The following is a 71,622-nucleotide window of genomic DNA, read 5'->3' as shown; positions in this document are numbered from 1 at the left end:
GTAACATTAATATTACTAACCTTTATGAAAAAACCTTTGATTTTAATCTAAATAAGTTTTTACTTATTAAAAGCCTCTTTATACTTTTGAAGGAAGTTTATAACGCATCTGTGGGTCAAATTTTTTCTTGCGCAAAAAATTTTGTTAAGTTACGTAAAAGCTAACGTTGACTATTAAATTCTGCATAAAGGTACTTCATGCGCCTTCTTAAACTGATGATTAGCGACAAAATAACATTATTTGCAGAGGTAGCCTCATTGCCTTGACGTTTATTCCGTTGCTTTTTATTTATGACCCGAAAAATATTACTTTGTCTCCAGTTTCCGAAATAAATGACAAAGATACAGTAACTGCTTTTCTTTGATCATGAATTTTAAAATGGAGATATTCTGTTAAGAGAATAATCCAACGACGTTTTCCTTCAACTTTTTTAAAACTGTTATTGATGTTTTGTAAATATGCAAGTGGCTCAAAAAGAAATTAAATTTCGCACGTCTCTATTCTTTCCTGCCGAATGTTAAAATAAAACAGTAATAACCGTAAATTTTCACAATAAACATTAAACGTGGAAGGTCCGTTCAACCTCCAATTTTAGTGCCGTGTTTGCTTGTACTCTAGTGCGCTCCTTCTGCCCGGCAGGTGGAGACAATTGGTGACGCTTACATGGTTGTGTCAGGGCTACCCATCAGAAATGGCCATCATCACGCTGGTGAGATTGCGCGCATGGCGTTGCACTTGATTGAGGCTGTGAAGAAAGACTTTACAGTTCGTCACAAGAGTGATTACAAACTTAAACTACGTGTTGGAATTCACAGTGGTAAGTGCAAGCGATGTTTAGAGGTGTTCTTGATAACAAATGATCATCAATGATCTGCCTTTTCATTGGCCGAAAGCCTCCAAAGTGAGCTGCAAACAATTCGGGCTACAAAATATATGAATCTCATATATCATTGAACTTCACAGAAATGATATTGCGATAGTCACGCTTAATCGTGTTCACGCTCATCAATGGTAAGGGCAGATCACTTTCCTCTACGCATATACAATACCTTTTGTGCACGCGAAAGTTTTCTACGTTCTTCTGTGGAACTGGCACATTTTCCCCTTCCCTCTCCCCTCCCCCTTCCGTAAGCGCTGGATATATTGCTATGTACCCTCATACAGGGAAACGCTTTGGTGTGGTCTTGAACGAGTAAAAAGTTATTTACATATGAAGTATTTCGACCTTTTCTTTTTTCTGAACTAAAAAAATTGTATAAGCTGTAAATGTTTGCTTAAGGTGCTCAATATGGGTGGTACTTATTCAAAATATTCTGTCTAAATATTGGCTACGTCGTTATACCACAATCTATATTTTGAACGGGCTAGCGATGTAAAATTAATTTGTCTTGTACGGGAGTAGGGTTTTAATGACTTACGGCACAGCCCCACCAAAACTCTCCGTATGATGTTTAACCCTTTCTCCCATGGAAGACAAAATTTTTCTTCACAATATCCTTTCAATATCAAGTGCACAAGTGATGAGAATAGAGAAAATATCATTTGGGGGATTATTAGTTGATTAAATACCAAATTCACCGAACTTACATCATAAGAATTGTATGGCAGACAGTAGAGAGAAATACTGATGAGATCGTAGGGAGCGAAAGAGTTAACAACTTAACATCGTTATACAATTTAACACCAGATCTGATGACCGTTTGCTTACTTATTTGCTCACTGATGCCTTTTTCTTAAGGTCCTGTGGTGGCAGGTGTTGTTGGAATAACTATGCCACGTTACTGTTTATTTGGTGACACAGTCAACACTGCATCTCGGATGGAATCAAATGGAGAAGGTAATTAGCACTTGGAAACGTTTTTTATTTCGTCACAAAAGACGCTATTTATGCTTTTAGCTCGTTTACTTTAACTCATAGAGCGCATTGCCAAAACCTAGTTCTGTTTGGTGGGAATAAGTTATGAAAATAAAATCTTTCTTGCTTCTGAGAGTTTTTTTATCTTTGGGTATCATTTTTAGTGTGTAAAACGTTTGGTTCTTTTGTTGATAGAGTTGTTTGTTATGTATAGCTCTAAGAATTCACATCAGCGAGGTGACAAAGAGAATACTTGAAGCTTTGGGAGGCTTCATAGTCGAAACTCGAGGCGAGGTGTTCCTGAAGGTGAGAATAGTAAAATAAATTTAGAAACATTTTCGATAACCCAATGGTTTGTTTCTCAACTTGATATCCTTTGACAAAACCGCCAACCATTCAACAACATATGTACTTTGTTTTCGAAATTTAGGAAAGCAGGGTTTGCGAAATGGCGGGCCTGATTTCTAGTCTTTCTTTCCATGTAAATGGATTTCTTTACTATCTTTCTAAAACCGACATTCATCGGCCGAAGGATCACGTATTATTACCCAACTTGATGTTTGTCTGTCTTTCGTAACCAAAGTTTGCTTCTAAAGCGCTTTATGTATTTTATTAGGGAAAGGGAAATATGACAACTTATTGGCTTATGGATGCAGCACAGAAACCAGTCCATAAGCCTCGGCGCCCCATACCAAATGGCTTCCTTACGGACTCCCCCTCCTTTCTTTACCCGGATTTAAAAGTACTTTGGCGGGGTCATGCTCATCAGTATCCCTGGGAATAAGACGTTCCCCGTCGCTGCGCCGTAGTCAGTTCCGTGGCTCCAGGGTTCTCCAATTATGAAGAGATGGCAGAAGATTGAGGATGGTCCCAAGAATTCCCCAAGAAACAGCTTGATTAAGACAAATGCCAATGCCACTCAGCAGACTATTGTATGAAAGCGAAAACACTCATTTTAACTCTGCTGGGAGAATTGACTTCCGTGTCGAGTGTGAACATACAAGTCCAATTTCAAATGAAACGTTAAGAGAGAAGGAAGTGGATAGAACTATGCGATATCGTCGTAATGACTTTCTTTCTGAGGTCCATCTTAAGATTATTTGCTGTCACGAACGGGAAGTAAAAGTCATGTATTTGTGTCACAGCATAGGCACGTCATTTGAATACTCGTACCTCGGACATTTTGCGTCCGTTAACTAATTTGTGTGGCTATAATGTACCGATCAATTCGAAGCTTCAACATCCCCTCGGGCAACCTCCCCCCTCCCGGCATTTGACCTTGAGAAGATTGATTTGTTAAAACCCCGCCCACGGGGCAAAGACTGTTCTCAAATGCCCCAACAAATATTTTTGTTAAAGGAAAAATTAGCAACTGTGACTTTCTACACATTGACTAAGCTTTGAAACCTAGACCTCGTAGAACTTTCTTTCTGAGCCATTGGCTCGCTAAAGTAAACTATTATTTTTAGACACCTCCATATTTAACAATATAACACTAGTGTTTCTCTGTAAAGACTTGTCGAATGTCTGTAGGTTACCCGGGGGAGGGGGATGTTGAAGCTTCGAACTGAACGGTGCATAATACGTTTGAGCGTAAGGTAACGATGAGCAAAAGGAAAATAAGATACAATTAGCATAGTTTCTTTCTTAAAAGGGTTGTGCATTAGGCGACAAGAGCACCGTCAAACTTTCAAGAATTTGCTTAAAAAATCATTTTTACGGCAAATTCATTTTGTGTGAATGGGTACCATCATTTTTGTGATATTTCACATTCTGCTCTCTCTCTGTTTAAAACAGAGAAGACACATGTGTAACATAACTTTGTGTGAACGCCGTTTGTTTTCCAGGTGAAATTATCAGTCTGTCAAGCTGGTCAAAAAAATTGCTTGTCTGTCAGAGAGAAAAACACCTGATTAAAAACTGTTCCAAAACAATGCTCTTATTTTCTAGAGTCTCGACTTCTTGATTCCACTTGCCATTATGATAATTGCTTCAAAACAAAAACCTTTTTACTTACAAGGTTGCAGTGCTTTTTTCCCTTGTAAAAATTTGTCGAATTTCAAGTGTATGTTTTCTCATAATGAAAATTTATTATTTCTATAACATTTCCACTTACTAAAGAATTCTGTAGGTTATTTGTTGGCATCTTCGCTTTGGCAATTGCATGATGGCACTTTTAATTGGAATGAACACCGTCACTTTATTTGGAAACATTTACATTTAGTGGAGATTGAAATTTCAATTCAAAATTCTAATCGCTAGGACCAGATCCAATATTTGAAAGAACAGTGTATACATCTGAAAACATTAAATACATTGGTTTTAAGGCAACATTTTTCAGTACCAAAGAAAATTGTTTTGTCGAAACCCAGAGAGGAATGAAAATCTTCATGAAGCCAGGAGAGGGGTGTGTATATCGTACAGAGTGAAAAGTAATTTATAAGTTCTAAATTGCCCCAAATATATTTCAGCATGAATAGATGTATATATTATATGTGTAATATAGTGCGTTTCGACGAGCTCGAGCAATCGGTTTCTGTAGAATGTAAAGTTGTCTATGTAGTTGTTTCTGTCCATTTGAGGAAAAATACGATATAATTAAAATTTTTGAATAACCAAGTATGTCTCTAAAACTTTGGTCCAACGTGTTTATGTCCATACACTCGTTTTTTGTAAGAACGTCTAACTTTGGGGCTGAGTTAACTGTCCACCGACCCCTCCCTAACCCAACATTAACCCTAACTTGTTATCTATTGACTGTTGTTGAGTTAGGGGAGGGGTAAGTGGGCAGTTGCCCAGATAATGATATTGATCCAAAGTTCCTTACGTTAAAACGTACATGAGAAATCAACGGTAAAAGTTAAAGAATGATTTTATAATAAGTTCAGTTATGCACGCATTCTGATTGGTTCTCCTATAATCTATTGGAGGACAGACGTATAGATGACGTCATCATTAAAACTTTTTCTTCCGTACATTTTAATTCTTTATTATATAAAACTAATAGATTCCAAGTTGCCGTGCGTGTGTTGCAGAATAGATAACAGAGGACGTCAAAATGTGGTGAAGAACATCAGTGACACACTCGGCTGCACCTCGTGTGCCACTTTTTGTTCTTACCACATTTTGACGTCAGCTGTGATCTATCACTGAACAGACGCACGGCAACTTGGAATCTATTTGTTAAATAGACCAAGCAAGATCTAGTGATAGTCTCGAAGAATATGCAATATGGCGAGGGGAAAGAAAGCAAACGAAAAAAAAATGTTTGAATTATTAATGTCAACACGCAAAAGCTGTCTCTAAGAGAGTAGGAAAATGCTCACGAGTCCTTACTCCAAAGACTGTTTGATAGTGTTGCGAAATGTTCATTCCAGGAGGCTGGTCCTTGTAGCAAACTCTGTTTCGAACTTTACTTCACCATCACGTTGGACCGCTGAGTCATCATACCCCGGAATCAGAAACTTTCCAACAAACAAAAGGGGTATCACAGTGAGCGCACTGAAAGAACTCAGGTCACGCTTGTCTTTCACTCAGCTGAGATTCCACGTAGTAAGAAACAAGGTCGTACGTTCCGCGTGACCACAGTCAGTAACAGCACCGGTGAAGGTGTGGTCTAGTACTTCAGCGGCCAAAGGATGTGCACTCCGATTCACTCTCTCCAGGAGACTTTGGGAAAAATCTATGTGCGATAAATAATTAGCCAATAAAAATATTAGAGCAGTTTTTAATTAAGTGTGGACGTAATGTGGTATTGCATGTTTTTTCATTTTGAAATGTGTGGAAAAAGGTTGCAACATATTTCAATCATCACTTAGACCTGAAATATTTATCTTGGTAAATTGGGATTTACAGCCTCGAGGTTATGTTATTTTTTATGAGTTCTATTGGCTTCTCGGGATATTTATCTTGGTTCTGATTGGCCGTTTTGATAAACTTTGTTTTGGTTCGTGACACTCGATTCAGAATCTTTCATTCCAAAAAACAGCTTTCTTTCACTATTGACCCCAGTAGGCGTTTTTATGAATTCCTTAACATCAAAGGATAAGCAAGCAAGACCAACCGTTCTCTCTCATAACCGAAAAAAGTTAATACAGAGACTTCGAAATTTGCAGAAACAAAGTCAAACTACTTAAAAGGATGAAAGGTTGGTGATGGGAAAAGGATGACTTATTTTAGTCGAGTTCCATCAATCAAGCAAGCTTCCTCCCCTTTATTATGAACACGTGACCCGATCAATGACGACACGATTCGTTTTTTGGAAGCTCTTTTAGCTTCAGTAACGGTGTAAGCACTCACGCGCCATTGTCGATTTAACCAGAGTAAAATTAGCTTAGAGCAATCTAGAGCGCATTTGAACTAAATTTTATACAGTCACACGGAGACGACATTTTTGCACATACAACTGACACCATACATATAGCAGTTCATGAGATTAAAACCTCAGTTGTAAGATTTTCATGTTTGTAAGATTTTTCTCAACACTGGTTTGTCCTCATAATGATCGGTGTTATATCGTTATACACTTTCCTTTCAATGAAATAGCGATATGAAGTAGTTTGTCATATCTTGTTTATACGTTGGCAATTTGCATGATGTCAGGGACAATTAAGGATTTTTTTGGAGAGTAGTATGAACATCATTATCATTATAACAGTATCTGAACTTTGTAGTGATGCAATCTATATGCTATATACATATATATGTATGTGTCTGTAATGAGGGTTTGTCATCTAATGTGTGAAATATAATTTAAAGCTTCAATATTCTCACAAATAGAAGTATATTGGTTTACATAAACTATTTACATTGTTGGTGTAATATGGTCAAATAAAAGTTTTTTGCGGTGTAGCTTGAAATCCTATTTCACACACTGTTTAGAGAAATCTACACCAAGGTAAATAAGTCAGCTGTCAATTATGAATGAACTAAACCTTCCTCCTCCTGCAACTTTTTTTAGTCCATCGTTAGGTTTTGGGCAGTGACAACTCAAATATGCCAAAGATTCGCATAGAAGCCACACAAAACGGATTATGACAGTGTACTTGGAAATTGTCAGAACTACATAACAATAACTTTGTGGCGACTATTTCATAATAGTACTGAGTTATTTGAAAATAAAATAACCACGAGATCGATTATGTGACATGGAAAAGCGAGATTGCTGAGCGAAGTCGTGTAGCTTTTAATTATCAGCCGTTTAGAGATCATTATGTGGTCTATTCAGTCTTATATCCATATGATAAAGATAAAAGCTTGTTACAATGGGGATCAATCAAGACCCTTTCTGTGGAGGTTTTCGTGGCTGACACAGTTTCTCTTCGTGACTTACTGTATCCTTGACCGGTGAATAGAGACTTTTTGGAAGCTAAATCAACTGTCAATAATAAATGAACTAAACTTTCCCCCTGCGGCAACTTTGTTAAATCTATTGTGAGGATTTGGGCAGAAACAAACCAAAACTATCATAAAGATAATTTGTGCCCCCCCATTATCGAGTTTTTGAGGCATAAACAACCAGGAGATCGCCAGTGTAGAATGGAAAGACCAGTGGGTCTTGGTGAAGTCTGGCATCTGGTTGGCCCGTTGGAGACTATTATTTACTTACGAAGTATTTATTTCATATCAATTAAAAGCTTAAAAGCCCCCTCTTAAGATACCTCCTGTTTTTAAGAAACGATCTTAACTACAAACAATATATCAGCTGTAAATAATAAATGAACTAAACTTCCCCTCTGGTGACTTTGTTAAGTTCTTTGTGAGATCCTATGGCAGAGATGAAAACCAAACTCAACCACGGTTCGAATAGAAGCAACATCAAACAGATTATGTCAAACGATCGCCCTTGAAAATTTTCATAACTACATTACAATGCATTTGGATGAATATTTTATCATTGCATAAAGTTGTATGGAGCATTAAGTCACCATTACAGCGATTATGTGAGAGCCTGGTACCTGGTCGGGTAGCTTTTCATCTTCAATAATGACTCAAAATAAAACCTTTTCATAATGGTAATGTAGGCCTCACTTAGGATGTATTAATAAACGGGTTTATGAAACTAGTTATTAATAATAAACAAGTTTTCTTTCGCAAACAACGAGCGACCACAACCCATGTTGTTCACCGTGACAATTGTACAAATACTCGCGAACGATTCACATAATAGAAACACCATGCACGCTTCGCGGCAGACACAGTTTGTCCTCGTGACTCTTAATGTATTCTTCTTCTTGACCGTTTTGTTCGTTGCGGTGAACAGAAACTTTTTGGAAACTGAACTTAAGTTGATAAATCAGCTGTCAATGATGATGAACTAAACTTTCCTTCTGCGGCAACCTTTATATCCATTGTGAGGATCTGGGCAAAAAACAAATCAACTCGTCAACATACCAAAGGACGAAAATACCAAAAGAATTAAAATAAAAAAATGATTGTATGAATTAGAAGAAATTGAAATGCTTTGAGTTGCCTTCTTTGGCTTTTATAGTTGTTATTTTTGTCTGACAGATTATTATTTTTTTTGAATCCTTGTGGAATATGATGTAAACAGCGGTTCAAACTAGTACTAAAAGATTCTGTCTTATTTTGCCGAAGGCGGAGAAGAGGTGACTACTGAATCATTTATGATCCAAAAATTGTTTTCCTGTTTAGTAAAATTACTACATGCTGCAAATGAAAGAAATACCCAAGGTGGTTTATTTGTCGCTGAGTGTTTTGACCAACTGTTATCATAATAGCCTCGACTTGGTATTCAATGTTATTCTAAGGTAGACTAGCATTTTGGCAGCAGCTGCATGAAGCAAACGACCTGAAGCTCGTTGAATGACAAAAGATATTATGCTTCCTTGGAGGTTAAAGCACTTGGTCTTTGTATCTTTTCACATTTTTCTGGTTGTGTTGTTCGTTGTGGCGAACAATGACTTTTGTGCAAGCATTTTTGAAACTCAAGTTGGTAAGTAATATCTCGATCAGAACCTGCAGCTTAATTTTTTTATAGTTGATGTTTCTACATCGACAACTTCCTATTGCAAATTTTTCAGATTTCACTATATTTGATCACGTCATCAACAAAGCTGATGTTGCCGATGAGTTTGAATGCCAGCTAAAATGTATGGGAAACAACAGTTGCAATACTCAGCGCGAAGGCAATAATGCGAAGAAGCTTTGCGAGCTCAATAACAAAGCCCGGCAGATGAAGCCAGGAGATTTTAAACGGAAGAAAGGATCTACATACTATGGTTCAGTTCAGGTGAGTTGAAAATACGTTTCTGGTGTGCACATATTCCTTTTTATATTCGAGAGCGACACAAGGCGAAGATAAAGAAACAAAAAATCTCTTTGGTGATCCGTTTTTAAGCTAGAAATTTGGGGCACCGTTACCCTTTTTTATCATAATTATCATCATAAACTCATCCTCGTTTTCATAATTATTACCTTTTTATGGTGCAAAGAAGAACAGCTAACTGAGAAATTTCAACTACAAAAGCTCTCAGAATCAATTTTAGAGCGTGTGTGTAATTATACATGGTCTTGTTATACTTGGTTTTGCTCACTGTATTCCCGAAAAAATTGTATAAACTAGCCTCTTATTCAAGTCTTTAAAGTCGTCCTATGCTGTTAACCGCTACTCGAAGTTAAAAATATCAAAAGGAACTCATGCAATTATCTCAAGAAAAAGGTTCTATAGACAACCTCGCCCTAAAAACTGACGAAAAACAACACCAAGAAACATCTGTATGTAATATGTTTTGATAAAACCAACGCAGGGTGTGGATGTTTCTCGTCGGCGAAGCGGCAAAACGAAGGGCGGCCAGTGTCATCCGAACTCCAAAGGAAAATTGTGCCTAATACGTAAGTAATAAATATCCTTTAACCTGAGAGTAACTATTTGATTGGTTCTTACCTATACTCCATTGGAGGACAGACGCATAAATAGCGTCATCATCACAAGTTTTGCTTCTTTAGTATATTAAACAAATTGATTTCACGTTGCAGTGCGTTCAGTTGTTAGTTGCATTCTCCTCTACGAGTCAGTCATTAGGGTTAAGGAAATATAGGAAATGATCACCTACGAGACAAGCCGTTGATCATTAAACAAGAAGACTCCCTGACATTACTGTAGGCAATGCGTAACGAAAAAGAATAGAGAATATGAGTATTGATGTAAAGGGTTAAAACGCACTTACAGATTGTGTTGATGAAAATAAGAGTGGCGATTTAGAAACTAAATTTGATCTCTTTCTTCGAAAATTATCAAGGGAGACTTGGCCATTTTGCTGCAAATCCTGGAAAATCTTGCAAGCATGTTCTTGAATCAAATGACTCTAAAGGAGATGGGGAATACTGGATAGATCTTGAGGGCGAAGGAAACCCTTTGAAGGTGTACTGTGATATGAAAACTGACGGAGGTAAGTGAGAGGTACTAAGAGATGATACCACATAAAAATATGCATCGCAATCTGTCATGTCCTAATCATTAAAACGAATCGAGATATCAACACTATTTTGCATCTAACAAATCCACAAGATTTCGCATTTCTATACCTAGAATACCTTAGAATTGTAAATAAGATTGAGCATTTTAGTAGCTTCCACAACTTCGAATATGGAGATACCGGTCTGAGAGTTTGGAAATGTTATGGCATCGGAAAAGGGAAGTACATTCCATATGATGTAATTTATATCAAGCACCAGGGTCAAACGTCCCTTCAAACCATAGAATCTCAAGGATTTTATGATCCTCCTGCAAAGCGTGTGGTCAAGCGTCTTTCAAAGGGCAACAAGGAAACAGAGAGTACAACACCATTGTTTGAATGCTCTGTGCTTGGATGTGTTGAAGTGTTCGAAACGTTTTCGCAGCTAGAGCTGCGCCTGGACGTTGGAAAGCATACAGTCAGCAGGTTAAGCCAGTATGATGCAATCAAAAGGGACTCAGCCCTAAGTTCTCGTCGATAGATACCACCGGTATTTAGTGTTCGAGCTGTTGGTTAGATTCCAGTACACCACTCACTTCTCCCGGGGATACTTCGCCCCACTCGTCTCTACGAACAGGATGGGCCGTAAACAAACCAAGAGGCAGCGTTAGATTTTCAGAGAAGGTAAAGAGATACCTAACGGCACGGTTTACATTTGGAGAAAGAACTGGGCGAAAGGCAGACCCGCCCAAGTTGCAGTGGACATGCGAAATGCGAAAATGAATCAAATGCACGTTTGTTCACTTGAGAGCAGTGGCTGAGAAAGAGCCAAGCTCAGAGCTTTTTCTCCCGGCTAGCAGCAATGCGACGAAAAGATCAGGGTGTGATCGGGATATCGCTGGATGAGGAGGAAGATGTCCAATGCGTCCAGGAAAATTCCGAGAGACAATATTTGGTAGACAAAGTTAACAAAGAGATCAAAGTCTCACATCCAATCTGCTACGACACGTATGACCTCTGTGAACGTTACCACAGTGACACACTTCAGAAATTCAATGTGGTTTTGTTGAGAGCCATCTGTAGTCATTTTGAGATCCCTGTAAAATTGAGAGACAGGTCCTCATATACAAACTGCCGGACGTGATTAGTGATTGTCAATGTGTTACTCAGTAGACTTATGTAAATGAAAAAAGGAGATGGATGAAACTTGAACAAAAGATCAAAGAAAAAGCAAGGTGAAGAGTGGAAATCTAAAAGAGAGTTAACATCGATGAACTAAAGAATACGAAAAAAAAAAAAAAAAGAAATGTCAACAAAGTCTCAATTGTATTAGGCATGAAATTAAAGGTGTAGAAAATATTCATCTCGGGATCCGGAATGTACACGTGGCTGCATGTAAAAAGACTGTTTGAAAGTATTAAGCTCGTTTCATTCCAGGAGGCTGGCTACTTGTGGCAAACCTTTTTCGAACTCTACTTCACCCTCACCTTGGACCGCCGAGTCATCATACCGCGGAATCAGAAACTTTACCAACAACAAAATGGTATCACGGTGAGTGAACTGAAAGAACTCAGGTCAAACTTGTCTTTCACTGGGCTGAGATTCCACTGCAGTAAGAAACAAGGTCGTACGTTCCACGTGACCACGGTCATTAACAGTACTCCAGTAGTCTAGTACTCCAGCGGACAGAAGGATGTGCTTCCCGATTCATGTGGGTCTTTTCAAAGAACGGAAGGCGACAACAAGTCGGTCATGGAGTGCAAGAGGTGGAGTTTTGAGGAAAGGGAGGCTGTAGAAATATGCTGCATATGTTCCATCCAAGTATCATTGGTATCTTTCAGAAGGATACTAGTTTTGCGATGACTGGTACCATGACTTTGTTTCGCCAAAGGAATTTTGGGAAATCTATGTGCGCTAAGTTAAACTAAACATCAGGAAAACTTTTGGTCCTAGTGTGGAATTACAATACTTCACTCTGTGAAATATTTTCTAAAAAAGTCTTATTTTGTCCCCCAGAACCATACCTTAGCTCGGGTCATTTGCGATTTTTTCGTCTGTGTCGAATCAGAACCAGTGTACTGGTTCTGATTGGTTGTTTTGATAAACTTCTTTTTAAGTAAAGACGCTCAATTCAAAATCGTTTAAGACAAATAGCAGCTTTCAGCTCTTCGTTTGTTGTTGAAACAGAAAGTAGTTTCTTTGAATAGCACTGATGAAACTGTGATCCAGTACTTCAGCGGCCAGAGGGATATACTTCCGTATTTATGTGGGTCTTTTCAAAGAATGGAAGGCGAAACTCTGAGTTGATCATGGGGTGTGCGAAGTGAAGATCTGTGGGTCATTGGGGAAATCACAGACTGGAAGACAGATTATGGTATTTGCATTTGCATTTGTTCCCAGAAATTGAAATATTAGAGAAATTTTCAGGTTCCCAGAAGTTGAAATATTAGAGAAATTTTCAGTTTAGTGTTGACGCAATGTGGAATTGCATGCTTTTTCTTTTGAAATGTCTGAAAAAAGGTTGCACCATGTTCTCAATCATCACTAAGACCTGAAATATTTATCTTGGTCACTTGTGATTTACCGCCTTGAGGTCATTGTTATGTATTTATTATGAGTTCTTATTGGCTCCTCGGGATATTTATCTTGGTTCTGATTGGCCGTTTTGATAAACTTGGTTTTGGTTTATGACACTCAATTCAGAATCATTCATTCCAAAAACAGCCTTAGTTCATTTATTAAACCAGTAGGTGGTTTCGATGAATATCCTTAACTTCTAGGGATAAGCAAGCGAGACCAACCGTTCTCTCTCAACACCAAAAAAGTTAAACAAGCAAGAAACAAAGTTAAACTGCTAAAAGAGGTGGAAGGTGGTGATGGAAAAGGGATGACTTATTTTAGTCGAATTCTATTAATCAAGCAAACCTCCTCCGCTTTATTGTGAATTCATGACCTGATCAATGGCGACAACGGTAAGTTTTTTCAGAAAGCTCTTTTAGCTTCAATGACAGAGTACGCAGTCAGGCGCCATTTCGATTTGAAGTGTTGTGTGCGACCGTTGAGCACGAAATTCTCTTATTTAGAATTTAAAAACAATTTTGAGTTGTCATATTAGTTGAAAAAATCCATCTGTTTAAAATGGATAAAGGACAAATCATTATCAAATGTACAAAAAAAATACAAAGGAACAAAAATCCGTGTGAAGAGGAAGGTGGTTATTTCTTTGTCAGCTTAACATTATTGACTGTTACAGACAAAAAGGAAACCAATTTTTTCGTTGACTTTGTGGTGGATTCGTTTACTGTTAAATGTTGTACGGATTTAAAGTGTTTTGCATGATGTTTCTTCTTATTTCTCTTAATATTTCCATGCAGACTAAGTCGTTCTGGATGTTTTCTTGTTGTCTCATTTCGTGCTTTTAAGTATTAGCAATCGTTTTATGGTGAGCGAAATGAAGAATTTATGGTGTACCTGCCTAATGACCATCTTGTCGCGGAAGCTACTGAATTACGCGAGGGAAAGATGAACTCAAATCAATTGCATGATTTGAAAAACAGCGGTTTCTGTTAATTTGAAGAACTTTCGACTCTATTGATATACTGGCCAAAACAATTAGAATTTGGAAAAAAACAGTATTGTCTCTGCTAATCATATTTCAGCCCATCTATGCTGTATTCCTTGTATAAATATGGATTAAATTGTGTCGTTCAATAGATAATTTGTGCCCCTGTTCGCCGAGTTTTCGAGACGTTAACCACCACGAGATCGCTGGTGTAGAATGGAAAGATCAGGGGGTATAGTTCGAGGCTGGCATCGTTAATGGTTGGTCCGTTAGAGACTATTATTTGGGCCCTTACGATGTATTTATTTCATGTGGAATAAAAGCATAAAAGACTCCTCTAAAGATCTCTCTTGTTTTAAAGAAACTATCATAGCTACAGTCTATAGATAAGCTGTAAATGATCAATGAACGAAACTACCCCTCCGGCGACTTTGTTAAGTTCATTGTAAGATCCTACCAGCGGAGATGAAAACCAAACTCACCGACGGTTCGTATAGAAGCAACACCAAACAGACTATGCCAAACGATCGAACTTGAAAATTTTCAGAACTACATTACAATACATTTGGGATGATTATTTTATCATTATTATTATTAAAGTTGCATGGAGCATTAAGTCACCGTTAGAGCGATTATGTGAAAGCCTGGTACCTGGTCGAGAAGCTTTTCGTTGTTAGCCGTTCAGGGATCGTGACGTGATATCATTTGTTATATTGTAATCAATAACATGACTCAAAATAAAACCTATTCATAAAAGTAATTTAGCCGACTCCGTATATCAATATGAGGGGATGTGAAAAAAGTTATCAATTATAGACAAGTTTTCTATCGCAGACGACGAGCGACCACAAGCTAAGTAGTTCACCGTGAAAATTGTCAAATACTCGCAAACGATTCACATAACAGAAACACCATGCACGCTTCGCGGCTGACACAGTTTTTCTTTGTGACTCTTATTGTATTCTTGACCGTTTTGTTCGTTGCGGTGAATAGAGACTTTTTGGAAACTAAACTCAATAAAAATAATAAATCAGCTGTCAATAACGAATAAACTAAACTTTCCCATGGAACAACCTCCCTTCATTGTGAGAATTGGCCAGAACAAAGTAAAATTATCATAAAAAGATAATTTGTGCCTCTGCATTACCGAGTTTTTGAGGCATTAACAACCAGGAGATCGCTAGTGTAGGATGGAAAGACCAGGGAGTGTACGTCAAGTCTGGCATTTAAATGGTTTGGAGACTATTATTTGGGCCCTTACGATGTATTTATTTGATATGAAATGAAAGCTTAAAGGGCCTCTCTTAAGATCCCTCCTGTTTTTTAAGAAACTATCTTAACTACAGTCAATAGATCAGCTGTAAATAATGAATGAACTAAACTTCCCCTCTGGCGACTTTGTTAAGTCCATTGTGAGATCCTACCGGCGCAGGTGAAAACCCAACTCACCCACGGTTCGTAAAAAGCAACACCAAACAGATTATGTCAAACGATCGACAAAAAATTTCAGAACTTGATTACAATGCATTTGGGATGAATATTTTATCATTGCATTAAGTTGTATGGAGCATGAAGTCACCGTTAGAGCGATTGTGGGTTGATGAAAACAGCTATCAATATTAAACAAGTTTTGTTTCGCAGCAGACAACGAGCGACCACGACCCAAGTTGTTCACGGTGACATTGCCGAATACTCACGAACGATGCACTTAAAAGAAACACCATGCACGCTCCGTGGCTGACACAGTTTGTCTTTGTGACTCTTAATGTATTCTTGACCGTTTTGTTCGTTGCGGTGAATAGAGACTTAACTCATTAAAGTTGTTCAGTCAGCTGTCAATAATGAATAAACTAAACTTCCCCCCTAGCAGCAACCTTGTTATATCCATTGTGAGGATTTGGGCAGAAACAAACCAAAATTATCATAAAGATAATTTGTGCCTTTGCATTATCGAGTTTTTGAGGCATTAACAACCAGGAGATTGCCAGTGTAGAATGGAAAGACCAGGGAGTGTACGTCAAGTCTGGCATCTTTAAATGGTTGGCCCGTTGGAGACTATTATTTGGGCCCTTACGATGTATTTATTTCATGCGAAATAAAAGCTTAAAGGACCCCTCTTAACATCCCTCTTGTTTTTGAGAAACTATCATAACTACAGTCAATAGATCGGCTGTAAATAATGAATGAACTAAACTTCCCCTCTGGCGACTTTGTTAAGCTCATTGTGAGATCCTACCGGCGGAGATGAAAACCCAACTCACCCACGGTTCGTATAGAAGCAACACCAAACAGATTACGTCAAACGATCGGACTTAGAAATTTTCAGAACACACACAATAAAATTGGCATAAATATTTTATCATTGCATAAAGTTGCATGGAGCATTAAGTCACCGTTAGAGCAATTATGTGAGAGCCTGCTACCTGATCAGGTAGCTTTTCATCGCCAATAATATGACTCAAAATAAAACCTTTTTATAATAGTAATTTACGCCTCACTTAAGACGTATTAATAAGCGGGTTTATGAAAACAGTTATTTATAATATACAAGTTTTCTTTCGCAAACAACGAGCGACCACAACCCAAGTTGTTCACCGTGACAATTGTCAAATGCAAATACTCGCGAATGATTCACATAACAGAAACACCATGCACGTTGCGCAGCTGACACAGTTTGTCTTTGTGACTTTAATGTGTTCTTGACCGTTTTGTTCGTTGCGGTAAACAGAGACTTTTTAGGAAACTAAACTTGAGTTAATAAATCAGCTGTCAATAATAATTTATTTATTGTCTGATAGATTCTTTTTTTATAATCCTTGTGGGGTATGATGAAAACAGCGGTTCAATTTAGTCCTGAAAGATTCTGTCATATTTTGCCGAAGGCGGAGAGGTGACTACTGAATCATTTATGATCCAAAAATTGTCTTCCTGTTTAGTAAAATTACTACATGCTGCAAATGAAAGAAATATCCCGGGTGGTTTATTTGCCGCTGAGTGTTTTTGACCAACTGATATCGACAAATAGCCTCGACTTGGTATTCAATGTTATTCTAAGGTAGACTAGCGTTTTGACAGCAGCTGCGTGGGCCGTCACAATTGTCAAATACAAATACTCGCGAACAATTCACATAACAGAAACACCATGCACGCTTCGCGGCTGACACAGTTTGTCTTTGTGACTCTTATGTATTCTTGACCGTTTTGTTCGTTGCGATGAACAGAGACTTTTTGGAAACTAAACTTGAGTTGATAAATCAGCTGTCAATAATAAATGAACTAAACTTTCCCCCCCGCGGCAACCTTTTTATATCCATTGTGAGGATCTGGGCAAAAACAAATGAATTCGTCAACGATTTGTAACGACGCAACACCAAAAATTTCTATTTCTAATCGAATGAACTTAAAAACTCTCAAGACTACGTCACAATGTTTTCTTGGCAATTGTTACATAGCTTAACACTACGAAACATCGTCCAAAAAAAGTGAGATTCAATAATTTTTATATGATTTTCTTCGTTTTAGCCAAGCCTATGTACATACCAACGTACGAAAAATGCCAAAAAATTAAAATAATAAGTGATTATAATTAGAAGAAATAATACTGCTTTGAGTTGGCTCTTTGGCTTTTGTAGTTTCTTCTTTTTTTGTCTGACAGATTCTTTTTTTTTTAATCCTTGTGGGGTATGATGAAAACAGCGGTTCAATTTAGCCCTGAAAGATTCTGTCATATTTTGCCGAAGGCGGAGAAGAGGTGACTACTGAATCATTTATGATCCAAAAATTGTCTTCCTGTTTAGTAAAATTACCACATGCTGCAAATGAAATAAATATCCCGGGTGGTTTATTTGCCGCTGAGTGTTTTGACCAACTGATATCGACAAATAGCCTCGACTTGGTATTCAATGTTATTCTAAGGTAGACTAGCGTTTTGACAGCAGCTGCGTGGAGCAAACGACCTGAAGCTCGTTGAATGCCAAAAAAAATATTATGCTTCCTCGGAGGCTGAAGCAATTGGTCTTTGTATCTTTTCACATTTTTCTGGTAGTGTTGTTCGTTGTGGCGAACAATGACTTTTGTGCAAGCGTTTTTGAAACTCAAGTTGGTAAGTAATAACTCGATCAGAACCTGCGGCTTCCTTTTTTTATAATTAATGTTTCTACATCGCCAATTTCCTATTGCAAAATTTTCAGATTTCACTTTACTTGATCACGTCTTCATCAAAAACTGATGTTGCCGATGAGTTTGAATGTCAGCTTAAGTGTATTGGAAACAACAGTTGTAAGTCGTTTAATGTTCATCACAATGGCAATAATGCGAAGAAGCTTTGCGAGCTCAACAACAAAACCCGGCAAATGAAGCCAGGTGATTTTAAACGGAAGGAAGGATCTACATACTATGGTTCAGTTCAGGTAGGTTTAAAATATGTTTCTAGTGTACACATATTCCTCTTTATATTCGAGAGAGGCACAAGGCGAAGATAAAGAAACAAAAAAAATATCTTTGGTAATTCGTTTTTATGCTAGAAATTTGGGGCACCGTTACCCTTTTTTACCATAATATCATCATAATAATTATCATAAAGGAACAGCTAACTCAAAAATTCAATCACTTCAAAAAAAAAAGGCTCTATAGACAAAAAAATCGCCCTAAAAACCGAAAAAAAAAAAGCCCTATTGACACCTAAGAAAAAATCTGTATGTAATATGTTTTGATAAAACCAACGCAGGGCACTTGTGTGGATGTTTCTCGTCAGCGAAGCGGAAAAACGAAGGGCGGCCAGTGTCATCCGAACTCCAAAGGAAAATTGTGCCAAACACGTAAGTGATAAATATCCTTCAACCTGAGAGTGACTATTTGATTGGCTCTTACCTATGCCATTGGAGGACAGACGCATAACTGGCGTCATCATTCACAAGTTTTGCTTCTTTATTATATTAAGCAAATTGATTTCACGTTGCCGTGCGTTCAGTTGTTGTTAATTGCATTCTCTCTACGAGTTAAGGAAATAAACGAAATGATCACCTACGAGACAAGCCGTTGATCATTAAACAAAGACTCCCTGTCATTACCGCAGGCAATGAGTAACGAAAAACATAGAGAATATTAGTATTGATGTAAAGGGTTAAAGCGCATTTATAGATTGTGTGATGATAATAAGAACTGCGTTTTAGAAACTAATTTGATCTCTTTCTTTTAAAATTATTAAGTGAGACTTGGCCATTTTGCCGCAAATCCTGGAAAATCTTGCAAGCATATTCTTGAATTAAATGACTCTAAAGGAGATGGGGAATACTGGATCGACCCTGAGGGCAAAGGAAACCCTTTGAAGGTCTACTGTGATATGAAAACTGACGGAGGTAGGTGAATGGTACCAAGAGACGATACCACATAAAAATATGCATCGCAATCTGTCATGTCCAAATCAATAAACAAATCGAGATATAAAAACCTTTTACATCTAACAAATTCACAAGATTTCGCATTTCTACCTAGAACACTTTAGAATTGATGTGAGATGTACGGTCTTTATTTAATATTGCTAGGAGGGTGGCTTCTTACATCAATGCTTGTGGTAGATAGCTCGACCAGTCCTCCCGCTTGGTGGACCGCTGAGCCATCATACCGCGGGATCAGCAATTTCACCAATCACAAAATGGGTATCACAGTTAGCGCCATGAAAGAACTCAGAGGACACTTGTCTTTCACTCAGATGAGATTCCACTGCAGTAAACAACAGGGACGTACGTTCCACGTAACCACCGCCGCTAACAGCTCTGGTGAAGCTGTAGTCCAGTATTTTAGCAATCAGACGAACACCCTGCCAGACTCGTGTCTCTCTTTTGTTAGAATGAAAGATGACAACTCTTATCTCTCCAGGGATTGTGCCAGATGGGGAAACGGATCTTCGAGTTTCGTGGGGAAGTGGGGGCATAAAAGCAGACAAGGCGAAACACGTTTATACGATCTCATTGCATTTGTTGCTACTCTCTATCACTGGAAGACAACCGGAAGAAATCGACTGTGCGACGACAGGAGCATGCATGGCTTTATAAGTTTGTCAAAGGGAGATTTTTGGAAGATTTTTGTTCGTTAAACTGTTACCGTTTCGCAGAACTGACAGAATAAACACATACTTAACTACCGACTTATACTTAGTGGCCTTAAAAAAGTGAAATGTTTTTACGAGGGTTTTGCCCAAACGAAACGTTTGAATAATATAGGATAGCGCGAGTGAATTCATAGACCAAAAAAGGGTTGTTAACATATTATCATCTCTTACGAGGTTGATAAATAAAGAATTCAAAACTTAAAAAATGGCGCTGCTAATATAGGGGGGGATCGGGCTTTATTAGTCAAACTAAACTTTCACCCTTGAAATTATGCCGGGATTTTATGAAAGCCAGGAGATATAATTAACCAACTCAAAACAGAATTAGGTGCTCCAGAGCGGCGCAAGGATAGATCTTTTTGATGACATGCTGATTTAAATGCGGGAGAATCAATGGATAGCATACGTGTTTGACACCATCTTTCTCGCGTGTATCTCGCGTGACACTGACCGCTCTTAGTTTTACCGTTTCGCTAACTGGAAACATCGACACAAGTGGCCCGGTTTCGGTTTAGTAAAAAAAGTTGTAAATGAATCTTTTTGGATTGTGTAATGGTAGAAGTTTCTTTAAATGACATTTTCAATTAAGCACTCGGTTACAGAGGTATTTTTAGAGGGGTTTGCTGTTAAATCAGGCTTGTAAGAAAAGCGCTTCGTTACAAAATCGTAAGAACCTTTTTAGGAGTGGTGTAGATTTTTCAGAGTTAAAACTGAATTTAAACGTAATGTGTTTCCCGGATTTTAAGTGCAAAAATTTTGCTTGAAATTTTGCTTGAAGTTCATCGTCAAATGAAATGTGTATAATTACACAGTCTTTTATTGTCTGCGTAGGTACTTGATGTTTGTCCCGCCTGGCCGTCTCTGCAATATTTTTTTGCTCACTTGCAAAGCATTCAACAAGCTTCAGGTCGTTTGCTTTAAGGCCCATTTCCAACCTTGATGCAACGCGCGCCGCGACCCAATTTCCTGTAACACGAAATTCCCAGATCGCTGAAAACCTTCTAAAATCGTCTTTCTCAAGAGCCATCCTGGACCTATAGTCAACTGTGTTGCGGTAAATACATTCGCCGTTCGTCATGTTACAGTTTCCTTGCAGTATTTTGAATTTTGTCCAGAAAAATCCGAAGAATTTTTTTTTTTGTGTCAAGCTTGGATCTCTTCGTGCGTACTCTGTGAACAGAGTCGGCGAAAAGGACAACGTTAAAATTTTTTCACTTTCCAGAAGCACTCGAGGATTCTAAATGAAGATAAAATTTCCAATAGAAATTGGTATATTTAAAAGAGAAATATGGAGTCATTTGAAGACCGTGTCCAGCCGTGTCATTGAAAAGTTTTTAGTGTCAAGCGCTTGGATAGCTTCGTACTCTGTAGACAGTGTCAGCGAAAAAAACATGAAGTTCGAAATTTTTAGGCTACCTGGAAGTCGCTAGAGGATTGTAATAAAAGGTAGAACATTTTGTATAAATATGTTTTTGGATTTTCGAGAGAAATATGGAAAAGTATCGGACCTTCCTGACGTCTAATTATTTTAAGTTTAGTCACTTGCACTGCGGGGACGTCAGCGACAATGACGGTTTGCGCTAGCAATTCTTACGTTTTTTGCCCGCTGGCTTTGCATGGACAACAACCTCGACTCACTCTTTCGAGCGCAAGTTCCTCTCCCACGGGTAGGAAAATTCCAGGCTGACCCTTGGTCTTATTTAACCAAGGATGGCACAAACTTACTTCAATTAAAAAAAACAATTGATGAATGAATGAAAACGTGGTGGATCAACATTTTCACCTTCTTCGAAATTGCTCGCAAGGATTTTCGCGTTCTTCTTTAACATCAACCAATCCATAAGGGTTTTACTGCCTCGGAATCTATCAAAATCAATGGATTCATCTGATTCCATGCCGGATTAAAACGGATAGAACTGTTTTACACAAAACCAGAATTATTTTAATAAGCTCTTTCAAATTCAGCGGAGAAAACGCCAGAAGAAGATTTTTGAGACGTCGACAAGGTTAAAATTAACTGACCAATCAGAGGCGCTATTTAATACAAAAGCGATGGTTCAAAACAAAAAACAAACAGACCGTGTTGCATCAAGGTTGGAAATGGGCCTTTAAACATGCTGCTAACCCAAAGAGTCTAGTCCACTTAAGAATAATAATTGAATAGCAAGTCGACTTAGCCATGATGTTCACAAGACTGGATTGTTCACTAGCCAATTCATACTTCATTGAATCATGAAAAGTTCAGCGCGTGTGTCCCCTTCCCTGGTTTTTGATTATGGGAGGCTGTGTGCTCTCCCACCCTCCTCCCCTCTCCCATTTCAAGGAAATGGGGGGGGGGGGCGGAATGGATGGAATTTGCCCACAAGAAACATTCAAATATTATACGATATCGCGAGTTAATAATAAAACATTTGCACGTTAAACTAATGTGTTCTACATTCATTTGCCTTTGATTGCAATGGAAATTGAAGTTCTCGCATCGAAATAAATATGAAATGTGATACCTCAGAACGGGAAAAGACATGAAAGATACAGTAGGAATGTTACCAATAATCCGAGGAAGACCATTTGGAAGACATGAAAAACATGAGTTATAACAAAAAGGGTTAAACAAAAACTCAATTTGGTAGACAAACATTGCGACATTAGCAATAATTTGGACTAAGTCTTATCCACCCAGCTAATATTGTTACCCCCATCACGTACATTTTACCCGGAAGATTTCCTAATATGTGTAGCTGGATGGGTGGCAATAGTATGTTTTTAAGAACGTATTTTTGCCCGATTTTGTCGGGTATTTCCAAAAATTATCTTGAATGTCATAAATACCTTAAAGCTGAAAATACATTTTCTACAAAAACTGGGAATGTTATACGCAAAGCTATAGGAGAAACTTTGAGGGAGATTCAAGGAAACTTATAGTTTTCCTGCCAACGTTCATATTTCCCATGAACGGCCTCTCATTGATTCCTCGAAATCTGAGTTCCTCGACCTGTTGTGAACATGTTTAAGTAGTTTACTTCTTCAACACAACTCCAACGTTTATTGTACTTTTTTTTATCTTACAGACACTAAACTTAACTTTCCAAATGTTAAGCTCAATCTACTTTTAACTCGCTGTGCCATTTCCTATAAGGAGACCGTCACTAAGGTTTGAAATTATATATGTCATCCATCATGTTAAAGCGATCTAGGGAATCATGTTACGATACATTTAATAACGGTAAGGCAAATCTTACACTCTCATAATACAGTTTCCTTAGCGAGCTATTTTCAAATTGACTTAAGTTCCACCGAGACTGATCTAGATCGGAGCGCGGAATGGTATGAAGTCCGATTCCTCATGGGGACTCGTGACAAAACGATAACATCTTTCCCTGATAGATTCCATCCAGCGCCCTCTGTTCTGTAGATCGTCGTAATGTGGTAAGATTAAAAAAGAAGCTCACGAGACGCGGGCAATTGATACATCATACGAAACAACCGGGCAAAATGGGGGCATAATTTATCTTACCACGTCGTATACTTTGGAAAGAGTGTTAAACCTAGGCAAACATCCTTGAAATTACGTGGAAATCGTTTGAAGCCCAGAGGACTCACATAGAATTTATAGACCAATTAAGAGTTGTCAACAGATAATCATCATAATCATAATCGATAAGTAAACCGTTTAAAACTTAAAAAATGGCGCTGTTAGTGTAAGAGGATCGTGCTTTATCAGTCAAACTGAACTTTCACCCTTGAAATTATGCCGGAATATTGTGGAAGCCAGGAGATATGATTAACCAACTCAAAACAGAATTAGGTGCTCCAGGGCGGCGTAAGGGTGTGTTTTTCTGATGACATGCTGATTTAAATGCGGGAGAATCAATGGGTAATTAATGGTTTGACACCATCTCGCGTGACACCCGCCTTGAACAGTTTGTTTTCTCGTTGTCTTATGAAAAAACTTGCTTGTTTATATGAGCTTTAGTTTTGTACAGCCAATCAGATTATATGAACTTTTCTAACAAGGATTCTGGTTGACTTATTGTAGCGTGCTTTATGAGAGTATAGAGCAAGTAGACAACACGGTTGTTCGCTTTGGAAATAAAGTTCGTTTTGAAAACTGAAAGTAATGCTTGGGGAATTTAACGGATTCTTTATTATTAAAAAAAATAGAGAAGCCTTGACTGTGCTTGGAATAATCTCCAATATGTCAAGGTCGGTATTAAGCCAGCGTAAGCCTATGCAGTTGTTGTTAAATTACTGAAACGAGTTTCTATTGACATTTAGTGAACATAAGCATTACAGTTCTCCTGGTTCTGTTCTGGTTCTGACTTAAAATAGAAGGCAACTGTGAGAAAACAAGAGTATAATTTGCCGAGACAAACCTAGAGTGCATAATATTCATACAGTCACACGGAGAAAAAAGTTTTGTCTATAATAAACTGAAATTATAAAATTCCGCTTCTAAACATAAATGAGATGTAATCATGTAGTTTGAAAGTCAAATTTGAAAATAACAATACTTTGTAATGAAACTAATTAATGATTTGTATCTAAACTGCTGTGTTGTTACGAAAAGTAGGCCAGAAACAGGCGTAAGTCCAAAAACAAAAAAGATCAAAACAGTTGCTTTAGGAATGTTATTTATCCAGACACACTTTAAGGAAAGAAAAAGTTTTGGGACTGCTGCCATTTTTAGCTATTTAGTTTTGTTTGACGTATCTTGTCATTCTAAAACTTGCATCAAATGCTATTTCGTGAGTTGCATTTTTCTTGTTTGTTCCCAGTTTCCTCGGGGTATTCCTCACTGAAGATGTACTTGAAATCTATATTCCATTTTTCTTTTTTTTATTTTGAGACCGTACCTTGTCTACCCTGCTGCAAGACATTCGGAAAACTGTTCAGTTGTGTTCGAGAGCCATGACGGTAAGTTAGGATGCGATGAAAGTTTCAATGAAGTTGAACTGTAAGACTTCAAAGTTCATCAGTAAATTTCAAATTTTGGGGTTCCACGATTCAGATTTCACTCTGTGGAGCATCAAAGTGATTGTAGGCGCCAGGATTGCATAATTCTTTTTGTTCGTGCTTTTCGTTTTTTGGCTTAGCTTAGCTTTTTGTGTTCTTGCAGCTCTTGTAAATTAGTCTTATACTGTGTGTTTCTTTTGTTTTATATGCGCGAGTAAGATCTATGTCTGTTATAGTCTAGTGTAGATGCAGCTTGTTTCGGTCATAATCGTCTTTTATCGCTTTGCGTTGCTTCGCATCAGTTGGTTTGTCTTTGTACAGGCGATGAACTATGTTAGGCAAGACATGCAACAACAGGGATAATAAGCACAGGAATAACTAAATAAGGAAGAAAAATATCGAATAAAAAAAATGACGAAATTGACTTGTCTTGCTAATAAACCAATTACAAGTAGTATGAAAATTCGTTTCGAGTTTCTTTTTGTCAGAACTAATTTCCCTTCATTCTCACAAGGTATGCCTTATCTGGTCACGAATTCCTCAAATTCCACGTATCGGACTACTCAGAGTGTGCTTTGAAGTGCATGGAAAATGACACCTGTCATTCATACAATCTTCAAGCCAAAAACAGTAGGCACAAGCATCACGTTTGTAAGTTAAATAACCAATCGTGAATATCGAAACCTGGCGACCTTGAACACAGGCAGGGATATATTTGCAATGGTGCTATTTCCATAGGTTTACCTGAAACGCTTGTGAAGTTATTTTCTGTAGGAAATAATTTTGAATTGTTAAATCTGTTATCACCTCACAAACATTCCAAACAAAGTTCTGGTTTTCTTGCAAACAACCCTAGAACCGCTGTATTTTTCTTTTCCCATTATATGTGCATGTGTTACATACATTTCCATTCATGTAACAAAATGAACTATATATGTGCACTTTGAGTGGTTCTTAGCTACCAGAGGACAGACACATTGATGACGTAGGATTTTACATCGTTACTGATATAAAACAGATGTATTCTATGTTTTCGTGGGTCTGTACCGAAATAGATCAGGGAAGATGTCATCAGTGACACTCAGCCGTACCTCGTGCGTCACTTTAGTATTTTGTTCTTACCTAATTTGACATCCTCTGTGACCGATTGGGGAAAAGAGACCCACGGCAACATGATTTGCAGTGACATTGTATCTCAATCGATCGACATGGTTAGTGGTTCTTTGCTTTGTTGAATTTGCTTGTTGTGGGTGTCCTGTGTTCCAAAAATTTGCATTGGGGAAGAAGACTGTCAGTCTCATCCAGGTGCAAGGGACCGGGATGCCTGATGGGTAAGATAGAATGCGATTGACTCATATGATTGTGCAGCATGAAATTTATTTTCATTGATGACAACAAAAACCATCAGGGCTTCTTTAATTTTGGTCTATCGTTACCATATGGTATAGAAATTCTAAGAAAAGTATCAAAGCAACAGGACTTTAACAATTCCTTTTTGACGTAGTTTTTCATAATTACAAACAGATATTTTTGCCTACTGGCCTCCATATCATCCCGAAATAATTTCAAGCGTAATAGTTAAATTAAGTCTAGGATTGAGTTAAGTCGCCCTTTTCCCAAAGATATGATTTTGTCCTTGTGAAAGCAAATTTTGGAGCCTGTTTAAATTGGCAATCGCCCAGAATGCTATTGTTTTTCGCGACATGTACTTACAGTGCCCAATTTATCAACGCGCGGCATAATAATTTGCAGGTCTAGGACAAGTCGGCTGTGATTGGTCAACAGATTTAGCTTTGGGAATACTTGAGTCTCTTTGCAGATTTTAGCTGCTGTCAATCACACGGTTGGATGCGTGAAGTAAATCCCAAGGTGCGAAAGAGTTTAAAATAGCGCCCTAATTAAAGGCGCGCCGCTCTGTTAACATAGTGTTTTGGAAATTCGTGTCCAGCGTTATATTTATTTGACTCAATAGACGACCGACAAAAACGTTATCTGAAATTATCGAAGAAGTTTCATGTAGAACAGGCAGATTAGAGAGCTTAACCTGTGATCAGGCGGGCTTTTTTTTTTCCGATTGTAAAATGCGGCGAGGGGACTCGAAGTCGCAGGTTAGGTGGTACTCAATCAGCGAGTTACCAGTGATCAAGTGAATTTTTTCCGTACTCACTTACTCTTTGTTTTAAACCTTTTTTTGCGTGCCCCTGTTAAAAGAATAAACAGCGCAAAAAAAATGGTCTAATCGTTTAGGTTCATTGTGAGCAGTGCGATGCGACTCGTGCAAGGGTCACTCGCTTTTACTTCACACTCGCGCTGAATCCGTTGAATTTTTTTTTGTAATTATCTAATTATCAAAGTAAATTTTGGTGAGCAAAGAACAATCTAAATGTCAGGTCTATTCCTTGAGCAGTTTACATTCAATTCACCGTTTTTTCCCTACATCCTATTTTTTCAATTTGATATGCGCATTGGAAATCTATCATGGAATTTGCGCATTAAATGTTTATTAAGTGGTCGCTCCAGCAGAGTTGTCGACTGGGGCTTAACTTGTTATCTGATTATTTTGGTAGCCAAGAAAGGTTCAAGTGCCCAGCATCCTGCTCGCTCTTGTAATGAGATGCGGGACTCTGGGGACTCCATAGGAGTTGGGGAGTACTGGACCGACCCAGAGAACAATAGAAATCCTTTAAGGGTCTACTGTGACATAACAGCTGATGGAACATGAATATAATGACTTACAAACAAGAAAGAGTTTAGTGTTTCTGTTGCACACATGCAGTTACAACGGAAATTAAGAATTTTGGAGTAATTGAGGTAAATTAAAAAATAAACGATAAAACAGAACATGATCTAGTGGAGGTCTTAAAGAATGTGTGCTATGGCGAGCGAAAAGAAAGAAAACGAAATAAAATGTTGGAATTATTAATGTCAACACACAAAAAACTGTCTCTAAGAGAGTAGGAAAATGCTCACGTGTGGTACTTACTCCAAAGACTGTTTGATAGTATTGCGAAATGTTTCATTCTAGGAGGCTGGCTACTTGTTGCAAACTTTGTTTCGAACTCTACTTCACCACCAGACTGGACCGCTGGGTCATCATACCGAGGAATCAGAATTTTTACCGACAAAAAAAAACGGGTATCACAGTGAGTGCACTGAAAGAACTCAGGTCACACTTATCTTTCACTCAGCTGAGATTCCACTGCAGTAAGAAACAAGGTCGTACGTTCAACGTGACCACGGTCAGTAACGGCATCGGTGAAGCTGTGGTACTTCAGCGACCAGACGGATGTGCCTTCCTGTTCATGTGGGTCTTTTCAGAGAATGGAAGACGACAACTGCAAGTCGGTCATGGAGTGTGAGAATTGGAATTATCAGGGAAAATGGAGTCATGCTTCAGTTTATGTGGAAATAAGGCTGGACAGATTTGCCGTATACGTTCCACCCAAGTTTCACTGGCATCTATTCTATGGATACTGGTATTGCAATGACCCGTGTTATAGCCTTACCAAATATCATAACAATTTTTGGTTGACTTTTGACCCAGTGTGGAATTACAGTTTCTCACTCTGTAAAAGACAAACAAATTGCGTTCAGTCCTTCGTTTGCTGACGCTGTAAGTAGTTTCTATGAATAACCTCGACTACTGAGGGTAAGACACCAGTCTCTATTTATCCCCGGGGGGAGAGTGGAAAGAAGTTTAGGGGGATCACATGGTTTTCAGGATGAAGAGAGGGGGAATCAGTCGTCGTCAATAGAGTATAAGGGGGGACTGTAGAAAACTGACTGCCAATAAACTGCCAGTTATAACATGAGAACTTTATGGAAGAATCGGGTAAATTTTATCGTGACGCAACTAGAATCCTCCTACTTCCCACCTTCTCCCTTCCCCCGGTGAACATTGTAAAAACGAAGGGGGGAGGGGGGTGGTGGAGGAGAGTAGGAATGGGAAAGAGGGAACACCTGTAGCGAGCCATTTTCAAGGTAATTTTGTGTGACCACCTGAACACCTAAATTATGGTTATTCAACTTCAAAAACAATTTAGAGTGGTCGAGATAGTAATAGAGACTATCTTTGTTTAGAGCTGATAGAATACAAAATAAGCTATACAAAAAAAAAAAGAAAAAAGAAAAAAAAAGAACGAATAGGCAAAAATAGTGACAGGGCATAGCAGAATGCGATTCTCTAAGCATTTCGACTCAGCCAAACATAATGACGACTACCAAAAGATCATAAGGGGATCTGCTGCCACTATAAACCGACTAATTTGCTGAGAAAAACCGGTTTTATTCGTTGACTTAACGGCGCATCTGTTCGTTGATAAATACTTTGTGCATTTATGAAGCAAAAGTTTCCATTATGATCAGGCTCTTACATCTCTGAATATTTCCATTCAGATTAATGTTTGTCCGTTCGTTCGTTTCGCAATCGATATCGTGCTACGACAAATGAACTGAATAATTTGTTAGAGTGAAACCGTTTAAATTGAAATAAGTCCATACAGTTTGCTACTAACTTTTTTAAATGCATTTGTATTGACATCTAGTATACATAAACATTACAGCACGTCTGGTTCTGACCTTGAATGCGAACCAGAGTAAAATTAGCCTAGAGCAATCTGGAAGGCATTTGACCTAAAATTTACACAGTCACATGGAGATAACATCTTTGAATGTACAACTGACATTATACATATAGCATTTCATCAGATTAAAATCTCAGTTGTAAGATTTTCAGGTTTGCTCGATAACCTCAACACTAGCTTGTTCTTATAATGATCGGTGTTATATGGCTATACATTTTCCTTTCAATATAGTAGTGTTATAAAGTAGTTTGCAATATCTTGTATATGCGTTGGCAATTTGCATGATGTCAAGGACAATTAAGGATTTTCTAGTGAGAGTAGTGAATATCATTTAATAACAGTATCTGAACTTTGCGGTGGCACAATCTGTAGGCTATATGTGTCAGTTATGAGGGTTTGTCATCTAACGTGTAAAATATGATTTACAACTTCAAAATTCTCACAAATAGAAGTGTATTGATTTAAATAAACGGTTTCCATTGTAAGTGTAATATGGTCAAATAAAAGTTTTTTGCAATGTAGCTTGAGATCCTATTTCACACTGTTTAAGGAAATCTACACCAAGATAAATAAGTTAGCTGTCAATTATGAATGAACTAAACTTCCCCCCTCCGGCAGCCTTTTTCAGTCCATTGTGAGGTTCTGGGCAGTGAAAACCCAATTCGCCAAAGATTCGCACCCATAGAAGCCACACAAAACGGATTATCACAGTGTACTTGGAAATTGTCAGAACTACATTACAATAACTTTGTGGCGACTATTCCATAATAGCACTGAGTTACTTGGAACATTAAATCACCACGAGATCGTTTATGTGACATGGAAAAGCGAGATGGCTGAGCGAAGTCGTGTAGCTTTCGTTTAGAGATCATTCTGTGGTCTATTCAGTCTTACATCCATGTAAAGAAAATAAAATCTTGTCACAATGGTGATCAATTAAGACCCTTTCTGTGGGGTTTTATCGAATCAGTTGTGATTCGCTAATAGGCAAAGGTTTCAGTCGCAGGCAACAGACGACAACGAAAAAATTTGTTCGACTTGTGTTTCTTAAGTATCTACGAACCACATGCAGGCTTCGTGGCTGACTCAGTTTATCTTTGTGACCCTTCATATATTCCTGGCGTTCACGGTGGCGAAGAGAGACTTTTGCGGAAACGTTTTAGAAACTCAAGTCAGTAAGTAATAGGCTTTGAAACAGCTTCATTACATTTTTCATTCATTTTGTTTCTGCATCATCAATGTCGACATGCAAATGTCTCTTTACAGACTTTGCCTCAGTCGGTCACGTCATCAGCAAAACTTATGTTTTTGACGAGTTGGAATGTCACCTAAAATGTATGGGAAACAGTTGTTGTAAATCATATAATTTTCATCCCAATGACAATGATGATTCGAATCAATTCGTTGAGGGTAATTGTGTCGATATTTCTCATGAACGAGCCGCACGAAGAAGGGCAGGTCAATGTCAACCCAGATACAAAGGAATTACTGTAGAAACTATGACACGGTCTGTCATCCTAGAAAAACGCACGTTTGCACCTCGCTAAAAAATATGGTTCTTTTTGTGACTGGATCGATATTGCGTTAATCTACTGGCCTCCATATTAACCCCGCATATTTTCATGGATAATAGTAAAGGCTAGGGAATAAACGAGACCGCAAACCTGCTCCACTATAATGATATCATTGTAGGAAAAGTTCAAAGATGCGTTTATTTTAAAAGATCTAAAGTTTTTCCTGTAAAAATGTGTTTTTTTATCCTTTCGGTGTATCGAAAATAATAAAATTGTCAGGCGTTTCCTCGAGTAGTTTGATATCCCATTCAACTTTACTAAATCACCTCGTATACCATTTTCTTTTGATTATTATGGCATTGGCGCAAGAAAAATTGTCATGAAATGGTTCTCTCAGATCATTAAGTGAAGGTTGCATTGCACTTTGATCTTTTTGGAAGCTAAGAAAGGTTCGAGCTCCTAGCATCCTGCTCGCTTATGCAAGGTGATCCGGGACACGCGGGACTCAATTAGAGATAGGGAGTACTGGATCGAGCCCGAAAGCAATGGAAACCCTTTAAAGGTCCACTGTGACATGACAACTGATGGAGGTAAGCTATTCATGGGAAATACTTAGTTTTAAGACATTGACTATTCAGTGCTATGTTGAACATGTGGAGACAAGAAAAATCAAATTTCATTTAGCATCGATTGAGGGAAGCACAACCAAAGAGAGATAACTTAAACAAGGCAAGCATCGGTCATGACTGTTCTCTGAAAGGAGAGTTTTATGGTGCAATGTATTAAAGCAAAAGCATATAGAAATGGAACTTTTGTTTACGCAGAAGACCATAAAACCTTTATCTGCGGGGAAAAGTGAGGAAAATGAGGATCCGAAGCAAATTACACAGAAGAAGGAATTATACGATTGATCTTTTGGCAGGGGAAATACTTCATCTGTAAAAACTATTCTGAAGATAAAATTCATCATACAGTCTAATTGCTATTAGCTGGCCAAGTTGCTAAGCAAAGTTCAAAGCCATGGCATCCACAGTCTAGTTTTTAACACATTTGACGGCAAAGGTGGGTGGGTAATTAACTCTTTGAAAACGTAAAATGCAGTAAGTTTGATAATTCCCTACATAAACTTTCTTGAGGCTTAGACAAAATTGATTTGGTTTATTTCTACACTAACGTTAGAGGGTTTGGGTTGCGACTGTGGATGCTTCAACACCAAAATCAAACACTTGTTTTTACGAAATGCGAAAATCTATGTGCGCTAAATAATTAGTTGATTGAAATATTAGAGAAATTTTCAGTTGAGTGTTGACGCAGTGTAGAATTGCATGCTTTTTCTTTTTGAAATGTCTGAAAAAAGGTTGCACCATATTCCCAATCATCACTCAGACCTGAAATATTTATCTTGGTCACTTGTGATTTACCGCCTTGAGGTCATTGTTATGTGTTTATTATGAGTTCTTATTGGCTCCTCAGGATATTTATCTTGGTTCTGATTGGCCATTTTGATACACTTGGTTTTGGTTTATGACACTCAATTCAGAATCGTTCATTCCAAAAGCAACTTTCTTTCAGTAGGTCGTTTCGATGAATATCCTTAACTTCTAAGGGTAAGCAAGCAAGACCAACCGTTCTCTCTCAACACCAAAAAAGTTAAACAAAGAACTTTGAAATGAAACTACTTAAAGGGGTAGAAGGTGCTGATGGGAAAAGGATGACTTATTTTAGTCGAGTTCCATTAATCAAGCAAACTTCCCCCGCTTTATTGTGAACTCGTAACTAGATCAATGGCGAAGCCGATAAGTTTTTTTTTAGCTTCAGTGACGGAGTACGCAATCACGTGCCATTTCGATTTGAAGTGTTGTGTGCGACCGTTGAGCACGAAATTCTCTTATTTAAAATTTAAAAACAATTTTGAGTTGTCAAGTAGTTGAAAAAATCCGTCTGTTTAAAATAGAGAAAGGACGAGTCATTATCAAATGTACAAAAAATAACCAAGGAACAAAAATTCGTGTGAAGAAGAAGAAGGTAGTTATTCCTTAGTCAGCTTAACATTATTGACTGTTACAAACAAAAAGGAAACTAGTCTTTTCGTTGACTTTGTGATGGATTTGTTTACTGTTATATATTGTATGGACTTAAAGTGTTTTGCATGATGTTTCTTCTTATTTCTCTGAATATTTCCATGCAGATCAAGTCGTTCTGGATGTTTTCTTGTTGTCTCATTTCGTGTTTTTAAGTATTAGCTATCGTTTTATGGTGAGCGAAATGAAGAATTTATGGTCTGCCTGCTTAATGACCATCTTGTCGCGGAAGCTATTGAATTACGCGAGGGAAAGATGAACTCAAATCATTTGCATGATTTTAAAAACAGTGGTTTCTGTAAATATGTAGAACTTTCGACTCTATTGATATATTGGCCAAAATAATTAGAATTTGGAAAAAACCAATATTGTCCCTGATAATCATATTTCAGCCCATATATGCTGTGTTCATTTTATAAATATGAATTAAACTGTGTTGTTCAAAATATAATTTGTGCCCCTGTACTGTCGAGTTTTTGAGGCATTAACCACCAGGAGATCGCTAGTGTAGGATGGAAAGACCAGGGAGTGTACGTCAAGTCTGGCATCTTTAAATGGTTTGGAGACTATTATTTGGGCCCTTACGATGTATTTATTTCATATCAAATAAAAGCATAAAAGACCCCTCTTAAGATCCCTCCTGTTTTTAAGAAACTATCATAGCTACAGTCGACAGATCAGCTGTAAATAATAAAGGAACTAAACTTCCCCTCTGGCGACTTTGTCTAGTCCATTGTGAGATCCTACCGGCGGCGATGAAAACCAGACTCGCCTACGTTTCGTATAGAAACAACACCAAACAGATTATGTCAAACGATCGAACTTGACAATTTTCAGAACTACATTACATTATATTTGGGATGAATGTTTTATCATTGCATAAAGTTGTATGGAGCATTAAGTCACCGCTTAAGCGATTGTGTGAGATGTGAGAGCCTGGTACCTGCTTGGGAAGCTTTTCATCGTCAATAACGTGACGCAAAATGAACTTGTTTTAATGGTAATTTAGGCCTCACTCTAGACGTATAATAAGTGGGTTTATGAAAATAGTTATTAATAATTAACAAGTTTTCTTTCGCAGACAACGAGCGACCACAACCCAAGTTTTTCACCGTGATACAAATACTTGCGAACGATTCACATAACAGAAACACCATGCACGCTTCATGGCTGACACAGTTGTGTCTTAATGTATCCTTGACCGTTTACTTCGTTGCAACGGACAGAGACTTTTTGGAAACAAAGCTAAAGTTGATAAATCAGCTGTCAATAATAAATGAACTAAACTTTCCTCCTGCGGCAACCTTTTTATATCCATTGTGAGGATCTGGGCAAAAAACAAATGAACTCGTCAACGATTTGCAACGACGCAACACCTACTAGATTATAATTCCAATCAAATGAACTTGAAAACTCTCACGAATTCGTCACAATATTTTCTTGGCAATTGTTATACAGTTTAACACTACGAAACATCGTCCAAAAAAGTTAGATTCAATAATTTTTACATGATTTTACTTCGTTTTAGCCAAGCCTATTTACATACCAACGTACGAAAAATACCAAAAAAATTAAAATAAAAAATGATTGTATGAATTAGAAGAAATTAAACCGCTTTGAGTTGCCTTCTTTGGCTTTTTTAGTTCTTCTTACTTTTGTCTAACAGATTCTTTTTTTTTAATCCTTGTGGAATATGATGAAAACAGCGGTTCAAACTAGTCCTGAAAGATTCTGTCTTATTTGCCGAAGCGGAAAAGGGGTGAGTACTGAATCATTTATGATCCAAAAATTGTTTCCTGTTTAGTAAAATTACTACGTGATGCAAATGAAAGAAATACCGCGGGTGATTTATTCGCCACAGAGTGTTTTGACCAGCCATTATCAACAAATAGCCTCGACTTGGTATTCAATGTTATTCTAAGGTAGACTAGCATTTTTGCAGCAGCTGCGTGGAGCAAACGACCAGAGGCTCGTTGAATGCCAAAAGATATTATGCTTCCTTGGAGGTTGAAGCAATTGGTCTTTGTATCTTTTCACATTTTTCTGGTAGTGTTGTTCGTTGGGGCGAACAATGACTTTTGTGCAAGCGTTTTTGAAACTCAAGTTGGTAAGTAATAACTCGATCAGAACCTGCAGCTTCATTTTTTTATAGTTGATGTTTCTACATCGCCAATTTCCTATTGCAAATTTTTCAGATTTCACTTTACTTGATCACGTCATCAACAAAACTGATGTTGCCGATGAGTTTGAATGTCAGCTAAAATGTATGGGAAACAAAAGTTGCAAGTCGGTTAATGTTCATCGCAATGGCAATAATGCGAAGAAGCTTTGCGAGCTCAACAACAAAACCCGGCAGATGAAGCCAGGTGATTTTAAACGGAAGAAAGGATCTACATACTATGGTTCAGTTCAGGTCAGTTGAAAATATGTTTCTGGTGTACACATATTCCTTTTTATATTCGAGAGCGGCACAAGGCGAAGATAAAGAAACAAAAAATCTCTTTGATAATCCGTTTTATGCTAGAAATTTGGAGCACTGTTACCCTTTTTAACAACTTTCATTATCATCATAAACTTATCCTCATTTTCATAATTATCGTTTTTTTATTGTGCAAAGAAGAAAGCTAACTGAGAAAATTCAACTGCAAAAGCTCTTATTAAACAATTTTAGAGCGTGTGTGTAATTATACATGGTCTTGTTATACTTGGTTTTGCTCACTGTATTCCCGAAAAAAATGTATAAACAAACCTCTTATTCTACTCTTTAAACCTGGCAATAGAAATCTAAAGAAGTATCCCAAGGCCAGTGGAGATTGATTTACGATTCATTGGCCTCCCTTTATTTCTTACATCTGAAATGAAAAAAAAGATAAGTTGGGGGCTGTCCTGGTGTACTGGCACACGAGGGAATTCCTATTGTTTTCATAACCATACATGGAGTTATGACGCAGTTCGTTAATGTTTCCTTTTTTTGTGTACCGGTACACGAGGACACAACCAAAAGTTGTCTTATGCTGTTAAAGGCTACTCGAAGTTAAAAATATAAATTAAAGGAACTCAAACAATCACCTCAAAAAAAATGCCCTATTGAATACCTATCCTAAAAACCGACGAAAAACAACACGAAGAAACATCTGTATGTAATATGTTTTGATAAAACCAACGCAGGGCACTTGTGTGGATGTTTCTCGTCAGCGAAGCGGCAAAACGATGGGCGGCCAGTGTCATCCGAACTACAAAGGAAAATTGTGCCAAACACGTAAGTAATAAATATCCTTTAACCCAAGAATGACTATTTGATTGGTTCTTAGCTATGCTCTATTGGAGGACAGACGCATAAGTGGCGTCATCATTCACAAGTTTCGCTTCTTTATTATATTAAACAAATTGATTCCATTTTTCCGTGCGTTCAGTTGTTAGTTACATTCTCCTCTCAGAATCAGTCATTAGGGTCAAGGAAATAAAGGAAATGATCACCTACCAGGCAAGCCGTCGATCGTTAAACAAAGACTCCCTGTCATTACCGCAGGCAATGTGTAACGAAAAGCGTAGATAATATGAGTATTGATGTAAAGGGTTAAAGCACAATTATAGATTTTGTTGATGATAATAAGAGCTGCGATTTAGAAACTAAATTTGATCTTTTTCTTTGAAAATTATCAAGTGAGACTTGGCCATTCTGCTGCAAATCCTGGAAAATCTTGCAAGGATATTCTTGAATCAAAAGACTCTGAAGGAGATGGGGAATACTGGATCGACCCTGAGGGCAAAGGAAATCCTTTGAAGGTCTACTGTGATATGAATACTGACGGAGGTAAGTGAATGGTACTAAGAGATGATACCACATAAAAATATGCATCGCAATCTGTCATGTCCAAATCATTCAAACAAATCAAGATATCAACACTATTTTACATTAAACAAATCCACAAGATTTCGCATTTCTATACCTAGAATATTTTAGAATTGATGTGAGATGTACGGTCTTTATTTAACATTGCTAGGAGGCTGGCTTCTTACATCCAACTTTATGGTGGATAGCTCGACCATTCCTCCCGCTTGGACCGCTGAGCCATCGTACCGCGGGATCAGAAAATTCATAAATCACAAAATGGGTATCACAATTAGCGCCATGAAAGAACTCAGAAGACACTTGTCTTTCACTCAGATGAGATTCCACTGCAGCAAACAACAGGGACGTACATTCCACGTGACCACTGCTACTAACAGCTCTGGTGATGCTGTAGTCCAGTATTTCAGCGGTCAGACGAACACCCGGCCAGACTCGTGTCTCTCTTTTGTTAGAATGAAAGATGACAACTCTTATCTCGCCAGGTATTGTGCCCAATGGGGAAACAGCGGATTCGCAGGGAAGTGGGGGCATAGAAACAAAGACAGTGGAACGCGTTTGTACGATCACACTGCATATGTTGCTCATCAGTATCACTGGCTGACAACCTCTGGAGAGCGCTTGTGCGACGACAGGAACGACAACACCTTTATAACTTTGTCAAAGGGAGACTTTTGGAAGATTTTTGTTCGTTAAACAGTTAGCAAGTGGCACAACTGACAGGATAAACACATACTTAACTACCGAATTATACTTAGTGGCCTTAAAAAAGTGAAATGTTTTCACGAGGGTTTAACGAAACGTTTGAATATTATAGGATAGCGCGAGTGAATTCATAGACCGATTTAGAGTTGTCAACAGATTATCATTTCTTACGAGGGCGATAAATAAACAATTCAAAACTTAAAAAATGGCGCTGCTAGTATAGGGGGGGATCGTGCCTTATCAGTCATACTAAACTTTCACCCTTGAAATTATGCCGGGATATTATGAAAGCCAGGAGATATAATTTAACAACTCAAAACAGAATTAGTTGCTCCAGGGCGGCGTAAGGATGGATCTTTTTGATGACATTCTGATTTAAATGCGGGGGAATCAATGGATAGCATTCGTGTTTGACACCATCTTTCTCGCGTGTATCTCGCGTGACACTGACCGCTCTTAGTCTTACCGTTTCGCTCACTGGAAACATCGGCACAATTGGCGTGGTTTGGGTTAAATAAGACAAAGTGTAAATAAGTCTTTTTGGATTGTGTAATGGTAGAAGTTTCTTTGAATGACATTTTCAATGAAGCATTCGGTTACAGAGGTATTTTCAGAAGGGTCTGCTGTTAAATCAGGCTTGTAAGAAAAGTGCTTCACTACGAAATCGTAAGAACTTTTTTAAGAGTGGTGTAGATTTTTCAGAGTTAAAACTAAATTTAAACGTAATGTGTTTCACGGATTTTAAGTGCAAAAATATTTCTTGAAATTTTGCTTAAAGTTGAGCGTCAAATGAAATGCGCATAATTACACAGTTTTATTGTCTGTTTAGGTACTTGATATTTGTCCCGCTTGGCTGTCTGTACAATATTTTTTTGCTCACTTGCAAAGCATTCAACGAGCTTCAGGTCGTTTGCTTTAAGCAGCTGCTACCAAAGAGCTAGTCCACCTAAGGATAACATTGAATACAAGTCGAGGCTATTTGTTGATAATAGCTGGTCAAACCACTCAGCGGCAAATAAATCACCCGGGGTGTTTCTTTCTTTTTCAGCATGTAGTAATTTTTACTACACAGGAAGACAATCTTTGGATCATAAGTGATTCAGTAGTCACCACTTCTCCGCCGTTGGAAAAATAAGACAGAATCTCTCAGGACTAGTTTAAACCGCTGTTTTCATCATTCTCCACAATAATTAAAAAAAAAATATGTTAGACAAAATTAAGAAGAACTACAAAAGCCAAAGAAAGCAACTCAAAGCAGTTTAATTTCTTCTAATTCATACAATCATCTTTTAATTTCATTTTTCGGTATTTTTCGTTCGTTGGATATGTATAGGCTTGGCTAAAACAAAGTAAAATCATGTAAAATTTATTGAAGCTAACTTTTTTGGACGATGCTGCGTAGTGTTTAACTATAAAACAGTTGCCAAGAAAATATTATTACAAATTCGTTAGAGTTTTTAAGGTCATCCGACTAGAATTATAACATATTTGGTATTGTGTCTATGCAAATCGTTGGTGAGTTGGTTTGTTTCTGCCCAGATCCTCACAATGAATATAAAAAGGTTGCCGCAGGGGGGAAGTTTAGTTCATTTATTATCGACAGCTGATTAATGAACTTTAGTTCAGTTTTCAAAAAGTCTCGGTTCACCACAATGAACCAAACGGTCAAGAATACATGCAGGTACATTAAGAGTCACAAACACAAACTGTGTCAGCCACGAAGCGTGCATGGTGTTTCTGTTATGTGATGTGTTCGTGAGTATTTGACAATTTTCACGGTGAACAACCTGGGTTGTGGTCACTTGTTGTCTGCGAAAGAAAACTTGAAAGTTTTCTCACGAGGTAAATGAGGTATAAAAATGCTTGAGGAAACGCCTGACATTTTGAGTATTTTCAATGCACCGAAAAGATCATAAATACATTTTTACAGGCAAAAGTTTAAAACTTTTAAAATAAACACAATCTTGGAACTTCTCCGACAAAATGAAATCCTTATAGTGGAGCAGGTTTGCAGCCCCGATTATTCCCCAGCCTTTACTATCATCAATGAAAATATGCTGGGATAATGTGGAGGACAGTAGATTAACGCAATATCTATCGAGTCACAAAAAAGATCCACATTTTCTAGCTTGCGCGGTGCAAACATGCGTTTTGCTGGGATGACATGCCGTGTCAACGTTTTAACAATACTTACGTGTTTGACACCATCTTCCTTTGCTGCTGGGTTGACATTGTCCTGCCCTTCTTCTTGCGTCACGTTCACGAGAAATATCGACACAGTTACCCTATACGAATAGGCCACTTCCGAATTCTCGCGGTTCAGTGATCTGGTACCGAAATTACGACGCGCGGACGAGGCTAAATGCGAAGTCGTCCTCTTCGGTATGAAGAGTAAAGTGCCGTGGTGCGTTCAGTTGTTAATTGCATTCTCCCTCAAGAATCAGTCATTGGGGCCAAGAAAATAAAGGAAATGATCACTTACGAGACAAGCCAGTCATCCTTAAACAAGAGACTCCTGCCATTGCCTTAAGCAAAGTGTAACGGAAAGTATAGAGAATATGAGTATTGATGTAAAAGGTTAAAACGCATTTATAGAATGTGTTGATGATGATAAGAACTGCAATTTAGAAGCTAAATTTGATCTCCTTCTTTGAAAATTATCAAGTGAGACTTGGCTATTTTTCTGTAAATCCTGGAAAATCTTGCAAGCATATTCTTGAATCAAATGACTCTAAAGGGGATGGGGAATACTGGATCGAGCCCGAGGGCAAAGGAAACCCTTTGAAGGTGTATTGTGATATGAAAATTGACGGAGGTAGGTAAATGGTACCAAGAAATGATACCACATCACACTGAGCGCAATGAAAGAACTCAGGTCACACTTATCTTTCACTCAGCTGTGATTCTGCTGCAGTAAGAAACAAGGTCGTATGTTCCACGTGACCACGGTCAGTAACAGCACTGTTGAAGCTGTGGTCCAGTACTTCAGCGACCAGACGGATGTGCCTCCCGATTCATGTGGGTCTTTTCAGAGAATGGAAGACGACAACTCTAAGTCGGTCATGGAGTGTGTGAGTTGTAATTATCAGGGAAAATGGAGTCATGCTCTGGTTTATGTGGAAGTGAGGCTGTACAGATTTGCCGTATACGTTCCACCCAAGTATCATTGGCATCTATTACATGGATACTAGTATTGCGATGACCCGTATTTTAGCCCCGGAAAATCTATGTGCGCTAAATTATTAGTTCAACCAAATATCATATCAATTTTTGGTTGACTTTCGACCCAGTGTGGAATTACAATTTCTCACTTTGTAAAAGACAAACGAATTGCGTTCAGTCCTTCGTTTGTTGACGCAGTAAGTAGTTTCTATGAATAACCTCGGCTACTGAGGGTAAGACACCAGTCGTTAGTTATCCCAGGGGGCGGGGGAAAGAAGTTTAGAGGGATCACATGGCTTTCAGGATGAACGGAGGGGGAATCAGTCGTCGTCAGTAGAGTACAAGGGGGGAGACTATAGAAAATTGACTGCCAATTAACTGCCAGTTATGACATGAGACTTCATAAGAAAATTACAGAACCTTAAGGGAGAATCAGGTAAATTTCATCGTGACACAACTAGAATCCTCCTACTTCCCCCCCCCCCCCCTTTCCCCCGGCGAACATTGTCAAAACGAAAGGGGGAGGGGATGGTGGAGGAGAGTAGGGATGGGAAGGAGGGAACACCTGTAGCGAGCCGTTTTCAAGGTAATTCTGTATAACCATCTTAACGCCTAAATTATGTTTATACAAATTCAAAAACAATTTAGAATGGTCGAGACAGCAGTAGTAAAATCTCTTTGTTTAGATCTGACAGAATACAACATAAACTATACAAAAAAAAAAGCAAAGAACGAATAGACGAAAAAGTGACAGGACATAGCAGAATGCGATTCTCTAAAAATCTCGACTCAGTCAAACATATTGACGACTACCAAAAGATCATAAGGGGATCTTTCGCCACTATAAACCGACTAATTTACTGAGAAAGACTGGTTTTAATAGTTAGCTTAACGGCGCATCTGTTCGTTGATAAATACTTTATGCATTTATGAAACAAAACTTTCTATGATGATCAAGTTTTTACATCTCTGAATGTTTCCATTCAGATTAATGTTTGTCCGTTCGTTCGTTCGTTCGTTTCGCAATCGATATCGTGTTACGGACAAGTGAACTGAATAATTTGTGAAAGTTAGTCAGTTTAAACTGAAATAAGTCCATACAGTTTGCTACTAACTTTTTTATATGCGTTTGTATTGACATCTAGTATACATACACATAACAGCGCGTCTGGTTCTGACCTTGAATGCGAACCAAAGTAAAATTAGCTTAGAGCAGTCTAGAGTGCATTTGACCTAAAATTTACACAGTCACACGGAGATAACATTTTTGAATGTACAACTGACATTATACATATAGCACTTCGTCAGATAAAAATCTCAGATGTAAGATTTTCAGGTTTGCTCGATAGCCTCAACACTGGCTTGTTCTCAGAATGATCGGTGTTATATCGCTATACATTTTCCTTTCAATAAAGTAGTGTCATAAAGTAGTTTTTCATATCTTGCATATGCGTTGGCAATTTGCATGGTGACAAGGACAATTAAGGACTTTCTAGTGAGAGTTGGGAATATTGTTTTATAACAGTATCTGAACTTTGCAGTGGCGCAATTTGTAAGCTATATGTGTCAGTAACGGGGGTTTGTCATCTAAGTTGTAAAATATGATTTACAACTTCAATATTCTCAGAAATAGAAGTATATTGGTTTTAATAAACTGTTCACGTTGTTAGTGTAATATGGTCAAATAAAAGCTTTTTGCATCGTAGTTGAGACCCAGTTTCACACTGTTTTAAAGAAATCTGCACCAAGGTAAATAAGTCAGCTTTCAATTATGAATGAACTAAACTTCCCCCCTCCGGCAACCTTTTTCAGTCCATTGTGAGGTTCTCAACAGTGACAACCCAATTCGCCAAAGATTCGCATAGAAGTCACACAAAACGGGTTATCACAGTGTACTTGGAAATTGTCAGAACTACATTACAATAACTTTGTGGCGACTATTTCATAATAGCACTGAGTTACTTGGAACATTAAATCACCACGAGATCGATGATGTGACATGGAAAAGCGAGATTGCTGAGCGAAGTCGTGTAGCTTTTAATTGTCAGCCGTTTAGAGATCATTATGTGGTCTATTCAGTCTTATATCCATATAATAAAAATAAAAGCTTGTTACAATGGGGATCAATTAAGACCCTAACTGTGGGCGTTTATCAAATCAGTTACCATTCGCGAAACAGCTAGGCTTCCAATCGCAGGCAACAGGCGACAACGAGTAAATTTTTTCGACGTGTGTTTCTTAAGTATCTACGAACGACATGCAGGCTTCTTGGCTGATTCAGTTTGTCTTTGTGCCCCTCATGTATTCCTGGTTTTGGTGGTGGCGAACAGGAACTTTTGTCGAAACATTTTAGAAACTCAAGTCGGTAAGTAATAGGCTTCGAGCCAGCTTCATTACATTCATTTTGTCTCTGCATCAACAATGTCCACATGCAAATGTCTCCTATCAGATTTTGCCTTACTTGGTCGCGTCATCGGCAAAACTAATGTTTTTGACGAGTTCAGTTTCACCTTAAATGCATGGGAAACGGTTGTTGCTAGTCATGCAACATGGAATACTTAGTTTTAAGACATTGATTATTCAGTGCTATGTTGAACGTGTGGTGACAAGGAAAGTCAAATTTCGTTTAGCATCGATTGGGGGAAGTACGACCAAAAAGAGTTTACTTAAACAAGGCAAGCATCCGTTACGAATGTTCTCTGCAAAGAGAGTTTTGAGGTGCGATGCATTAAAGCAAAAGCATATAGAAATGGAACGTATACCTACGCAGAGGACCATAACACCCTCATCTTTGGGGAAAAATGAGGAGAATGTGGAACCGAAGCAAATTAAATAGAACAAGGAATTATATGATTTATCTTTTGGCAATAATTCAGCGTAATACTTCACCTGTAAAAAAAACTTCTGATGATAAAATTCAGCATACAATCTAACTGCCATTATTTGACCAAGTTGCTAAGCACAGTTCAAAGTCACGGCATCCACAGTCTAGTTTAACACATTTGAAGGCAAAAGTGGATGTGTAGGTTACTCTATGAAAAAGTTAATGCGGTGAGTTTGATAACTCTCTACATAACTTTTTTGAGGCTGAGAGAAAATTGATTTGGTTTATTTCTAGACCGACTTTAGAGGGTTTCGGTTGCGATTGTGGATGCTTCAAACCAAAATCAATCACTAGTTTTCCCGAAAAAGAAATTGAGAAAATAATTGTAGACGATGCAAAATCAGTAAAAAGGAAAAAAAACAAACAGAAAGCACTTATAAGCGTTTTATGAATCTAACGACAAAAACGGAGAGCGGGTCAAACTTTAAAACGCGTCCGATGTAACTTGCCTAACCTAAAATGTAAACGAGAAAAAAGAAAAGGACGACAGCTGGAAAAAAGATCAAAGAAAAAGCAAGGTGAAGAGTTGAAATCTACAAGAAAGTTGACTTCGATGGGCTAAAGAATGCGAAGAAAAAAAGACTGAAAATTGAAGTTGTCTGTAACATGACGAAATCAAAGGTGTAGAAAATATTCATCTTGGGATCCGGAATGTACATGTGGCTGCATGTGAAAAGACTGTTTGAAAGTGTTAAGCACGTTTCATTCCAGGAGGCTGGCTACTTGTAGCAAACTTGTTTCTAACTCTACTTCACTCCCACACTGGACCGCTGAGTCATCATACCGTGGAATCAGAAACTTTACCAACAACAAAAGGGGTCACACTCTTCTTTCACTCAGCTTAGATTCCAAGAGTAAGTAAGTAAGTAAGAAACGAGGTCGTACGTTCCACGTGACCACGGTCAGTAACAGCACTGGTTAAGCTGTGGTCCAGTACTTCAGCGGTCAGACGGATGCGCCCCCCGATTCCTGTGGGTCTTTTCAAATAACGGAAGGCGAGAACTCTAAGTCGGTCATGGAGTGTAAGAGGTGGAGTTATAAGGGAAAATGTGGATATGCAGCTTATGTGAAATAGAGGCTGTGCAAATATGCTGCATATGTTCCATCCGAGTATCATTGGCATCTTTTAGAAGGATATTGGTACTGCGACGACTGGTACCATGACTTCGTTTCGCCAGGAGAGTTTTGGAAAATCTATGTGCGCTAAGTAAAACAAAAGATCAGGACAATTTTTAGTCGAGTGTCGACCCAGTATGGAATTACAATACTTCACTATGTGAAATTTCTTTTAAAAAATATATTATTTTGTCCCCAGGTGCCATAAATTGGCTCGATTATTTGCGATTTTTTCGTCTTGAGGCAGAATCAGATCCAGTACACTGGTTCTGATTGGTTGTTTTGATAAACTTCGTTTTGAAGTAAAGACACTCGATTCAAAATGGTTCCAACACAAACAACAGTTTTTAGAAAGTAATTTCTTTGAATAGCACTGCTGAAGCTGTGATCCAGTACTTTAGCTGCCAGAAGAATGTGCTTCCCGATTGATGTGGGTCCTTTTTAAGAATGAAAGGCGACAACTCTGAGTTGGACATGGAGTGTAAGATAAAGAGATCTGTGTGTCATTGGGGAAATCACAGACTCAAAGTAGTCTGTGGTAGTGTACCTGCATTTGTTCCCAGAAAGTATTATAGACGTAGTCTCAGTAGGAGACTTTTGGAAAAAAAACCCTGTACGCTAAATAATTACTGAGTTAATAAAAACATTAGAGCAATTTTAAATTAAGCATGCTTTTTCTTTTTGAAAGGTCAGAAAAAAGTCGCACCATATTCTCAATCATCACTAAGACCTGAAATATTTATCTTGGTCACTTGCACTTATGATTTACCGCCTTGAGGTCATTTTTATGCATTTATTATGAGTTCTTATTGGCTCCTTGGGATATTTAACTTGGTTCTGGTTGGCCGTTTTGATAAACTTGCTTTTGGTTTATGTTACTTAATTGAGAATCGTTCATTCTAAAAATAAAAACCTTCCTTTCACTCATTTAAGTCGTTTCGATGAATATCCGTAACTTCAAAGGATAAGCAAGCGAGACAAACCATTCTCTCCCCTTACCAAAAAAATGTTAAACAAATTCAAACTAGTCAAACTACTAAAAGGGGCGAAAGGTGGTGATGAGAAAAGGATGAAAGAATTTGCAAGAATTGTATGTATCCTATTATACATCGGGATTAAATTGTGTTATTCATTGTGTCTCTGTATCGTCGAGTTTTTGAGGCATTAACCACCAGGTGAACGCTAGTGTAGGATAGAAAACCACGGGCTGTACTTCAAGTCTGGCATCTTTGAAGGGTTTGCTCGTTGGAGACTGTTATTTGGGCCCTTATACGATGTACTTATTTCATATGAAATAAAAGGTTAAAAGATCCCTCCTAAGATCCCTCCTGTTTTTAAGAGAATGTCTTAACTACAGTCGATAGAGAAGCTGTAACTAATGAATGAACTAAACTTCCCCTCCCGCGACTTTTGTTAAGTCCATTGTGAGATCCTAGGTGGTTCGTATAGAAGCAATGCCAAACAGATTATGTTAAACGACCGAGCTTGAAAATTTTCAGAACTGCATTACAATACATTTATAATGAATATTTATCGCTGCATAAAGTTTTAGGCCACCCCGTATCAATATGAGGGTTAGGGCTAGGAAAGCAGTTATCAATTATAAACAAGTTTTCTTTCGCAGACAACGAGCGACTATAACTCAAGTTGTTCACTGTGAAAATTGTCAAATACTCGCGAACAATTCGCATAACAGAGACACCATGCACAGTTTGTCTTTGTGACTCTTAATGTATTCTTGACCGCTCGATTCGTTGTGGTGAACAGACACTTTTTGGAAACTAATTAAAATTGATAAATCAGCTGTCAATAATAAATGAACTAAACTTTCTCTCTGCGGCAACCTTTTTTATATCCATCGTGAGGATGTGGTCAGAAACAAACCAACTCGCCAACGATTCGCACAGACGCACTACCAAATAGGTTATAATTCTAGTCGGATGACCTCGAAAACTCTCACGAATTTGTAATAATATTTTCCCGGCAACTGTTTTATAGTTAAACACTACACGCCATAGTCCAAAAAAGTTAGATTCAACAATTTTTATGTGATCTTACTTTGTTTTTGCCAAGCCTATACATACCAACGTACGAAAAATACCGAAAAATGAAATTAAAAAAAAAGGACCTAATGAATTAGAAGAAATTGACCTGCTTTGAGTTGCTTTCTTTGGCTTTTGTAGTTCTTCTTAACTTTGTCTGATAGTTTTGTTTTTAATCCTTGTGGAGAATGATGATAACAGCAGTTCATAATAGTCCTGAAGGATTCTGTATTATTTTTCCAACGGCGGAGAAGTGGTGACTACTGAATCATTTAATTTGGGTGATTTATTTGCTGCTGAGTGGTTTTAGCAGCTATTATCAACAAATAGCCTCGAATTGGTATTCAATGTTATTCTTAGGTGGACTAGCTCTTTGGAAGCAGCTGCTTAGAGCAAATGACCTGAAGCTGTTGAATGCTTTGCAAGTGAGCAAAACAATATTGTAGAGACAGCCAAGCAGGACAAACATCAAGTACCTAAGCAGACTAGATAACTCTGAAGAATCTACACCACTCCTAAAAAGGTTCTTATGTTTTCGTAATGAAGTGCTTTCCTTACAAACTTGATTTCACAGCAGTCCCCTCTAAAAAAATACCTCTGCAACCGAATGCTTAATTGAAAATATCATTCAGAGAAACTTGTACTATTACACAATCCAAAATGACGTATTTACAACTGGTCTTATTTAACCCAAACCAGGGCACTTGTGCCGATATTTCTAGTGAGCGAAACAGTAAAACTAAGAGCGGTCAGTGTCACGCGAGATACACGCAAGAAAGATGGTTCAAACACGTATGCTATCCATTGATTCTCCTGCAATTAAATCAGCATGTCACCAAAAAGATCCATTCTTACGCCGCCCTAGAGCACCTAACTCTGTTCTGCGTTAGTTAATCATGTATCTCGGCATAATTTCAAGGGTGAAAGTTTGGTTTGACTGACACAGCACGATCCCCTCATACGAGCAGCGCCATTTTTAAACTCGTGAATTGCGCGCATGCGTAAGAGCGAGTTGTAGATATGGTGTGCAGAATGGTACTCGCTCGCTCGCTCGACTGGTCGATTCCTGTAAACTTTTTTTCGATTTTAGGCTTTTGAGTGCATTTGATAGTTTTTTGCAAGTAATACACAAACAAAATGGCGACCTTTGTTGCTAAGAATAGTGGTGCGGTGAAAAAGAAGCCAATGATAATCTTAAAAGAGTTTATTTTTATCCGTTTTAGTTTCAACAAGCGGCGCCAGCGACTGGCAGGCGTGCGGGGATTCACACTGAAATAAGAGAACAACCTTCGTTTTTCTTAAAAAGTGAAATTTACAATCTTTAAACTTGAAAACAATCAGAAGATTCATTAATTCTCTTACTCCGAAGCGCTCTGAGTTTACAGGTGTTCAAAAGCTTTTTCTGTTATGGCGTGAGATTAGGGACAAAATTGATCATTACATTTCGTATCGTGTGTTTTTTCGGTGTGAAGCAACGAAACGTGCCGGCGACTGACGAAATTACAGGTTAACACGAAAATCAAATAGCATGTAAACAAATAATTTTGGCTACCGATTTTCAGTGAATTTTTAAAGAACAATTTTCTTTTAACTTAATTGATAAATAGGCCTGAAATGAAATTCTATCTTCTTCTTGATTATACGCTGCCTAGCACATAACCAAAATCTACCCCGGCCGAAATCCAAAATGACAGTGGAAGTCTGGGCTTAGTTACATCACTCAAAACTCGTTCCCGTTTGTCTCATTTGATAAAGAGGCAATCATTAATGTTTTCCTTGAGACAGTATTGCCCTGATTTTCCAATATTTACAATGACAGACAGTAAATTTCTCTTTTCACCCACGTTCACTTCCAACCTTTTCTTTTGAACCGGAAACAAAAATGATATGTGTTTAAAACACATGACATCATCCACCCTTGTCAGATGTAATAGCATGATCATTTCAATTGTAATGCCTTCTTATCCCAACGTTACTTTGTTTCTTTGCTACATTAGCGCACACTGAACTACTGCTCGTACTCTAAATATGACAATCAACCACAAAATTCCCTAAACCAGATAACATTAAACATTTCATTTCATTTCATAATTTCATAATTTCATAGATGTTTATCAAATACAGAACGTATTTGAAAGGTGGACCTTGAGGTTATCCCTATGAATGGTCCCCTAAAACCCACCCATCCCACCCAGGGGAGGACATCCATCACACAGTAATCTCGTGCGTGGGAAATTAACGTCTCCTACCCCAAACCCTGCAGGAGACGGGACCTCCGGCTTAACGTCTTATCCGAGAAGACGAAGCAAGGTGAGTGAAGCGACTTGCTTAAGGCCACAACGTAGCGCCCCATCAGGACTCGAACCCGGGCCGTCCGACCCAGAATCCAACATAATCTGTCAATTCACGAGTTTGCTCACAGAGCACTTTGATATTTTTCAAGTTTTGAACTGTTTATTTATCGACCTCGTAAGAAATGATAATATGTTAACAACTCTTAATTGGTCTATGAATTCACTCGCGTTATCCTATAATATTCAAACCTTTCGTTTGGGCAAAACCGTCGTGAAAACATTTCACTTTTTTAAGGCCACTAATTATAAGTCGGTAGTTAAGTATGTGTTTATCCTGTCGGTAACTGTTTAACGAACAAAAATCTTCCAAAAGTCTCCCTTTGACAAATTTATAAAGGTATCGTTCTTATTGTCGTCGCACAGGCGATATATCGCGGTTGTCTTCCAGCGATAGTGCTTACCAACAATTGCAGTGAGATCGTACAAACGTGTTTCGCCTTGTTTCTTTTTATGCCCCCACTTCCCTTCGAAGTTCGAAGATTCGTCGGATCCCCATCTGGAACAATTCCTGGAGAGATAAGAGTTGTCATCTTTCATTCTAACAAAAGAGAGACACGAGTCTGGCCGGGTGTTCGTCTGATTGCTAAAATACTCGACTACAGCTTCACCAGAGCTGTTAGCGGCCGTGGTCACGTGGAACGTACGTCCCTGTTGTTTACTGCAGTGGAATCTCATCTGAGTGAATCGCAAGTGTCCTCTGAGTTCTTTCATGGCGCTAATTGTGATACCCATTTTGTGATTGGTGAATTTGATAATCCCGCGGTACGATGGCTCAGCGGTCCAAGCGGGAGGAGTGGTCGGGTTATCTACCATAAAGATGGATGTAAGAAGCCAGCCTCCTAGCAATATTAAATAAAGACGATACATCTCACATCAATTCTAAAGTGTTCTAGGTAGAAATGCGAAATCTTAAATAGTGTGTATATCTCGATTAGTTTTAATGATTTGAACATGACAGATTGCGATGCATATTTTTATGCGGTATCATCTCTTGGTACCTTTCACCTACCTCCGTCAGTTTTCATATCACAGTAGACCTTCAAAGGGTTTCCTTTGCCCTCAGGGTCGATCCAGTATTCCCCATCTCCTTTAGAGTCATTTGCTTCAAGAATATGTTTGCAAGATTTTCCAGGATTTGCAGCAAAATGGCCAAGTCTCACTTGATAATTTTCAAAGAAAGAGATAAAAATTAAGTTTCGAAATCGCAGTTCTTATTATAATCAACACAATCTACAAGTGCTTTAACCCTTTACATCAATACTCATATTCTCTACGCTTTTCGTTACACATTGCCTGCGGTAATAACAGGGAGTCTTTGTTTAACGATCAACAGCTTGTCTCGTATGTGATCATTTCCTTTAATTCCTTAATCCTAATGACTGATTCTTAGGGGAGAATGTAACTAACAACTGAACGCACGGCAACATGGAATCAATTTGTTTAATATAATAAAGAAGCCAAACTTTTGAATGATGACGCCAGTTATGCGTCTGTCCTCCAATGGAGCATAGGTAGGAACCAATCAAATAGTCACTCTTAGGTTAAAGGATATTTATTACTTACGTGTTTGGCACAATTTTCCTTTGTAGTTCGGATGACACTGGCTGCCCTTCGTTTTGCCACTTCGCTGACGAGAAACATCCACACAAGTGCCCTGCGTTGGTTTTATCAAAACATATTACATACAGATGTTCCTTCGTGTTGTTTTTCGTCGGTTTTTAGGATAGGTATTCAATAGGGCTTTTTTTTTTTGAGGTGATTTGAGGTTAGTTTACACATTTTTTTCGGGAAGACAGTGAGCAAAACCAAGTATAACAAGACCATGTATAATTACACACACGCTCTAAAATTGATCAATAAGAGCTTTTGCAGTTGAATTTTCTCAGTTAGCTGTTCTTCTTTGCACAATAAAAAAATGATAATTATGAAAATGAGGATCAGTTTATGATGATAATGAAGGTTGTTTAAAAAAGGGTAACGGTGCTCCAAATTTCTAGCATAAAAACGGATTACCAAAGAGATTTTTTGTTTCTTTATCTTCGCCCTGTGCCGCTCTCGAATATAAAAAGGAATATGTGTACACCAGAAACATATTTTCAACTGACCTGAACTGAACCATAGTATGTAGATCCTTTCTTCCGTTTAAAATCACCTGGCTTCATCTGCCGGGTTTTGTTGTTGAGCTCGCAAAGCTTCTTCGCATTATTGCCATTGCGGTGAACATTAAACGACTTGCAACTATTGTTTCCCATACATTTTAGCTGACATTCAAACTCATCGGCAACATCAGTTTTGTTGATGACGTGATCAAATAAAGTGAAATCTGAAAAATTTGCAATAGGAAATTGGCGATGTAGAAACATCAACTATAAAAAAATGAAGCTGCAGGTTCTGATCGAGTTATTACTTACCAACTTGAGTTTCAAAAACGCTTGCACAAAAGTCATTGTTCGCCACAACGAACAACACTACCAGAAAAATGTGAAAAGATACAAAGACCAATTGCTTCAACCTCCGAGGAAGCATAGTATTTTTTTGGTATTCAACGAGCCTCTGGTCGTTTGCTCTACGCAGCTGCTGCCAAAATGGTAGTCTACCTTAGAATAACATTGAATACCAAGTCGAGGCTATTTGTTGATATCAGTTGGTCAAAACACCCAGCGGCAAATAAGCAGGGAGACAATTTTTGGATCGTAATTGATTCAGTAGTCACCTCTTCTCCGCCTTCGACAAAATATGACAGAATCTTTCAGGACTAAATTGAACCGCTGTTTTCATCATACCCCACAAGGATTAAAAAAAAAAAGAATCTTTCAGACAAAAATAAGAAGAACTACAAAAGCCAAAGAAGGCAACTCAAAGCAGTTTAATTTCTTCTAATTCATACAATCACTTATTATTTTAATTTTTTTGGCATTTTTCGTACGTTGGTATGTACATAGGCTTGGCTAAAACGAAGAAAATCATGTAAAAATTATTGAATCTAACTTTTTTGGACGATGTTTCGTAGTGTTATATTATGTAACGGTTGTCAAGAACACATTTTAACGAATTCGTGAGAGTTTTCAAGCTCATTCGATTCAGTAGAAATAGAATCTAGATGGTGTTTCGTCGTTGCAAATCGTTGACGAATTCATTTGTTTTTGCCCAGATCCTCACAATGGATATAAAAAGGTTGCCGCGGGGGGGGAAAGTTTAGTTCATTTATTATTGACAGCTGATTTATCAACTCAAGTTTAGTTTCCAAAAAAGTCTCTGTTTACCGCAACGAACAAAACGGTCAAGAACACATTAATAGTCACAAAGACAAACTGTGTCAGCTGCGAAGCGTGCATGGTGTCTGCGAAACAAAACTTGTTTAATATTGATAGCTGTTTTCATCAACCCGCTTATTAATACGTCTTGAGTGAGGCCTAAATTACCATTATGAACAGGTTTTATTTTGAGTCATATTCTTGTATTCTTGAGTCATATTCAATGTAATGTTTAAAAAACGAGCAGGAGTGTTTTATCGGGTTTTTGACCCGATAAAACACGTGCTGCGAGTTTTTTGAACGGCTTCAAAAACATTCTTGGAAAAGGGTGTGTCAAGAGAGTTCATAACAATTATGCTTTTGTGAACGTTAGAAATTAGCATACGAGAAAAACATTAGTGTGTTGCTTCTAGACAAACCGTGGGTGAGTTGGGTTTTCATCTCCGCCGGTAGGATCTCACAATGAGCTTAACAAAGTCGCAAGAGGGGAAGTTTAGTTCATTCATTATTTACAGCCGATCTATTGACTGTAGTTAAGATAGTTTCTCAAAAACGAGAGGGATCTTAAGAGGGGTCCTCTAAGCTTTTATTTCGCATGAAATAAATACATCGTAAGGGCCCAAATCTCCATTTGGGTCAACCATTTAAAGATGCCAGACTCGGCGTACACTCCCTGGTCTTTCCATTCTACACTGGCGATCTCCTGGTTGTTAATGCCTCAAAAACTCGATCATGCAGAGGCACAAATTATCTTTATGATAATTTTGGTTTGTTTCTGCCCAAATCCTCACAATAAATATAACAAGGTTGCTGCTGGGGGGAAGTTTAGTTTATTCATTATTGACAGCTGACTGAACAACTTTAATGAGTTAAGTCTCTACGAACAAAACGGTCAAGAATACATTAAGAGTCACAAAGACAAACTGTGTCAGCCACGGAGCGTGCATGGTGTTTCTTTTAAATGAATCGTTCGTGAGTATTCGGCAATTGTCACCGTGAACAACTTGGGTCGTGGTCGCTCGTTGTCTGCGAAACAAAACTTGTTTAATATTGATAGCTGTTTTCATCAACCCGCTTATTAATAAGTCTTAAGTGAGGCCTAAATTACCATTATGAACAGGTTTTATTTTGAGTCATATTCTTGACAATGAAAAACTACCCGATCAGGTAGCAGGCTCTCACATAATCGCTCTAACGGTGACTTAATGCTCCATACAACTTTATGCAATGATAAAATATTTATCCCAAATGCATTGTAATGAAGTTCTGAAATTTTTCAAGTTCGATCGTTTGACATAATCCGTTTGGTGTTGCTTTTTACATTAGCGTGTTGCTTCTAGACAAACCGTGAGTGAGTTGGGTTTTCACCTGCGCCAGTAGGTTCTCAGAATGAACGGCTAACAATGAAAAGTCGCCAGAGGGGAAGTTTAGTTCATTCATTAGTTACAGCTGACCTATTGACTGTAGTTAAGATAGTTTCTTAAAAACAGGAGGGATCTTAAGAGAGGCCCTTTAAGCTTTCATTTCGTATCAAATAAATACATCGTAAGGGCCCAAATAATAGTCTCCAAACCATTTAAAGATGCCAGACTTGACGTACACTCCCTGGTCTTTCCATCCTACACTAGCGATCTCCTGGTTGTTAATGCCTCAAAAACTCGGTAATGCAGAGGCACAAATTATCTTTTATGATAATCTTACTTTGTTTCTGGCCAAATCCTCACAATGGAGGGAGGTTGTTCCATGGGAAAGTTTAATTTATTCGTTATTGACAGCTGATTTATTTTCATTTAGTTTCCAAAAGGTCTCTATTCACCGCAACGAACAAAACGGTCAAGAATACAATAAGAGTCACAAAGACAAACTGTGTCAGCCGCGAAGCGTGCATGGCGTTTCTGTTATGGGAATCGTTTGCGAGTATTTGACAATTTTCACGGTGAACTACTTAGCTTGTGGTCGCTCGTCGTCTGCGATAGAAAACTTGGCTATAATTGATAACTTTTTTCACATCCCCTCATATTGATACGGAGTCGGCTAAATTACTTTTATGAATAGGTTTTATTTTGAGTCATGTTATTGATTACAATATAACAAATGATATCACGTCACGATCCCTGAACGGCTAACAACGAAAAGCTTCTCGACCAGGTACCACGCTTTCACATAATCGCTGTAACGGTGACTTAATGCTCCATGCAACTTTAATAATAGTAATGATAAAATAATCATCCCAAATGTATTGTAATTTAGTTCTGAAAATTTTCAAGTTCGATCGTTTGGCATAGTCTGTTTGGTGTTGCTTCTATACGAACCGTCGGTGAGTTTGGTTTTCATCTGGTAGGATCTTACAATGAACTTAACAAAGTCGCCGGAGGGGTAGTTTCGTTCATTGATCATTTACAGCTTATCTATCGACTGTAGCTATGATAGTTTCTTTAAAACAAGAGAGATCTTTAGAGGAGTCTTTTATGCTTTTATTCCACATGAAATAAATACATCGTAAGGGCCCAAATAATTGTCTCTAACGGACCAACCCTTTAACGATGCCAGCCTTGAACTACACCCCCTGATCTTTCCATTCTACACTAGCGATCTCTTGGTGGTTAACGTCTCGAAAACTCGGCGAACAGGGGCACAAATTATCTTTTGAACGACACAATTTAATCCATATTTATACAAGGAATACAGCATAGATGGGCTGAAATATGATTAGCAGAGACAATACTGTTTTTTCCAAATTCTAATTGTTTTGGCCAGTATATCAATAGAGTTATATAGTTTAACACTACGAAACATCGCCCCGTAAAAGTTAACTCCAACAATTTTTACATGATTTTACTTCGTTTTGGCCAAGCCTATACACAACAATGTACAAAAAATACTAAAAAAATTAAATTAAAAAAATTATTTTATAAATAAGAAGAAGTTAGACCGCTTTGAGTTGCCTTCTTTGGCTTTTGTAGTTCTTATTATTTTGTCTGACAGATTCTTGTTTTTTAAACCCTTGTGAAGTATGATGAAAATGGCGGTTTAAACTAGTCCTGAAAGATTCTGTCTTATTTTGCCAACGGTGGAGAAGTGGTGACTACTGGATCATTTATGATCCAAAATTTGTCTTCCTATTCAGTAAAATTACTACATGCTGCAAGTGAGAGAAATAGCCCGGGTGATTTATTTGCCGCTGAGTGTTTTGACCAGCTATTATCAACAAATAGTCTCGACTTGGTATTCAATGTTATTCTAAGATAGACTAGCATTTTTGTAGCAGCTGCGTAGAGGAAACGACCTGAAGCTCGTTGAAAGCCAAAAAAATATTATGCTTCCTCGGAGGCTGAAGCAATTGGTCCTCGTATCTTTTCGCATTTTAGATTTCTTGTTGTGACAATGACTTCTGTGCAAGCGCTTTTGAAACTCAAGTTGGTAAGTAATAACTCGATCAGAACCTACAGTTTCACTTTTTTATAGTTAATGTTTCTGCATCGACAATTTTTACTTACAAATTTGCAGATTTCACTTTACTTGATCGCGTCATCAACGAAACTGATGTTGCCGATGAGTTTGAATGTCAGCTAAAAATGTATGGGAAACAACAGTTGCAAGTCGTTTAATGTTCATCGCAATGGCAATAACGCGAAGAAGCTTTGCGAGCTCAACAACAAAACCCGGCAGCCAGGAAGCCAGGTGATTTTAAACGGCAGAAGGGTTCTACATACTATGGTTCAGTTCAGGTAGGTTGAAAACATTTTTCTGGTGTATATTCCTCTGTGTATTCGAGAGCGGCACAAGGCGAAGATAAAGAAACAAAAATCTCTTTTGTAATCCGTTTTTATGCTAGAAATTTGGGGCACCGTCAGCCTGTTTTTTTACCATAATTATCATCATAAATTCATCCTCATTTTCCTAATTATCATCTTTTTATGGTGCAAAGGAGAACAGCTAAATGAGAAAATTCAACTGCAAAAGCTTTTACGATCAATTTTCGAGCGTGTGTGTAATTATACATGGTCTTGTCATACTTGGTTTTGCTCACTGTATTCCCTAAAAAAAAATGTATAAATTAACCTCTTATTCTATTCTTTAAATCTGGCAATAGAAATCTAAAGAGGTATCCGAAGGCTAGTGGAGATTGATTAACGATTCATTGGCCTCCCTTTGCTTTTCTTAAATCTGAAATAAAAAAAAAAGTCGACCTATGCTGTTAACTGCTACTCGAAGTTAAAAATATCAATCAAAGGAACTCAAACAATCGACCTCATCCTAAAAAACCGACGAAAAACAACACTAAGAAACATCTGTGTGTGATATGTTTTGATAAAACCAACGTAGGGCACTTGTGTGGATGTTTCTCGCCGGCGAAGCGGCAAAACGGAGGGCGGCCAGTGTCATCCGAACTACAAAGCATAATTGTGCCAAACACGTAAGTAATAAATATCGTTTAACCTGAGAGTGACTATTTGATTGGTTCTTACCTATGCTCCATTGGAGGACAGACGCATATATGGCGTCATCATTCACAAGTTTTGCGTCTTTATTATATTAAACAAATTGATTTCACGTTGTTGTGCGTTCAGTTGTTTACTACATTCTCCCTTACGAGTCAGTCATTAGGAAATAAAGGAAATGATCACCTACGAGACAAGCCGTTAAACGAAGACTCAGTGCCATTGCCGTAGGCAATGTGTAACGAAAAGCATAGATAATATCAGTAATGATGTTAAGGGTAAAAGTGCACTTATAGAATGTGTTGATGATGATAAGAACTGCGATTTAGAAACTAAATTTGATCTTTTTCTTCGAAAATTATCAAGTGAGACTTGGACGGAGGTAGGTAAATTGTACCAAGAGATGATACCGCATAAAAATATGTATCGCAATCTGTCGTGTCCAAATCATTTAAACGAATCGAGATATCAACAATATTTTACATAAATAAATCCACAAAATTTCGCATTTCTATACGAAGAATACTTTAGAATTGATGTGAGATGTACGGTCTTTGTTTAACATTGCTAGGAGGCTGGCTTCTTACATCCATCTTTATAGTAGATAGCTCGACCACTCCTCCCGCTTGGACCACTGAGCCATCGTACCGCGGGATCAACAACTTCACTAATCATAAAATGGGTATCACAACTAGCGCCATGAAGAAACTCAGAGGTCACTTGTCTTTCACTCAGATGAGATTCCACTGCAGTAAATAACAGGGACGTACGTTCCACGTGACCACTGCCACTAAAAGCTTTGGTAAAACTGTAGTTCAGTACTTCAGCGGCTAGACGAACACCCTGCTAGACTCGTGTCTCTCTTTTGTTAGAATGAAAGATGACAACTCTTATCTCTTCGATCTTCGTAGGGAAGTGGAGGCATAAAAGAAGACCAGGTGAAACACGTTTATACGATCTCACTGCATTTGTTGCTGGTCACTATCGCTGGAGGACAACCGGAAGAAATCGCCTGTGCGACGACACGAACGGCGATACCTTTATAACTTTGTCAAAGGGAGACTTTTGGAAGATTTTTGTTCGTTAAGCAGTTACCGAGTCGCAGAACTGACAGGATGAACACATACTTAACTACCGACCTATACTTAGTGGCCTTAAAAAAGTGAAATGTTTTCACGAGGGTTTTGCCCAAACGAAACGTTTGAATATTATAGGATAGCGCGAGTGAATTCATAGACCAAATAAGAGTTGTTAACATATTATCATTTCTTACGAGGTCGATAAATAACAGTTCAAAACTTAAAAAATGGTGCCGCTAGTATAGGGGGATCGTGCTTTATCAGTCAAACTAAACTTTCGCCCTTGACATTATGCCGGGATATTACAAAAGCCAGGAGATATAATTAAACAACTCAAAACAGAATTAGGTGCTCCAGGGCGGCGTAAGGATGGATGTTTTTGATGACATGCTGATTTAAATGCAAGAGAGTCAGTGGGTAGCACATGTGTTTGACACGATCTTCCTCGCGTGTATCTCGCGTGTATCTCGCGTGACACTGACCGCTCTAAGTTTTACCGTTTCGCTCACTGGAAACATCGACGCAATTACCCTGGTTTGGGTTAAATAAGACAAGTTGTAAATAAGTCATTTTGGATTGTGTAATGCTAGAGGTTTCTTTGAATGATATTTTCAATTAAGCATTCGGTTACAGAGGTATTTTTAGAGGGGTCTGTTGTTAAATCAGGCTTGTAAGAAAAGCGTTTCATTACGAAGTCGTAAGAACCTTTTTAGGAGTAGTGTAGATTTTTCAGAGTTAAAACTGAATTAAAACGTAATGTGTTTTCCGGATTTTAAGTGTCTTTTATTGTCTGCTTAGGTACTTGATGTTTGTCCCGCTTGGCTGTCTCTACAATATTTTTGGCTCACTTGCAAACATTTGACGAGCTTCAGGTCGTTTGCTTTAAGAAGCTGCTACCAAAGAGCTAGTCCACCTAAGAATAATATTGAATACAAGTCGAGGCTATTTGTTGATAACAGCTGGTCAAAACCACTCAGCGGCAAATAAATCTCTCGAGGTGTTTCTTTCTTTTCCAGCATGTAGTAATTTTACTAAACAGGAAGACAATCTTAGAATCATATATGATTCAGTAGTCACCACTTCTCCGCCGTTGGAAAAATAAGACAGAATCTTTCAGGACTAGTTTGAACCGCTGTTTTCATCATTCTCCACAAGGATTAAAAAAAATCTGTTCGACAAAATTAAGAGGAACTAAAAAAGCCAAAAAAAGCAACTCAAAGCAGTTTAATTTCTTTTAATTCATACAGTCATTTTTTTATTTAATTTTTCGGTATTTTTAGTTCGTTGGTATGTATAGGGTTTGCTAAAACAAAGTAAAATCATGTAAAAATTGTTGACGCTAACTTTTTTGGACGATGTTGCGTAGTGTTTAACTATAAAACAGTTGCCAAGGAAATATTGTTACAAATTCGTGAGAGTTTTCAAGGTCATCCGACTAGAATTATAACCTATTTGGTGTTGCGTCTATACAAATTGTTGGCGAGTTGGTTTGTTTCTGCCCAGATCCTCACCATGAATATATCAAGGTCGCCGCAGGGGGGAAGTTTAGTTCATTTATTATCGACAGCTGATTTATGAACTTTAGTTCAGTTTTCAAAAAGTCTCTGTTCACCACAATGAACCAAACGGTCAAGAATACATGCAGGTACATTAAGAGTCACAAACACAAACTGTGTCAGTCACGAAGCGTGCATGGTGTTTCTGTTATGTGATGTGTTCGTGAGTATTTGACAATTTTCACGGTGAACAACCTGGGTTGTGGTCACTTGTTGTCTGCGAAAGAAAACTTGAAAGTTTTCTCACGAGGTAAATGAGGTATAAAAATGCTTGAGGAAACGCCTGACATTTTGAGTATTTTCAATGCACCGAAAAGATCATAAATACATTTTTACAGGCAAAAGTTTAAAACTTTTAAAATAAACACAATCTTGGAACTTCTCCGACAAAATGAAATCCTTATAGTGCAGCAGGTTTGCAGTCTCGATTATTCCCCAGCCTTTACTATCATCAATGAAAATATGCTGGGATAATGTGGAGGACAGTAGATTAACGCAATATCTATCGAGTCACAAAAAAGATCCACATTTTCTAGCTAGTGCAGTGCAAACATGTGTTTTGCTGGGATGACATGCCGTGTCAACGTTTTAACAATACTTACGTGTTTGACACCATCTTCCTTTGTAGCTGGGTTGACATTGACCTGCCCTTCTTCGTGCGTCACGTTCACGAGAAATATCGATACAGTTACCCTACACGAATAGGCCACTTCCGAATTCTCGCGGTTCAGTGATCTGGTACCGAAATTACGACGCGCGGACGAGACTAAATGCGAAGTCGTCCCCTTCGGTATGAAGAGTAAAGTGGCGTGGTGCGTTTAGTTGTTAATTGCATTCTCGGTGCAAACATGCGTTTTGCTGGGACGACATGCCGTGTCAACCTTTTTAAAAATACTTACGTGTTTGACACCATCTTCCTTTGTAGCTGTGTTGACATTGACCTGCCCTTCTTCGAGTGTCATGTTGACGAGAAATATCGACACAGTTACCCTACACGAATAGGCCACGTCCGAATTCTCGCGGTTCAGTGATCTGGTACCGAAATAACGACGCGCGGACGAGACTAAATGCGAAGTCGTCCCCTTCGGTATGAAGAGTAAAGTGGCGTGGTGCGTTTAGTTGTTAATTGCATTCTCGGTGCAAACATGCGTTTTGCTGGGACGACATGCCGTGTCAACCTTTTTAACAATACTTACGTGTTTGACACCATCTTCCTTTGTAGCTGTGTTGACATTGACCTGCCCTTCTTCGTGTGTCATGTTGACGAGAAATATCGACACAGTTGCCCTACACGAATAGGCCACGTCCGAATTCTCGCGGTTTAGTGATCTGGTACCGAAATTACGACGCGCGGACGAGGCTAAATGCGAAGTCGTCCTCTTCGGTATGAAGAGTAAAGTGCCGTGGTGCGTTCAGTTGTTAATTGCATTCTCCCCCAAGAATCAGTCATTGGGATCAAGAAAATAAAGGAAATGATCACTTACGAGACAAGCCTTTCATCCTTAAACAAGAAGACTCCTTGTCATTACCTTAAGCAAAGTGTAACGGAAAGTATAGAGAATATGAGTATTGATGTAAAGGGTTAAAACGCATTTATAGAATGTGTTGATGATGATAAGAACTGCAATTTAGAAGTTAAATTTGATCTCCTTCTTTGAAAATTATCAAGTGAGACTTGGCTATTTTTCTGTAAATCCTGGAAAATCTTGCAAGCATATTCTTGAATCAAATGACTCTAAAGGGGATGGGGAATACTGGATCGACCCTGAGGGCAAAGGAAACCCTTTGAAGGTGTATTGTGATATGAAAATTGACGGAGGTAGGTAAATGGTACCAAGAAATGATACCACATCACCACATCACACTGAGCGCAATGAAAGAACTCAGGTCACAATTGTCTTTCACTCAGCTGTGATTCTGCTGCAGTAAGAAACAAGGTCGTATGTTCCACGTGACCACGGTCAGTAACAGCACTGTTGAAGCTGTGGTCCAGTATTTCAGCGACCAGACGGATGTGCCTCCCGATTGATGTAGGTTTTTTCAGAGAATGGAAGACGACAACTCTTAGTCGGTCATGGAGTGTGTGAGATGTAATTATCAGGGAAAATGGAGTCATACTCCGGTTTATGTGGAAGTGAGGCTGTACAGATTTGCCGTATACGTTCCACCCAAGTATCATTGGCATCTATTATATGGATACTGGTATTGCGATGACCCGTATTTTAGCCCCGGAAAATCTATGTGCGCTAAATTATTAGTTCAACCAAATATCATATCAATTTTTGGTTGACTTTCGACCCAGTGTGGAATTACAATTTCTCACTTTGTAAAAGACAAACAAATCGCGTTCAGTCCTTCGTTTGTTGACGCAGTAAGTAGTTTCTATGAATAACCTCGACTACTGAGGGTAAGACACCAGTCGTTAGTTATCCCAGGGGGCGGGGGAAAGAAGTTTAGGGGGATCACATGGCTTTCAGGATGAACGGAGGGGGAATCAGTCGTCGTCAATAGAGTACAAGGGGGGAGACTATAGAAAATTGACTGCCAATTAACTGCCAGTTATGACATGAGACTTCATAAGAAAATTACAGAACCTTAAGGGAGAATCAAGTAAATTTCATCGTGACACAACTAGAATCCTCCTACTTCCCCCCCCCCCCCCCCCCTTTCCCCCGGCGAACATTGTCAAAACGAAAGGGGGAGGGGATGGTGGAGGAGAGTAGGGATGGGAAGGAGGGAACACCTGTAGCGAGCCGTTTTCAAGGTAATTCTGTATAACCATCTTAACGCCTAAATTATGTTTATACAACTTCAAAAACAATTTAGAATGGTCGAGACAGCAGTAGTAAAATCTCTTTGTTTAGATCTGACAGAATACAACATAAACTATACAAAAAAAAAAAGCAAAGAACGAATAGACGAAAAAGTGACAGGACATAGCAGAATGCGATTCTCTAAAAATCTCGACTCAGTCAAACATATTGACGACTACCAAAAGATCATAAGGGGATCTTTCGCCACTATAAACCGACTAATTTACTGAGAAAGACTGGTTTTAATAGTTAGCTTAACGGCGCATCTGTTCGTTGATAAATACTTTATGCATTTATGAAACAAAACTTTCCATGATGATCAAGTTCTTACATCTCTGAATGTTTCAATTCAGATTAATGTTTGTCCGTTCGTTCGTTCGTTCGTTTCGCAATCGATATCGTGTTACGGACAAGTGAACTGAATAATTTGTGAAAGTTAGTCAGTTTAAACTGAAATAAGTCCATACAGTTTGCTACTAACTTTTTTATATGCGTTTGTATTGACATCTAGTATACATACACATAACAGCGCGTCTGGTTCTGACCTTGAATGCGAACCAAAGTAAAATTAGCTTAGAGCAGTCTAGAGTGCATTTGACCTAAAATTTACACAGTCACACGGAGATAACATTTTTGAATGTACAACTGACATTATACATATAGCACTTCGTCAGATAAAAACCTCAGATGTAAGATTTTCAGGTTTGCTCGATAGCCTCAACACTGGCTTGTTCTCAGAATGATCGGTGTTATATCGCTATACATTTTCCTTTCAATAAAGTAGTGTCATAAAGTAGTTTTTCATATCTTGCATGTGCGTTGGCAATTTGCATGGTGACAAGGACAATTAAGGACTTTCTAGTGAGAGTTGGGAATATTGTTTTATAACAGTATCTGAACTTTGCAGTGGCGCAATTTGTAAGCTATATGTGTCAGTAACGGGGGTTTGTCATCTACGTTGTAAAATATGATTTACAACTTCAATATTCTCAGAAATAGAAGTATATTGGTTTTAATAAACTGTTCACGTTGTTAGTGTAATATGGTCAAATAAAAGCTTTTTGCATCGTAGTTGAGACCCAGTTTCACACTGTTTTAAAGAAATCTGCACCAAGGTAAATAAGTCAGCTTTCAATTATGAATGAACTAAACTTCCCCCCTCCGGCAACCTTTTTCAGTCCATTGTGAGGTTCTCAACAGTGACAACCCAATTCGCCAAAGATTCGCATAGAAGTCACACAAAACGGGTTATCACAGTGTACTTGGAAATTGTCAGAACTACATTACAATAACTTTGTGGCGACTATTTCATAATAGCACTGAGTTACTTGGAACATTAAATCACCACGAGATCGATGATGTGACATGGAAAAGCGAGATTGCTGAGCGAAGTCGTGTAGCTTTTAATTATCAGCCGTTTAGAGATCATTATGTGGTCTATTCAGTCTTATATCCATATAATAAAAATAAAAGCTTGTTACAATGGGGATCAATTAAGACCCTAACTGTGGGCGTTTATCAAATCAGTTACCATTCGCGAAACAGCTAGGCTTCCAATCGCAGGCAACAGGCGACAACGAGTAAATTTTTTCGACGTGTGTTTCTTAAGTATCTACGAACGACATGCAGGCTTCTTGGCTGATTCAGTTTGTCTTTGTGCCCCTCATGTATTCCTGGTTTTGGTGGTGGCGAACAGGAACTTTTGTCGAAACATTTTAGAAACTCAAGTCGGTAAGTAATAGGCTTCGAGCCAGCTTCATTACATTCATTTTGTCTCTGCATCAACAATGTCCACATGCAAATGTCTCCTATCAGATTTTGCCTTACTTGGTCGCGTCATCGGCAAAACTGATGTTTTTGACGAGTTCAGTTTCACCTTAAATGCATGGGAAACGGTTGTTGCTAGTCATGCAACATGGAATACTTAGTTTTAAGACATTGATTATTCAGTGCTATGTTGAACGTGTGGTGACAAGGAAAGTCAAATTTCGTTTAGCATCGATTGGGGGAAGTACGACCAAAAAGAGTTTACTTAAACAAGGCAAGCATCCGTTACGAATGTTCTCTGCAAAGAGAGTTTTGAGGTGCGATGCATTAAAGCAAAAGCATATAGAAATGGAACGTATACCTACGCAGAGGACCATAACACCCTCATCTTTGGGGAAAAATGAGGAGAATGTGGAACCGAAGCAAATTAAATAGAACAAGGAATTATATGATTTATCTTTTGGCAATAATTCAGCGTAATACTTCACCTGTAAAAAAAACTTCTGATGATAAAATTCAGCATACAATCTAACTGCCATTATTTGACCAAGTTGCTAAGCACAGTTCAAAGTCACGGCATCCACAGTCTAGTTTAACACATTTGAAGGCAAAAGTGGATGTGTAGGTTACTCTATGAAAACGTTAATGCGGTGAGTTTGATAACTCTCTACATAACTTTTTTGAGCCTGAGAGAAAATTGATTTGGTTTATTTCTAGACCGACTTTAGAGGGTTTCGGTTGCGATTGTGGATGCTTCAAACCAAAATCAATCACTAGTTTTCCCGAAAAAGAAATTGAGAAAATAATTGTAGACGATGCAAAATCAGTAAAAAGGAAAAAAAACAAACAGAAAGCACTTATAAGCGTTTTATGAATCTAACGACAAAAACGGATAGCGGGTCAAACTTTAAAACGCGTCCGATGTAACTTGCCTAACCTAAATTGTAAACGAGAAAAAAGAAAAGGACGACAGCTGGAAAAAAGATCAAAGAAAAAGCAAGGTGAAGAGTTGAAATCTACAAGAAAGTTGACTTCGATGGGCTAAAGAATGCGAAGAAAAAAAGACTGAAAATTGAAGTTGTCTGTAACATGACGAAATCAAAGGTGTAGAAAATATTCATCTTGGGATCCGGAATGTACATGTGGCTGCATGTGAAAAGACTGTTTGAAAGTGTTAAGCACGTTTCATTCCAGGAGGCTGGCTACTTGTAGCAAACTTGTTTCTAACTCTACTTCACTCCCACACTGGACCGCTGAGTCATCATACCGTGGAATCAGAAACTTTACCAACAACAAAAGGGGTCACACTCGTCTTTCACTCAGCTTAGATTCCAAGAGTAAGTAAGTAAGTAAGAAACAAGGTCGTACGTTCCACGTGACCACGGTCAGTAACAGCACTGGTTAAGCTGTGGTCCAGTACTTCAGCGGTCAGACGGATGCGCCCCCCGATTCCTGTGGGTCTTTTCAAATAACGGAAGGCGAGAACTCTAAGTCGGTCATGGAGTGTAAGAGGTGGAGTTATAAGGGAAAATGTGGATATGCAGCTCATGTGAAAGAGAGGCTGTACAAATATGCTGCATATGTTCCATCCGAGTATCATTGGCATCTTTTAGAAGGATACTGGTACTGCGACGACTGGTACCATGACTTCGTTTCGCCAGGAGATTTTTGGAAAATCTACGTGCGCTAAGTAAAACAAAAGATCAGGACAACTTTTAGTCGAGTGTCGACCCAGTGTGGAATTACAATACTTCACTTTGTGAAATTTCTTTTATAAAATATATTATTTTGTCCCCAGGTGCCATAAATTAACTCGATTATTTGCGATTTTTTCGTCTTGAGGCAGAATCAGATCCAGTACACTGGTTCTGATTGGTTGTTTTGATAAACTTCGTTTTGAAGTAAAGACACTCGATTCAAAATGGTTCCAACACAAACAACAGTTTTTAGAAAGTAATTTCTTTGAATGGCACTGCTCAAGCTGTGATCCAGTACTTTAGCGGCCAGAAGGATGAGCTTCCCGATTGATGTGGGTCCTTTTTAAGAATGAAAGGCGACAACTCTGAGTTGGACATGGAGTGTAAAATAAAGAGATCTGTGTGTCATTGGGGAAATCACAGACTCAAAGTAGTCTGTGGTAGTGTACCTGCATTTGTTCCCAGAAAGCATTATTGACGTAGTCTCAGTAGGAGACTTTTGGAAAAAAAACCCTGTACGCTAAATAATTACTGAGTTAATAAAAACATTAGAGCAATTTTCAATTAAGCATGCTTTTTATTTTTGAAAGGTCAGAAAAAAGTTGCACCATATTCTCAATCATCACTAAGACCTGAAATATTTATCTTGGTCACTTGCACTTGTGATTTACCGCCTTGAGGTCATTTTTATGCATTTATTATGAGTTCTTATTGGCTCCTTGGGATATTTATCTTGGTTCTGGTTGGCCGTTTTGATAAACTTGCTTTTGGTTTATGTTACTTAATTGAGAATCGTTCATTCTAAAAATAAAAACCTTCCTTTCACTCATTTAAGTCGTTTCGATGAATATCCGTAACTTCAAAGGATAAGCAAGCGAGACAAACCGTTCTCTCCCCTTACCAAAAAAATGTTAAAAAAAAATTCAAACTGGTCAAACTACTAAAAGGGGCGAAAGGTGGTGATGAGAAAAGGATGAAAGAATTTGCAAGAATTGTATGTATCCTATTATACATCGGGATTAAATTGTGTTATTCAAAAGATAATTTGTGCCTCTGTATCGTTGAGTTTTTGAGGCATTAACCACCAGGTGATCGCTAGTGTAGGATAGAAAACCAGGGGCTGTACTTCAAGTCTGGCATCTTTGAAGGGTTTGCTCGTTGGAGACTGTTATTTGGGCCCTTATACGATGTACTTATTTCATATGAAATAAAAGGTTAAAAGATCCCTCCTAAGATCCCTCCTGTTTTTAAGAGAATGTCTTAACTACAGTCAATAGAGAAGCTGTAACTAATGAATGAACCAAACTTCCCCTCCCGCGACTTTTGTTAAGTCCATTGTGAGATCCTAGGTGGTTCGTATAGAAGCAATGCCAAACAGATTATGTTAAACGACCGAGCTTGAAAATTTTCAGAACTGCATTACAATACATTTATAATGCATATTTATCGCTGCATAAAGTTTTAGGCCGCCCCGTATCAATATGAGGGTTTATGAAAGCAGTTATCAATTATAAACAAGTTTTCTTTCGCAGACAACGAGCGACTATAACCCAAGTTGCTCACTGTGAAAATTGTCAAATACTCGCGAACAATTCACATAACAGAGACACCATGCCCAGTTTGTCTTTGTGACTCTTAATGTATTCTTGACCGCTTGATTCGTTGTGGTGAACAGACACTTTTTGGAAACTAATTAAAATTGATAAATCAGCTGTCGATAATAAATGAACTAAACTTTCTCTCTGCGGCAACCTTTTTATATCCATTGTGAGGATGTGGTCAGAAACAAACCAACTCGCCAACGATTCGCACAGATGCACTACCAAATAGGTTATAATTCTAGTCAGATGACCTTGAAAACTCTCACGAATTTGTAATAATATTTTCTCGGCAACTGTTTTATAGTTAAACACTACACGCCATAGTCCAAAAAAGTTAGATTCAACAATTTTTATGTGATCTTACTTTGTTTTAGCCAAGCCTATACATACCAACGTACGAAAAATACCGAAAAATGAAATTAAAAAAAGGACCTAATGAATTAGAAGAAATCGACCTGCTTTGAGTTGCTTTCTTTGGCTTTTGTAGTTCTTCTTAACTTTGTCTGACAGTTTTGTTTTTAATCCTTGTGGAGAATGATGATAACAGCAGTTCATAATAGTCCTGAAGGATTCTGTATTATTTTTCCAACGGCGGAGAAGTGGTGACTACTGAATCATTTAATTTATGATCCAAGGATTGTCGTGTAGTAAAATTACTACATGCGAGAAAAGAAAAAAATAACCCGGGTGATTTATTTGCTACTGAGTGGTTTTAGCAGCTATTATCAACAAATAGCCTCGAATTGGTATTCAATGTTATTCTTAGGTGGACTAGCTCTTTGGAAGCAGCTGCTTAGAGCAAATGACCTGAAGCTGTTGAATGCTTTCCAAGTGAGCAAAAAAATATTGTAGAGACAGCCAAGCGGGACAAACATTAAATAACTAAGCAGACTAGATAACTCTGAAGAATCTACACCACTCCTAAAAAGGTTCTTATGTTTTCGTAATGAAGTGCTTTCCTTACAAACTTGATTTCACAGAAGTCCCCTCTAAAAAAATACCTCTGTAACCGAATGCTTAATTGAAAATATCATTCAGAGAAACTTGTACTATTGCACAATCCAAAATGACGTATCTACAATTGGTCTTATTTAACCCAAACCAGGGCACTTGTGCCGATATTTCTAGTGAGCGAAACGGTAAAACTAAGAGCGGTCAGTGTCACGCGAGATACACGCGAGAAAGATGGTTCAAACACGTATGCTATCCATTGATTCTCCTGCAATTAAATCAGCATGTCACCAAAAAGATCCATTCTTACGCCGCCCTAGAGCACCTAACTCTGTTCTGCATCAGTTAATCAAGTATCTCGGCATAATTTCAAGGGCGAAAGTTTAGTTTGACTGACACAGCACGATCCCCTCATACGAGCAGCGCCATTTTTAAACTCGTGAATTGCGCGCATGCGTAAGGGCGAGTTGTAGATATGGTGTGCAGAATGGTACTCGCTCGCTCGCTCGACTGGTCGATTCCTGTAAACTTTTTTTCGATTTTAGGCTTTTGAGTGCATTTGATAGTTTTTGGCAAGTAATACACAAACAAAATGGCGACCTTTGTTGCTAAGAATAGTGGTGCGGTGAAAAAGAAGCCAATGATAATCTTAAAAGAGTTTATTTTTATCCGTTTTAGTTTCAACAAGCGGCGCCAGCGACTGGCAGGCGTGCGAGGATTCACACTGAAATAAGAGAACAACCTTCGTTTTTCTTAAAATTGTAATTTACAATCTTTAAACTTGAAAACAATCAGAAGATTCATTAATTCTCTTACTCCGAAGCGCTCTGAGTTTACAGGTGTTCAAAAGCTTTTTCTGTTATGGCGTGAGATTAGGGACAAAATTGATCATTACATTTCGTATCGTGTGTTTTTTCGGTGTGAAGCAACGAAAAGTGCCGGCGACTGACGAAATTACAGGTTAACATGAAAATCAAATAGCATGTAAACAAATAATTTTGGCTACCGATTTTCAGTGAATTTTTAAAGAACAATTTTCTTTTAACTTAATTGATAAATAGGCCTGAAATTAAATTCTATCTTCTTCTTGATTATACGCTGCCTAGCATATAACCAAAATCTACCCCGGCCGAAATCCAAAATGACAGTGGAAGTCTGGGCTTAGTTACATCACTCAAAACTCGTTCCCGTTTGTCTCATTTGATAAAGAGGGAATCATTAATGTTTTCATTGAGACAGTATTGCCCTGATTTTCCAATATTTACAATGACAGACAGTAAATTTCTCTTTTCACCCACGTTCACTTCCAACCTTTTCTTTTGAACCGGAAACAAAAATGATATGTGTTTAAAACACATGACATCATCCACCCTTGTCAGATGTAATAGCATGATCATTTCAATTGTAATGCCTTCTTATCCCAACGTTACTTTGTTTCTTTGCTACATTAGCGCACACTGAACTACTGCTCATACTCTAAATATGACAATCAACCACAAAATTCCCTAAACCAGATAACATTAAACATAATCAAAAAAATCATGTAAGTCATCTGTCAATTCACGAGTTTGCTCACAGAGCACTTTGATATTTTTCAAGTTTTGAACTGTTTATTTATCGACCTCGTAAGAAATGATAATATGTTAACAACTCTTAATTGGTCTATGAATTCACTCGCGTTATCCTATAATATTCAAACGTTTCGTTTGGGCAAAACCCTCGTGAAAACATTTCACTTTTTTAAGGCCACTAATTATAAGTCGGTAGTTAAGTATGTGTTTATCCTGTCGGTAACTGTTTAACGAACAAAAATCTTCCAAAAGTCTCCCTTTGACAAATTTATAAAGGTATCGTTCTTATTGTCGTCGCACAGGCGAAATTTCTTGGTTGTCTTCCAGCGATAGTGCTTACCAACAATTGCAGTGAGATCGTACAAACGTGTTTCGCCTTGTTTATTTTTATGCCCCCACTTCCCTTCGAAGTTCGAAGATTCGTCGGATCCCCATCTGGAACAATTCCTGGAGAGATAAGAGTTGTCATCTTTCATTCTAACAAAAGAGAGACACGAGTCTGGCCGGGTGTTCGTCTGATTGCTAAAATACTCGACTACAGCTTCACCAGAGCTGTTAGCGGCCGTGGTCACGTGGAACGTACGTCCCTGTTGTTTACTGCAGTGGAATCTCATCTGAGTGAATCGCAAGTGTCCTCTGAGTTCTTTCATGGCGCTAATTGTGATACCCATTTTGTGATTGGTGAATTTGATAATCCCGCGGTACGATGGCTCAGCGGTCCAAGCGGGAGGAGTGGTCGGGTTATCTACCATAAAGATGGATGTAAGAAGCCAGCCTCCTAGCAATATTAAATAAAGACGATACATCTCACATCAATTCTAAAGTGTTCTAGGTAGAAATGCAAAATCTTAAATAGTGTGTATATCTCGATTAGTTTTAATGATTTGAACATGACAGATTGCGATGCATATTTTTATGCGGTATCATCTCTTGGTACCTTTCACCTACCTCCGTCAGTTTTCATATCACAGTAGACCTTCAAAGGGTTTCCTTTGCCCTCAGGGTCGATCCAGTATTCCCCATCTCCTTTAGAGTCATTTGCTTCAAGAATATGTTTGCAAGATTTTCCAGGATTTGCAGCAAAATGACCAAGTCTCACTTGATAATTTTCAAAGAAAGAGATAAAAATTAAGTTTCGAAATCGCAGTTCTTATTATAATCAACACAATCTACAAGTGCTTTAACCCTTTACATCAATACTCATATTCTCTACGCTTTTCGTTACACATTGCCTGCGGTAATAACAGGGAGTCTTTGTTTAACGATCAACGGCTTGTCTCGTATGTGATCATTTCCTTTAATTCCTTAATCCTAATGACTGATTCTTAGGGGAGAATGTAACTAACAACTGAACGCACGGCAACATGGAATCAATTTGTTTAATATAATAAAGAAGCCAAACTTTTGAATGATGACGCCAGTTATGCGTCTGTCCTCCAATGGAGCATAGGTAGGAACCAATCAAATAGTCACTCTTAGGTTAAAGGATATTTATTACTTACGTGTTTGGCACAATTTTCCTTTGTAGTTCGGATGACACTGGCTGCCCTTCGTTTTGCCACTTCGCTGACGAGAAACATCCACACAAGTGCCCTGCGTTGGTTTTATCAAAACATATTACATACAGATGTTCCTTCGTGTTGTTTTTCGTCGGTTTTTAGGATAGGCATTCAATACGGCTTTTTTTTTTGAGGTGATTTGAGG

At 38.2% G+C, this 71,622-nt stretch overlaps 5 protein-coding genes and 1 pseudogene across 6 annotated transcripts in view; 4 read left to right on the top strand and 2 right to left on the bottom strand.

Annotated features, from left to right (window-relative positions):
* Positions 1 to 3,992, top strand: part of LOC131769841 (atrial natriuretic peptide receptor 1) — a 22,080-nt gene extending 18,088 nt beyond the window's left edge. The window contains 6 exon segments of the mRNA XM_059085572.2: positions 619 to 817; positions 1,739 to 1,837; positions 2,070 to 2,161; positions 2,472 to 2,565; positions 2,568 to 2,675; positions 2,678 to 3,992. Coding sequence (XP_058941555.2) covers positions 619 to 817; positions 1,739 to 1,837; positions 2,070 to 2,161; positions 2,472 to 2,565; positions 2,568 to 2,675; positions 2,678 to 2,793 — 708 coding nt within the window. The 3' untranslated portion in view covers positions 2,794 to 3,992.
* Positions 3,993 to 17,750: 13,758 nt separating this feature from the next.
* LOC131769781 (uncharacterized) lies at positions 17,751 to 20,198 on the top strand. Its single transcript, XM_066170892.1, has 5 exons — positions 17,751 to 17,936; positions 18,025 to 18,243; positions 18,561 to 18,651; positions 19,042 to 19,191; positions 19,378 to 20,198. Exons 1-5 carry the CDS (start codon positions 17,901 to 17,903, stop codon positions 19,926 to 19,928), a joined length of 1,047 nt encoding a protein of 348 aa, XP_066026989.1. The 5' UTR covers positions 17,751 to 17,900; the 3' UTR covers positions 19,929 to 20,198.
* A 14,572-nt stretch (positions 20,199 to 34,770) lies between these two features.
* LOC131769779 (fibrinogen C domain-containing protein 1-like) lies at positions 34,771 to 38,992 on the top strand. Of its 2 annotated transcripts, none has more exons than XM_066171266.1 (5): positions 34,771 to 34,833; positions 35,270 to 35,487; positions 36,243 to 36,333; positions 36,739 to 36,888; positions 37,079 to 38,992. In XM_066171266.1, exons 2-5 carry the CDS (start codon positions 35,341 to 35,343, stop codon positions 37,618 to 37,620), a joined length of 930 nt encoding a protein of 309 aa, XP_066027363.1. In that variant the 5' UTR covers positions 34,771 to 34,833; positions 35,270 to 35,340; the 3' UTR covers positions 37,621 to 38,992. The 2 variants fall into 2 exon arrangements, with proteins under 2 accessions (XP_066027363.1, XP_066027362.1); XM_066171265.1 differs by lacking the exon at positions 34,771 to 34,833 and adding an exon at positions 35,033 to 35,181.
* On the top strand, positions 38,182 to 65,788 carry LOC131769755 (angiopoietin-related protein 1-like; annotated as a pseudogene).
* Positions 49,346 to 51,789, bottom strand: LOC136283097 (uncharacterized). Its single transcript, XM_066171337.1, has 5 exons — positions 51,599 to 51,789; positions 51,293 to 51,510; positions 50,751 to 50,841; positions 50,197 to 50,346; positions 49,346 to 50,026 (listed from the first exon to the last, which is right to left on the bottom strand). The coding sequence occupies exons 1-5, from the start codon at positions 51,711 to 51,713 to the stop codon at positions 49,476 to 49,478; spliced, it is 1,125 nt and encodes a 374-aa protein (XP_066027434.1). The 5' UTR covers positions 51,714 to 51,789; the 3' UTR covers positions 49,346 to 49,475.
* A 4,238-nt stretch (positions 65,789 to 70,026) lies between the features above and the next one.
* LOC136282960 (uncharacterized) overlaps positions 70,027 to 71,622 on the bottom strand; it is a 2,356-nt gene continuing 760 nt past the window's right edge. Inside the window, exons 3-5 of the mRNA XM_066171121.1 lie at positions 71,421 to 71,511; positions 70,867 to 71,016; positions 70,027 to 70,696 (exon numbers count right to left, since the gene is read on the bottom strand). Of these exons, the coding sequence (XP_066027218.1) occupies positions 70,146 to 70,696; positions 70,867 to 71,016; positions 71,421 to 71,511 (792 nt within the window). The 3' untranslated portion in view covers positions 70,027 to 70,145. The remainder of the gene's footprint in view (positions 70,697 to 70,866; positions 71,017 to 71,420; positions 71,512 to 71,622) is intronic.

The sequence above is a fragment of the Pocillopora verrucosa genome, chromosome 8, assembly GCF_036669915.1.
Source record: "Pocillopora verrucosa isolate sample1 chromosome 8, ASM3666991v2, whole genome shotgun sequence".
NCBI lineage: Eukaryota > Metazoa > Cnidaria > Anthozoa > Scleractinia > Pocilloporidae > Pocillopora > Pocillopora verrucosa.
This window is presented reverse-complemented; position numbering and strand designations above follow the sequence as displayed.

What these genes read in the sequence shown, in the direction of transcription:
- LOC131769781 (XM_066170892.1), top strand. Translation starts at nt 17,901, where the DNA reads ATGACTTTTGTGCAAGCGTTTTTGAAACTCAAGTTG. An exon ending in CGTTTTTGAAACTCAAGTTG is followed by an intron (nt 17,937 to 18,024) that starts GTAAGTAATAAC and finishes CAAAATTTTCAG; the next exon opens with ATTTCACTTTACTTGATCAC. An exon ending in CATACTATGGTTCAGTTCAG is followed by an intron (nt 18,244 to 18,560) that starts GTAGGTTTAAAA and finishes AAACCAACGCAG; the next exon opens with GGCACTTGTGTGGATGTTTC.
- LOC131769779 (XM_066171265.1), top strand. Translation starts at nt 35,052, where the DNA reads ATGCCAAAAGATATTATGCTTCCTTGGAGGTTGAAGCAATTGGTCTTT. An exon ending in CGTTTTTGAAACTCAAGTTG is followed by an intron (nt 35,182 to 35,269) that starts GTAAGTAATAAC and finishes CAAATTTTTCAG; the next exon opens with ATTTCACTTTACTTGATCAC. An exon ending in CATACTATGGTTCAGTTCAG is followed by an intron (nt 35,488 to 36,242) that starts GTCAGTTGAAAA and finishes AAACCAACGCAG; the next exon opens with GGCACTTGTGTGGATGTTTC.
- LOC136283097 (XM_066171337.1), bottom strand. Translation starts at nt 51,713, where the DNA reads ATGCTTCCTCGGAGGTTGAAGCAATTGGTCTTTGTATCTTTTCACATT. An exon ending in CGTTTTTGAAACTCAAGTTG is followed by an intron (nt 51,511 to 51,598) that starts GTAAGTAATAAC and finishes CAAATTTTTCAG; the next exon opens with ATTTCACTTTATTTGATCAC. An exon ending in TGATATGAAAACTGACGGAG is followed by an intron (nt 50,027 to 50,196) that starts GTAGGTGAAAGG and finishes TAATATTGCTAG; the next exon opens with GAGGCTGGCTTCTTACATCC.